This window comes from Myxine glutinosa, chromosome 11 (genome assembly GCF_964187855.1).
Source record: "Myxine glutinosa chromosome 11, kmMyxGlut1.1, whole genome shotgun sequence".
Taxonomy (NCBI): domain Eukaryota; kingdom Metazoa; phylum Chordata; class Myxini; order Myxiniformes; family Myxinidae; genus Myxine; species Myxine glutinosa.
Window position 1 is genome coordinate 53634946 of NC_136271.1, and position 72089 is coordinate 53707034.

At 46.2% G+C, this 72089-nt stretch overlaps 1 protein-coding gene across 1 annotated transcript; it reads left to right on the forward strand.

Annotated features, from left to right (window-relative positions):
* The first annotated feature begins 634 nt into the window (after nucleotides 1–634).
* On the forward strand, nucleotides 635–60592 carry LOC137436228 (protein THEMIS). The gene is made up of 7 exons (XM_078786679.1): nucleotides 635–775; nucleotides 965–1093; nucleotides 43151–43615; nucleotides 45278–45927; nucleotides 50316–50660; nucleotides 50922–51033; nucleotides 59903–60592. Exons 1-7 carry the CDS (start codon nucleotides 667–669, stop codon nucleotides 60013–60015), a joined length of 1923 nt encoding a protein of 640 aa, XP_078642805.1. The 5' UTR covers nucleotides 635–666; the 3' UTR covers nucleotides 60016–60592.
* The last annotated feature ends 11497 nt before the right edge of the window (nucleotides 60593–72089 follow it).

The window sequence follows — 72089 nt, forward strand, 5'->3', positions numbered from 1 at the left end:
AATATTGTTGAAATGAAGATCAAATAGCTGTATGTTGAAATATGTTGAAAAAGTCAAAATTTTACATGGGGTGTACTTACTTTTTCACGTGACTGTATGTGTGTGTGTGTGTGTGTGTGTGTGTGTGTGTGTGTGTGTGTGTGTGTGTGTGTGTGTGTGTGTGTGTGTGTGAATAAGAGAGACAGAATTGTGAGGAACAGAAATGAAAAAACCAGATGTGTGTGAAACACCAATCACACCCAAACTTCTGGGCCAATTTCCAGCAAACTTGACACAAAGACCAAATTTGACCTCCAGTTGAGCATGAGCTACTTGTTTTTTTAAATCTTGCAGATGTGCAGATGTAATGTCGACATTCACTTTCTGAACCATATCACGAAGTATTTATTATATGTCGTACTCGTTCATTTCCCCACGATATAGATATTACTTGTGTAATCGAATTTTGACGTCATATATGTAGGTCTATTTCATATACCGGTATGCAAATAATATTACATGAATGCGTTTTTAAAAATTGGTGCCCATTTTTTTTCAGCACTTTTCCATCCTGGTACAGTAGACCATCTGTCGTGAAAAGAGGAAGTCGAAAATAAAAAGTGAACCATGTTTTATTCAAATCAAAAGGAAACGGAGACAGTGAAAGCGTCATTGTGTTTCTGCACAATGGCGCAGGAGGACGACGAGAGTGTCCCTCTGGAGCAGTTCATTAGATTTTTGGTGAAGGACACATTACCTCGTACTATCGAGATAGTACAGGGTTTGTATGGAGATGGTGAGTTTAACTTTTTTGCTGTTATGATAAACATTTAGAGAAATATGGGGAACCAACAAACAAACTGCATATTCACCATATGTCAATATGTCATAAGCATGGAACTGGAGACTAACAGGATACTTTGGTAATATTACTGGATCACAGCATGTCGGAATTGGGTTGATAAATTTTACTGATTTCCTGCAGAAATGTCGAGCCTGTCAACTGGGCAAAGAATAACAATCACCAACGTGAAACTACATCACGTGATCGGAAAACTCAAACATCCTCAGGGAGGAATGGAGCTCACGGTGCAGATTCCGACCAATTATGCAGGTACGACCGAGTATGGCAGAACACCCTGCTCATGTGTGGACACTTGTGGACCCGTAGAGGCACCCGAATGTGGCCTGCATACACACGCATGCACACACAATCACACAGTCTCATTCACAAACAAGTCCACATCATGGTTTGAAAGAGAGTTTTGTGTTATTGTTGTTGTATAGCCCCAGACAGTTCTCTCAAACAAGCCCGCAGCACGGAGACAGCCAATCAATATCAATCTTCCAGGAGCGACCCAGAAATCCTCCACATCCAGGATTGTGTACCCCCACCTTCACGAAGTCAAGGCCATGACAGGGTTAGAGAAAGAGAGCGAGAGCGAGAGCGAGAGCGAGAGCGAGAGAGACTGACTTTTTATGTCCTTTTATTACAAAAGTATTTTAAAAACAATAAAAGATGATTCAAAGAAAACAATCACAACAGTTGCACAAACCTTTACATGATAAATAAACAAAAATATAAGCAAACAAACAAGCAAGTATTAAGGAAATCAATGACATAGTAAATACTAACTGACCCTCAGCTATTTTGCAAAATGTATCTCTCACGCACCACTGCTTCTCAAAGAGTTGTAACTCAGAACAACAACAAAATTCCAGCTTCACTCTTGAAACACAGAGAGCTTTAAACATTTCCAAAGCATATGTACTATAAATAAAAGAATCATTATGTATCTTTGATTTCCTGGTCTTATATATCGCCAACTTGGCTTGCGCAAGAAAGAAATGAATTAAAATTGTTTTTGGGAAATTGAAACACCCACTGGGGCCAAAAATAAAGGCAGGAAAATCAAAAACAAAGGAAAACCGTGCAAGTAATATTTTTAAGAAAACAAATAAAGGAGTTAACCGGTCACAGCATACATACGTATATGGCAAGGTTTCAGTTTGTCCACAAAATGGACCTTGCTCACTTATCGCTTGCGAGAAGCGGTTAATTAGGGAATTTGTGGGTAGGATCCAATGAGAAATTCTCCATTGAAGATCCCCAACACGTTTCGGCACAGGCTGTTTATAATACTACCCCCAAATAAGGTAAAGGGGAGGGGTATTCGGCAGGATTGCAGGCCATCTACAGGGTACAGGGGAGGACAACGAAGGAAAAAGGATTTTTAAGCATTGCACATACAGGGTCTTTCGATTACTCCCAGAAAAGGATAGAGAGCGGCCAAAACTAATCGGTTCCAAACTAAGAGAACCAGATAGACAAAGATTGGGGAAGGGTGGAAAAGATTCAGAGGTAGGTACGGGAGGGTTGCTTTGCTTACCATTTGAGGCACAGTAGATGCGAAGCACCATTTTCAAAATGCTGTCAACTCTGCGACACGATCTAATGCCAACCGTCGAAGCCAGAGCGGTAGCAATTATCCACCTGTCATTGGTGGCGTTTCTCAAATGACACACTTTTGTTACTGAGGCATTTATAAACTGTTGAATGAAGGTGCTTTCATTCACACACTCACCAAATAAAAAGTTGTGAAATAATGTTTCGTTGAAGAACATGGATCGAACATGAGTCAAGGGGTCACAGAGATAGGTAAAGGCTTGCCACACATTCAGTAGGCTTTGGTGAAAGGCAGGTAGCATCGATAGGTCTATCTTGGTCGACTCCATCAGGAACAGCTCCTGTGCAAGGACCAACTTCCCCACTTCACGTAATATGCAGCTGGTAAGCTGTCTCCAGGCCAAACATGGTTCAAACAAGAAGTGCCATGTTGTTCGTAGGCGGAAAGCCATGATGCGGCACTTGACATTGACAAGCCCTTGGCCACCCTCTTCAGGTGGTAAGTTTAGAATCTCTGGTCTAAGCCAATGCTTTCCGGACCAGAAGAAATGGGTGATGCATTTCTGTATGTCCTCCACCAGAGTTTTTGGCGGCTGCAGGGAAAGAACCTTGTACCATAACGTAGTGGTGACCAGAATGTTGATGACTAGTACCCTACCTTGGTAGGACAGTTGGCAGAGCAAGTTCTTCCATTTCAGTAAAAGTACTTCAATGTGTGCCAACAAGCCTTCCCAGTTATGCGTCACAAAATTTACAGGGCCAAGGAACACCCCGAGGAACTTAATCCCATCTCTTCTCCACGAAAGATTGGCTGGGAGAGGAGGAAGGAGAGGAAATAGGGGGGCAGGTAGGGGATAGGTAGAGGGTTTAAGCCACAGCACTTCTGCTTTTGTCCAATTTATCTTGGCTGATGATGTCCTGCTGAAGAGATCAATGCACTCATCATCAAACCAACGTCTTCTGAATGTCTGATGCAGACACAGATGTCATCTGCATAAGCAATGCTTTTTAAGGGGTGGGTTCCAAAAGTAACACCAGACAAAGACTTCTGAAAGGTATTTAAGAGGGACTCAAGGGATAAAGCATACAAAATTCCTGAAAGAGGGCAGCCCTGCCTTACCCCTCTCCCAACACAAAAGGGAGGTACAAGTTCATTGTTTATCTTCAAGATAGCCGATATGTTTGAATAATATAATTGTATATGGGATAGAAAGAGAGGTCCAAAACCAAAACATTTTAGCACTTCAAAAAGATATGTATGAGAAACACAGTCAAAAGCTTTCTCCTGGTCGAGGAAGATCAAGCCACAACTTTCATAATTAATCTCACAGATTTCAATGACATCTCGGACAACAGAGATATTATCCTGAATATTGTGACCAGGAACACAATAAGTCTGGTCCATGTGTATAATGTCTCCTAGTAGGGGTGAGAGACGCAAGGCCAAAGCCTTTGAGAAAATTTTCTAGTCCATACACAATAAGAACTGGCCTCCACTGTGATATGAGCAATAAATTTCCCTTTTTAGGAAGCAAAGTAAGCACGGCTCTCCTGCAGCTCAGTGGAAGTTCACCCTTCTTCAAGGTCTCCAGGAAAACCAGAAGCAATTCGGGTCCAATCAAGTCCCAAAATTCCTCAAAGAACTCCACTGGCAGACCATCCAGGCCAGGTGATTTCCCTCTGCCCAGTAGTCAGGTTCACTATGTTTTTTTCGTTCAAAATCATGGTAGATTAGCAAACCTATACATTTTTGGAAACGTTATTGCATGGAAAATCTGAAAATCAATGTTTACATTTGCCAATTCCGACCAATTCGATTCGACCAATTCGACCATTCGACCATTCGACCAATCGCTTCGATCGACCATTCGACCATTCGACCAATTCGATCGATTCAATTCGATTCATCGAATTCGATTCGATCGACCATTCGACCAATTCGATTTGCCAATCAATTTGACCGACCTTTGCTTGTGTGGAACGGACTGTGAAAACGATGCAGACTATATTGTCGGATACGACACACAGGACAGTGATGACGAACTCTAAATGGCATATTCTGTAATCGTGTATGTTTGATGCAATTGACTGCCTGTGTATATTTTGTCATTGACTGCCTGTGTAGATGTGAAGTTATACTGACTGCATGTGTATATATGATTTTGCTGACTGCCTGTGTATGTTTGGTGATGTGAATTATTGTGACACATTTTGATGTTATTAACTGCCTGTACAAAATGATAACATGTATTTGATTATGCAACTTATCGCGAATATAAAGACAGTATTTTGCAATTCAAAACCTTTGATTCGTGTCTTACCATTCCCCATAGCACTAATTTGATACTTTCATTGGATTCCTTGTCCCTGAAAATATAGGTTTAGTATATTTTAAAAAGTTTTTAGGGTAATTAGAGGCAGAAATAGAACAAAATATGTATTTTACAGTGGCCATTTTGAAAATCCAAAATGGCCGCCATACAGGCATCTCTCCAAATGTAAACATTGATTTTTAGTTTCCTTATGCTATAACCTTTCCAAAAATGTATAGGTTTGCTAATCTACCATGATTTTGAACGAAATATAATTTATTGACATAGTGAACGGGACAGTACGGGAATCTGTAAAAGCTACAGGCTTTTAAGGGAAACAGAAAGTTCCTCAAGCATGAGCGGTAACTCCAGATCCGTTCTTTGATTTGGAGTTAGTGTACCGACACATCAAACAAAATAGGAACAAGTTCTGCATCGACATCTGTTGCCTGGTAAAGTGTAGAGAAGAAGAGTCTTGCATCCTTCTTAATTTCTACAGGGTTGGTCGTGATTGAATTATCAGGATGTTTCAAAGCAGTAATTAGGGAATGAGGATATTTTGTTTCAAAATCAAAAACCGGGTCGGAGAACCAGGAGGTAAAGGTGCTGAAAGCGTAGTCTCGTTAGCGCTCCTTGGGTTTGATTAGCAATTATATTGTTATGTCGGTGGGGTAGAGCAATATCTAGAGTCAGGTAGATCTGAATAGGTAACATGCTTCGTCTGTCGCAATAAGGAATCTGCCCTGTAATAAGTTCTGTATGTTTAGTCCAGTTTGTCGGTTAATGAGTATACCTGTGAACATACGAGGATGTTCGTGTGCTAGGTAGTTGTAGGGATTAAAGACAACAGCCCTTGTTTGTCACACCTAGTAATCAAACCTTTGTCCCTTATGGCAATGCATACCCATATAAACACATAGATAGGCCCTTTAGCGCACACAGTAATTAAATCCCCTTCCGAGGTCAGCTAATTGAGTACCAGTTCACTGGTAATTCCCTGTTTGTCGTTAAAGGCGGCAAAAAGGGTTGGCGTCAGGAAGGGCATCCGGCCGTAAAACATTGCTTCAAAAAGGGGACCAAAAAACAACAACAACCACGGTTCCCGAAAAAGGCCAACCCCCGCTTTGCGGGGAAAAATGGCCTCTAAAGGTGGTTATTATATATATATATATCCCTTACAACGACTTTGGAAGAAGCCAGATCGGGGCACTGCTGGGTGGCCGCCGTCAGCTACACCACCAGCTAGGCTGAGCAACATCGCGTGACCACACCACAGGGAACGTGTGATTGGAGGGAAGGAGCTGGAAGGTTCGGTGGAAGGCACTGGTTGGTGGCGCGCCAAGGCTGACGTCACCGCCCAGGTTAGAAAAGTGCGCTGCATGACATTTCAGCAGCTTTAGCCCTTGCACTCTCTGCCTCTTGCGCTGCATGTCTCTGGCTGTCTTGCGCTGCACGACATCGCTCTGTGCTTGAAGCTCTTGCGCTTCTTCTTGGTCTTCAGAGGTCCTGGTGGTCGTTGGTTCACCATCTGTGTGGTGTAGGAGCGAGGCTCAGTGCTGTGAACGGGCGGGACCTCGTGTGCTAACGGCGAGGGCGTTGGCTCGGGCCTAGCGAAGCGTGCGAGGCAAACGGAGGGTTCCTCCATGCCGGAGTTTGGAGCCGTGTTACACTGCAACCGACGGACAGATAAGACCGCACACCACATCACCATTACACTACATTTCTTTTGTTCATTCATTCCTGTGTCCTGTTGTTGAGTCTGGTGTGTGGGATCCCAATATAGGATTTCGTTTATTTGATTACCGTCGCGTTCCTTGTTATCGGGTCCGTAATAAATCTTTATTTTTGTACATTCTGATCCGGTGTTTGAGTTCATTAATTCCCTGCAGGATCGAAGCTGCCGTCGGTTCGCTGAAGGTAAGCGCTTTTGCCGCAGCTTCCACTTCCCTTCTTCCTCCCGCGTTTTATAGCCGAATCCGAGTTGGTTGTCGCCTCAATTAAATCCGTTTAGTCCATCCGCGGTCCCTGGTATTAACCGGAGGGTCCGTGCGACAATATTATTAAGAAGAGACTTCTTCTCACATAGTCTTAGTTTCTTTTGGGGGTAGGATGGGTTTTTTAATTTGTTTGAATCTGGAGAATCTCCTTCTCCAGCTCCACTTTTATCCTGCGTTCTACTTGTGTCTTTGGAAAACAAAATTGCTGACAGAAACTTCTAATTTGGACCTTTGTGTTGTCCCACCACAATCGCTGGTCCTTAAAACTGGATTTGGAGCCTCTCAGATTGGACCACACCCTCTCAAAGGCATTCCGAAAGGAGGGGTTATCTAATATGGAAATGTTTCATTTCCAAAAAGAGTGGCGATTTGGAGATAACCCTACACGGTAACTCATGGTAATGAGGTGATGGTTGGAGAAACCATACGGGGAAATTTCAGTGGTGGGGGAGGTTGGTAAATGGCAAATTTATATAAAATCTATAAAGCCTGGTGAGGGCCACTTGATTATTTATTGGTAACCTTACACCAGGTAAATTGATGGGTGCCTGGATTTTGTATCCGCCAGATATCTTGAAAACCAAAATCTCTTATTATTTTAGATAACAGTCTGGCTGGTTTGGGGTGAGGTTCTGCGCCATTCCGATCCACTCAGGTTGCAGGGTGCAATTAAAATCACCGCCCATTATAATGCACTTCTGCAAGTCTAACTGCATCATGTGGAGTCGTAACCTGTCATAGAAGGTTCGTCGGTCTGTGCCCTTAGAAGGGGCATAAACATTTATTAAAGTAAAATTAATGTCTCCATCAACAAAATCCAGTGAAGCTAAGTGACCCGGGATTATTTCCTGAAATGAGAGTTGGAGCGGGCAAAAATGGGGATTAATTAGAAAAGCAACTCCTGCTGTACGAGAGGTTGAATCGCTTAAGTAGCCGGCCTTTTTCATCATTCGATTCCAGATAGCGTGATACGATGGAGTACAGTGGGTTTCTTGTAAGAAAGCCACATCTAATTTCCGTTGCCTTCCACGGTTGACCACTTGGAGCATCCTAGACTGGCTCACACCACCATTTATATTGAGGCTACCAAAAAATAGTCATAGAGATGTAAAAGAGGTAAGGAAAGGGAAATATGTGTATCATCCTTTTAGGTCGTTTTTTGCCTTAACAATGTGTCTCTTAAGCCGACTGCATTGGGGTTCCGTGAAATTGTGGTCACTGGGTCGAATAATACACCTTGCCGTTTCAATAAACCCATGTAGATCAGAAAAATGATATTTTATTTCAATATATCTTTTTCTAAAAGTCTGGTTCAGAAACTTGAGTATTTGCGATGGTAAGACGTTGGAATCAGTGTATGTGGGGAATTCCTCAATGTCATAGGATTCCTCCTCTGACATGTCAGAAGCATTATCCGGAACACTTACTACCCCTGCCTCTTGAGACACCAGAATACTCTGTGGTGTGCAGGTGACATCCTGCCGTGTTTCTGTAGGACCAGGTTGAGGGAGAGGTTCCACCAGAACCCCGGGTAATGTGGGGGGGGGGGGGGGGGGGGGGGAGGGGCGATTCTGAAACCTGTTGCACAATTTGAGGTTCTTCCTCGGGACAATCATTGTGCTCAGGTACGTTTTCTAAATTGGCCGGTACAACGACTATTTGGTTGGAAAGATCACCAGGTGCGTTGAAATACTGTGGGGTCGAATTTTGCTCTTTTTGCCCCCCAGTCGAGTCTCGACCCGACTTGTCATAATCCGCACAAGGATTTAACGTAGTGTGCACGCCAACCTCATCTGGAGGTAGTGCATGCAACTCCTCCACATTAGGCTGAGGGTCCATATCGACAACAGGCAGAGGATCTGCATTCACATTTAGCAATACTTCATATCGATTACTCATCGATGTTTTAGCAGGTGGTATTGAGTCCAATCCATCTGAGTCTAACACCACCTTATTTTCCTTACTAAGGAAAAGTCTAACATCGGAGTCTAACACCACCACCACCTTGGCGGGACATCCCGAGCTGTTTTCCTCTTTCTCAAAGAGGAGACGAGTGTAAAACCATCCCAAACGTTTTCATTTTCGGAGGTTTACGATGTCGGTGGTACGTTTTCTGTCACAATATCAGGGGGTGTTGTCTGCTCAGCCACTGCGGGGCAATTTGTGGACAAAACCGTTTTATATGCCCAAAGTTCCCACAGCCGAAACATTTTAACGTTTCCGTGGACGCATATACCTGGTACTCGTGATTATCCACACGAAACATAAATACCGCGTTGAGCACCTTGTCCACATTGGATGCAGGAAACACAATGTACGCCTGCCGCCGGAAGGACATGATGTGTTTGGCCTGCTCGTTGCGACACCCCAGAGATAACATCGTGATCTCCGACACCACTGTACCATACCGAGAAAGCTCTTTTAAAATTAAATCATTTTTCAGGAATGGGGAACAATTTGATATCAAGACTTTCACGGCTGGGGTGTCCAGTGGGGAGACCAGGAAAAAATGTCCATTCTCGATAGACAAACCGGTCGCCACAATTTCATGTACCAGCTGCTCTTCAGCCACGAATATAACCACACGTTTATTCATCCGTGAAGCTGCATGGATTTTCTCGAGCCCGATTATGTTACCTACCGCAATGACGATGTCTTCCACGGTGACCTCGTTAGGGGGGACGCAAACCACGCCATGTTTCCACATCAAGTACTGAAGTCAAAGGTCGCATAGCGGGAACATGCCGACATTACGACGATCGGAAACCCTCGGCCTAAGGCGAGATGGATTTGGAGAGGATGGAGGGGGAGGAGGTACAGCTTTCTGTACAAGTGGGGGAAAAAGGGAAAAGCGCTACTCGGCATACACCAGCACGAGGGAAACTATCATGAGGAAACACACCTCTCAATGAGGAAAAGGGCGAGAAATCACGACAGCCCGTCAGAGTGCCGATGGACTCACCCCTCGATCTCACCAAAAGGCGTGGGCTGGGCTCTCTATCTCTCTCTGTATCTCAGAGACAGATAAACGAAAGTGGAGAAAAAAAGAAATAGAGACAGCAACACAAGCGAGGAATGCAATGGAGGTAGGGGGGGTTTGTGGGGAACGAGAGGGGGGACGGGGGGAACGGTCGGAGGAAGGGGAGAATGGGCAGGGAACTGGGAGGTGGGGGGAGGAAAAATGGGAAGGGAGGACGAGGGTTGAGGTACCGGGCTTGATGAAAATGGAGTGGTGGGGGGGAGACAGAGAATACACAAAGTGAAGATAAACAAAAATGGAAAAGAAAAGGTGAAAACAACGACCAAAAGGGGGTAGAAAGATTTAAGGTCGGAGCAGCTCGCACCTCACCACACATGCACAGCCGCCATCTTGCCATGCCTAACACACAAACGGCCAGCAGGGAGAGAGGGAGGGAGAGAGTGGGGGAGAGAGAGAGAGTGGGGGGGGGAGAGAGAGAGAGTGGGGGAGAGAGAGAGAGAGAGTGGGGGAGAGAGAGAGAGAGTGGGGGGGAGAGAGAGAGAGAGAGTGGGGGAGAGAGAGAGAGAGAGAGAGTGGGGGGGAGAGAGAGAGAGAGAGAGTTGGGGAGAGAGAGAGAGAGAGAGTGGGGGAGAGAGAGAGAGAGAGAGAGAGAGAGAGAGAGAGAGAGTGGGGCAGAGAGAGAGAGAGAGAGAGAGTGGGGAGAGAGAGAGAGAGAGAGAGTGGGGGGAGAGAGAGAGAGAGAGAGAGAGAGAGAGAGAGTGAGAGTGAGAGAGAGAGACTTTTTTTGACTTTTATTATAAAAGTATAAAACAAAGTATTCCAACTCCACTTTACATACAAATCACAACCTCATTTCCAATGCATTTGCAGAAAACACCCCCCATGCCCCATAACTCTTCAAACACAAGAAGGTTCCCCATGTTTACATGATAAACATGTTCGAGCTTTATACGTGCTGACACCATCCCTATGAAACAAAAAAGTGCATTTTCATTTTTTCCACTACCTAATCTGGCTTTTCTGGTTTTATAAATTGCAAGCTTAGCAATTCCAAGCAAAAAATTCAAAAGCAAAATCACAGAGTTTTTCCTAGTATTACATGCAAGTCCGTAAACAAAGATTGTAACAGAAAAAACAATTTTGAATTTACAAAAGATTCTGCTCAGATACAGAAACAGAGATGACAATCTCTTGCACTCAATAAACGCATGATACAAATGTTCAACATCACCACAAAAAGGACATAAATTAGACACAGCAGGGTTAAACTTCTGAACAACACCTGTGTGGCCAGGGCGTGATGGACCAGTCTCCAATTTAGGTCTCCTGTACGTCCAACAGTAGGACACCTGTACATTTCATCCCAATTTGGAGTGACAAATGCTCCTGCAGGTAAAAACTCTTTCCACTTGTTCCTTAAGGGTGCTGCACAGCCCGGTAAGCACACCTCTAGACAAATTCTATACATTGCCCTTTTTCCCATGATGTGGAACACACCGGATTCTTTGCTGTCAGAGGAAAACACACCATGTTGTTCCTGGGCAGTGACTGAGAGTTCAGGAAAGTTAAACGAAAATCTACTTCTTCATTTACCCCATTCCACCCAATATTTAAATCTAAAAAAGTCTGGGATACAATCTTTATGACCCTGCTCACTATTCTAATTGAACGCAAGCCAATTTTTCCAGAAACAGCGCTGGCAGAAAACCATCGCTTCAAGGATAGCTCCATAAGATCTCGCACTTTATTAATCCCAAGTTGTTCGTAAAATGTTCCATAAAAGCTCGGCTGGTAGATATTTCAGTGAATAGTGAGTTTTGGAACAATGGCTCATGCACAAACCTCCTGGGATCATAAGAGATCTCCAACCGCTGCACTCCTAGAGCTTGCCAGGCATTCAGGAGAGACCGATGAAATGCAGGGTGCCGAGCTCAATCGACCTGCTTCAAGTCCATAAGGAAAAGTTCCCCGTCAGTCCATTCCACCTACTTGCCTGAGCAAGGTATTTGTGAGGATGCCAGGGCACAACCTCGCTGTACAGCAGACGATTTATTGTCATTAGCCGAAAAGCCATTATTCGACTAGGGAGGTGCACCAGGTTTTGACCACCTGAATTACGTGGTCTGCACAACACATCTGGCTTAAGCCAGTGGTGGCCTCCCCAGAAGAAGTCAACTAGACCCCTCTGGATGTTGGTGATCAGAGCTTGAGGAGGCTGGAGTGCTATGATCTTATGCCATACAATTGGAAGCACCAGGTTGTTTATTATCATTACCTGTGCCTTACGTGACAAGATATGGAGCATCCCTTTCCACTTTGATAGTTTCTGCTTAATGTTATCTAGGAAACCATCCGTTTTTCTTCATATAGCTTGTAGTTCCCAAATGGATGCCTAAGTATTTAAACCCATCCGTTTTCCATAATATTCCTCCTGGAAGAGTTGGGGGAACCATATGTGAAGCCTGTGACCCAGATAGGGTATCTGGGTACAGAGAAAGAGCTACACTCTTGTTCCAATTTACTCTTGCTGATGAAGCAAGTTCAAATTTGGCAAAACACCAGGATAGCTCAAAAACATCTTCCTGGTTTTTAACCACAACACACAGGTCCGTCTGCATATGCTGACGTAACAATTTTGGAATTGTTTGACAAGGACAAACCAGATAAGGTGGTACGAAGGAGAGCCAGTAAGGGTTCGATGGACAGTGTGTACAACATGCCTGACAGTGGACAGTCCTGACAGATGCCACGCTGAAAGGGGAAAGGATGACACAGACTGTTATTTACTTTTAGCAGGTATGATAAATTGTTGTATAAAAGTTTTATGCAATAAATGAATTTTTCTCCAAATCCTGCTTTAGTAAGAACTGCAAACAAAAATGAGTGATCCACACTGTCAAAAGCTTTCTCCTGATCAAGGAGTAATAACCCAAAAGCATGCGACGCAGTTTGACCGATAGTAATCAAGTCTCGAACCAAGAAAATACTGTCATACATGGATCGTTCAAGTATGCAATACGTTTTTTGCACAGCACACCCATGTATATTGATGGGTGTTTGGATTTTGTAATCGCCATACATCTCTAAGTTTGTATTTTTTCACAAGTTGTGCCAAGGACTTTGCACTGGGTGGATGTGGCTCAGGAGTGTTCCTGTCCAGTCAAGGGTTGAGTGTGCAATTATAGTCTCCCCCCATACAAATTAAACAAGTCAAATCAACAGTGCTTAAACAATCCGCTAATTTTGGAAGAAATAGAGCCCTTTCAGCGCTGTCACTGGGGCAATACACATTAATAATGCTAACCTTTTGATCGCTACTAATAAAATCCACCACCATCAAGAAACCCTTACAAATCTCTCTATAGTGAATCTCAGATGGTTGAAGGCAAGGATGCAAGATTATTTCCACCCCCGCTTTAGCTTCTTCAACCGCACTGGAGAAAACATGGCACCATTTAAACATTCTGCGCCACTCGTCTTCACAAGATTGGTTGATGTGTGTCTCTTGTAACATGAAAATATCAATCTTTTCTTTCTCAAATAGTTGTAACACCTCCAGACGCTGCATACAGCTGCGGCCTCTGTTTATGTTGAGAGACGTTACCTTCATTTATTCTTTATTAATTTTCCTCCTCTTGGAGTTCTTTTCCTGCCTTAGTGGCACACTTCCTCAACCGCTGAAATTGAGGTTCTGAGATCCCAACTTGCTGGGGTTCACGAATCATGTTTCTAGTAGTTTTTAGAAAAGCATGTAGGTTTAGCAAATAATCCTGAATTCTGACATTCCTTTTCCTGAAGGATTCATCGAGGAATTTTTTAACTTCATCTTCTGTAACTAGTGTCCCCATCCTCACCCTCTTGGGCACAAAACCCACTACCTGACGGGGTAGAGTAGGGTTCATCAAGATCTAACGCATCATCTTTGTCATTCTCTTCCTGATGCAAACTTATTTCTGAGGCACAAATCTCCCCAGGATCAGAAACATGGATATCGTTTTCATTCATGTCTAGCTGCTCATCGTCACATGCAGCTTCCTTCTTATCATCCCTTTTATTTTGTTCGAAACGTGTAGGCTTACAGGCTTCTTCTGAGGGGCTGTCTGACTTATCTGTTTTATCATTACACCTGGTCATCCCTGCGCCCACCTCTGTGACCATTACATTAATGTCATGTAAGACATCAGATTCAGGGTTATCAATATCACCACTTGTGTCCTCCTGAGAGGCGCGAGGATTCTCGATGTCTATATCGCACTCGGAACCCTAAAACAGTTCGGCAAGTGGTGCAAACGAATTGCTTAGACTTAAACCCGGTTCCGGTTCCAATCCCAAACAGGGATTCTCAACACAAGCTCCATCTTGCAAGCTCTGCGACACATTTGACACAACAAGTACCTTACTTTGTACTGTGCTTGCATCCTTCATGACGGGACATGAACGTTTATGTCCTTTTTTACGAGCCACTGTTACGAACCATTCCATATTGTCATCTGCACAGTCCTGTACAGTAGGAGAGGGATCAACCACTTTTGTCACACCAGCAGGTAGGGAGGAGTGGTCTACTGTTTCCTGTTCACCCATTGGTTGTGTGGAGGGGTCTACCATTCCACGTATCTCAGTAGGTTAAGGGGGGGGGAGTCAACTGTTTCCCGATCACCATTAGGTCGTGGGGAGGAGTCTACACTATCATCCGCCCCATTAGGTGGGGAGGGAGGAGGATCTGTAATCACCTGGTCTCGATTTTCTAATGATCTCACCAAACCGGGACAGGAACTCTTTACGTGTCCGTAAGCTCCACACCCATAGCACGTCATGACGTCCGTGGAGGCATACATTCTATAAGTATGGCAATTAATCTTTGCATGCAAAACTACATTTCGCTTTTGCACATTTTCGGGCAATATCATGTAAACGACCCTTTTAAAAGTCATCACGTGTCGAAATTCACCCCTTGCCGAGTGTATCGGCACCATTGTCACTTTTGATACGATTGTACCGAACTTGCTCAATTGAGCACACAAGTCCTCACCTTTAACAAAGGGAGGGACATTAGACACATTGACCCTCACCGCAGGTGTATCTAATGGGGAAACCACTAGAAACAGGTCGGGTTCTATGAGAAGGCCTTGCTCCACAACAGAGTTCACCATGTGCACCTCCGATACAAACACAACAACCTTCTTGTTCATTCGAGAGGCTGCACGGATATTATGCGAGCCGACGCATTTTCCGATTGCTAGAAGCACTTGCTCCATATTTACCTCACTCGGAGGGTCGCACACCAGCCCATGCTTGCGAGTGAGCGACTCGCACATGCTATTCCTCAAACAATCGTTTGCCATAGCGAACGTAAATTAAATATATAAAAGGTGAGAAATCAACAAAACGATACCAACCACAAGCAACACCGGCGAGTGGAGGTAAAACCAAAACTAATGGACAAGGTCCAAATAATGGACTAGGTCCAAGAACCGTTTAGAGCAGCGAAACACCGCTGCCTGGACTAGGAAAACACGGCAAAATGGAGGCCAGGCCTCAAACCCGGAGGTTCGGAAAAAAGTCAATCGAACACCACCTACCGTGTGCGCTCTGTCCCTCTCTCTTGTCTCAACAATGAAAGGACCCACAGGGGAAACTTTACAGGCATAAACAAGGACACAAGTGAGGGAAATGGGGGATAGGAAAACCAACCAACATGACAGAGAACTCACAGCTCAACATGCACAGCCACCATGATGCCACACCCACGCACGACTCACCAACGACCAGCAGGGGCGCATGAGAGAGAGAGACTTTTACTTTTGCATACCTTTATTTAAGCAAGGATAGAAAACAACAGCTAGACTTTGCCAACAAACAGCAATCATAAAAGGAAGGTAAAATAATAAAGCATAAAATAATACAAGTGCACATTTAAAAAGAAAAGGTGAGATCATTGTTGACTACTTTACACAGTGCGTTCTTACAACACCATTTTTGCTTAAAAAGATCTAAATTATTTACGTTTTGGTGAAAATAAAACTCTGCACGTAGCCTGGCCTCCTTCACGAGGCCTCCTGGCCTCCTTAAAAACTGTTAAAACATTGTAGCCAGCATCAGGGTTGGCAAGAAGTTTAGCTTTCCTTGTTTTATAAATTGCTAGCTTCCCTTCAGCTATTAAAAAATTGGTGAGCACAGATACGGCAGCATTCTTAGGGTTCAATGGCAAACCAAAAATAAACATACGTAAAGAAAAAGAAACATTCATATGGCAGCACAATTGTGACAACAAAATCAAAAGTGGGGTCAGCCTTGCACAGTCAACATAGGCATGATGTAAATCTTCAGAGGCCGTACAAAAGGGGCATGAAACAGAATTTAAAACACTAAAACGGTGTAATAAAACATTGGCAGGTAAAATCATATGTACAATTCTCCAAGAGATACCACCAGTCCGTTTTACAATTGGTGGAGCATACATGGTGGCCCATTGTGGGCAAGGGGGGGGGGGCAGGCGGTAACATCCCTGTCCATCGGGATCCAAACCTATCCTTGCATACGTAAGGATGCCGAATGGCAACACAGAGGTGGTACAGGCACTTTTTTTCAGCACTAGGAGGTGGAGAGGAAGACAGGCACACAGATTCTGTTAATGCAGCCGATGATATTTGCACCAGATGAAGGGAGAGAACATGCATTGCAGGGTCATTGTTGTTGGCATCAAAATGAAGACCCAGTCCTCTGAAGGTATGCTTCTTGAATGAGCTGGGAGACAGCTCTTACAGAGCGCATTCCAACAGCGGTTGCAATATGTCCTGCTGAGTGCCAAGTTTCATTCCGGTTATCCCGCAGGTCTCGTATGACATGCACACCAGAACTTGTGAAACATTGCACAAAGGCACGTGATCGAAGTATGTTGGTAAAGAGTGCATTGTAAAAGATAGGCTCGTCGAGGAAGTTGGTGGTGTTGTAATGAGCCATATCTCGGTGCACCACGAGAGGCTGCCAGGCTTGCAGCAGGTCTTGGTAGAAAGGAGGCAATGGGGAGATGTCAACATATTGCAGGTCCATGAGAAAAAGTTGCTTGTTGAAATCAAGCATGTCAGCCATTTTCAACAGGTAGTTGGCAGTGAGCCGCCATGGCATCAAAGTGAAAAAAAGAAAACGGTGAACAGTGGCGACTCGAAAAGCCATTAGTCGGCTGACAATGACAATGAGGCCATGGCCACCTTCTGCCAATGGAAGGTAAAGGACTTCAGGCTTGACCCAATGCTTGCCACCCCAGAAGAAATCCAGTAGGTGTTTCTGGAGTGTCAGCAGCAGTGCTTCAGGAGGGTGCAAAGCAATCATTTTATGCCACAAGGAAGCCACTACATTGTTAATCACTAGGGCACGTCCTCTGTATGACAATGTAGATAATATTCCTCTCCACTTCTCTAGCCTATTATCAATTTTATTAACTGTGTTAACCCAGTTCTTTGCCATGAACGCTGGAGTGCCAATGTACACACCCAGATTAAGGATGCCTTCCTTCTCCCACTGCAGGCCTCTGGGAAGACAAGGCAGACCAACAGCGGGGGGAATGCCAATCCATATAGCTTTGCATTTGTTCCAATTGATTGCAGTTGTACATGCCGAGGAAAGTTTTTCCAGATTATTTAGTAGCATGGTGACATCATCACTGCTACGCACCACAACACACACATCATCAGCATATGCTGAGGTGACAATTGGCCTTTCAGTTGGCAACACAGGAAAACCTGGTAAGCTAGCACGAAGGCGGATTAGTAGAGGTTCAATGCAGAGTGAGTAGAGAATGCCCGATAAAGGACACCCTTGGCGGACTCCTCTTTCAACCGTTAGTGGTGCACAGAAACTGTTGTTGACTTTAATGATGCTAAAAACATGATTTTACAGCAATGAAACGTGAGAAACAAAGGCTGCCCCAAAACCAAACTGTTTTAGGGTATGAAAAACATATTCATGGCTAATAGGGTCAAATGCTTTCTCCTGGTCAAGTAAAACTAGGCCAGCATTCTGTTTTTGTGCAACACAGACATCCCACAAGTCCCGAATTAAAAAAAATATTGTCATGAATCGACCGATTTAAAATACAAAAGGATTGATCAAAATGTATTAAAAAACTAAGAAGGGGCTTTATTGCGGTTTACAAGGACTTTGGAAAGAATTTTGTAATCCACACAAAGCAGAGAGATAGGCCACCAATTTTGTAAAGACTGTAAGTCTCCTTTCTTTGGGATAAGGCACACAATTGCACGGCGACAACTTAGAGGTAACACACCCTCTTGTGAACTATACTTAAAAACATCTAAAAGTGTCAGACCGAGCAAGTCCCAGAATGCTTTATAAAATTCCACGGGTAAGCCATCAAAGCCAGGGGCTTTATTATTATTAAGGCTATTAAGAGCTGTTAAAAGTTCACCCACTGTAAAATCTTGTTCTAGAGAGCGCTGCTGTGATTCTTGTAATCGTGGTAGATTTTGGGTAAAATCAAACATTTCTTGATCATTACTTTCCTTTGCAGTAAAAACGTTCTTAAAGAAGTCTCTGATAAGACACAACTGAGCATTCTCCTCAATAATTTGTCCGTCACTTGAACATAAGCTTAGCAACAATCTATTAGATTTTGCGGCTTTTTCAAAGCTAAAGAAATCTTTACAACACGTTTCTGAGGTAGATAAACCTTTTACTCGGAGTCGTGTTAGCGCCCCGAGAGCATCATCTTTAGTTAAAACATTCAGTAGGGCTTGTTTCTCATGAAGCCGATGGCATCGTACCTCCTCGTCAATGTTAGTCGCGTTTTCCTGCAGGTCAAGAATTTCCTTCTTTAAAATGCATATCCTGGCTTGCTTTGCATTAGTAAAATTATTACTGTATTGCTGGCAGAAGACTCGGATTTGTGCCTTTACATAATCCCACCATAGGCAAAGATTGGTGAAATCATTCCATGATTCTAGAATCCGAAGCCAGAAATTTTTAAAGGATAGTTTAAAAAAGGGATCATTTAAAAGAGAAATATTAAAAGACCAATGAGAAGTATGCCTCTGAGGGCTAGGGAAAGAAAGACGCATTTTAATTAAAAAATGGTCAGAAAACCCAGGAGGAGTAATATCAGTAAAACTAACAAGGTTTAAAAAGGAGAGGCTAATATAAAATTTATCAAGCCTTGCAAGCGACAAGTTGTTTAGCAGGCAACGACACCAAGTAAATTGTTGAGTGTTCCCGTGCTGCAGTCGCCAAACATCACCAAGGTCGTTCCGAGACAGAAGCGTAGACAGAGGCCTAGCACTAGCTGGATGGGGTTCAGGGCTGTTCCGATCTCTGGCTGGGTCTAATGTGCAATTAAAATCACCACCTAAGCACAAAAGGGTATCAGGGGCAAGATGATTAAGGAAGGTAAATGATTCGGTGAAGAAAGCCGTCCTGGCTGTGCTGTCACTTGGGGCATAAACATTGACAATTACCATCTGCTGGTGGTGATATAAAAATTCAATGGAAGCTAGATATCCAGGTACAATTTCTTTAAAAACAAGAGAGGAGACGGGAAGATGTGCAGATATATAGAAAGCAACACCAGCACTAACCGAAGACGTGTTACTAAAAAACCAGGTGCCTTTCAGCTTCAGCCTCCAATCTGCCATGCAACTCGCAGTCGAGTGAGTTTCTTGTAAAAGAAGAATGTCTACCTTCTCATTCTCTATCAGCTGCATCGTTTGAACTTTGCGCAGGGGGATTACGCCCGCCATTTATGTTCAAACTTGCTGTTATCATGGTAAGAGTGGCCCACAAAGGATGATTATTCATTCAAAAGTTTCCTTGCTTCAACGATGTCTTTTCAATTGTTTACAAGAAGCGCTGGAAATGGCAACAGTTTCTGGATTCTTAATAATGATTTGCGCTTTTTGAACAAAAGCACGCACATTGGGGAAAAAATCATTCAGGTTTACTCGTTTCTTACGAGTGTTTTTTTTCAAGAAATCTAAAATATCAGAGGTTGAAATTGTACCGTCGAGACTACTGTCTGGGACGAGCTCCTCACCAAATGCACTTGATGCCAGAGAGGAGCAACCGTCTGAATCATAGCCCTCATTATCCTCAGGGCCTTCACCCATTTGCTCGATGTCCATGGTTGTTTCAGAGGGGGAAACCGAGGGTGCAGTAGGGGCAACAAACTCGGCGGTTACATGTTTGGGTGGGTCAATAGTTGTAACAATGGCGATGTTATCTTTAGCAGAGGTACTGCAAGGTTGAAGTAACTCAGAGAGTGTAGGTGTGGTACACTCAGAAAGGGCACACTGGTAGTGGTAGTTAGAGGTTGCAGGGCAGGGAGGGGAGGGGAAAGTGGAGGAGGTGGTGCAGCAGGAGAAGAAGAAGAAGCAGAGGGAAGGGAAAGGGGAGGAGGAGGGGGGGAGAAGAGCAAGGAGAGGAGGGTAAGGGATGTCAGGAATAGGAGGGAGAGGAGGAGAAAGAGGGGGGGGGGGCAAGAGAAGGGGTAGGAGGAGGCAAGGAGGGGGGTGGGAGGGGAGGAGGGGGGACAGAAAGAGGGGAAAGAGAAGGTGCAACATCAGCGTCACTGCATGATACTTTTGAGGTGACATGACTCAGAGGAGGGACAGTCTAGCGACACAGAAGTACATGGGACCTGTGTTGTGGGGCGAGCACCTGCGACCACCTGAGCAAAGGAACGAAGGGCGGCTGAAGCAGCCAGAATTTTCGATCAAGGTTCAGTGGTGCTTTGAGACGGTGAAAGAGGTCTTTTGGTACTTTTGGTTGTCGGAGCAGGTGCTTCATTTGAAGCTGCTGGCTCCACGTTGGTAGTGTTACCTGAGGGAGTTGGGAGTTGTTGGGTTGAGGGACCTTTGTTGGCAGCTTGATTCGGCATGTCTCTGGGGCATGATCCTTTTACATGGCCGAATTCACCACAACCAAAACACACCAGGGTTTCCGTATTAGCATACCCCATGTAAGTATGCCCGTCGATTTTGAAGGGGAGTATCACCTGAAACGCCGAAACACCCGCAGGTAGAATCATGTGGAGAATTCGGCGAAACGACATACTGTGCTTCAGTTTGTCATTTTGACTTCAAAACGGAATCATCGTTATCGGAGACACAACCGTTCCGTATTTTTTTTAATTGGGATGTGATTTGTTCACCTTTAACAAAGGGGGGTAAATTCGAAATCACAACTTTTTTTGCAGGAGTATCTAGGGGGAAAAGGGGATGTAAATATCGGGGTCGAAAAAAACCCCATGCTCCACGACTTGCGCGACCCTCCAAACTTCGGAGACGAAAAAAACAATACGCTTGTTCATGCGCGAAACCGCTTTAACATTCTCGATGCCGACGATCTCGCCGACAGCAAATATTAACTTCTCCATGTCGATTTCCGACGGAGGAACACACACAATCCCGTGTTTTTGGGTTAGTGCTTCAAAGGAAACGTAACGTGAACTTTGACCCACCATGGTTATTCAATGGCCGGATATATAAAAATAAAGCAGCTACTAAAGCGCGGCGTTACGCGCGCTGCTTGTGAGCAAGGAGGAAGCGGACAAGCGGTAACATATAAACGTCTTTATTGTAAGACTACACTGTAACACTGAACTCCTCCGGGCTGGTCGCCCGGTGTATATCATGAGGCCACGCCTACCCCTCGGGCGTGGCCACCGCCCACTTGGTGCGTGGAATGATGTCACCACGCCAGTGGGCTTTTGTGTCCGCCACACGCGCCCCCCCAGAATTCCCGCGCACCTGGAGGGCCAGTTTGCGGAGCAGACGAATGACCCGGCCGAAGCGCCCCCTGGCGATCGGCGGCGTCCGGGGTGCAGGGATACCAGGTGGGATGCCCCTGGCTGCCCCTGGGATGGGTGCAGGACCGGGGGGCGCCGTGGCGGCGGGGCTGGGCGGTGCCGGGGGTCCGCCCGCAGGAGGGCGGCCCCGACGTGGGGGTCGGGCCACTGGCGGTGGATGGTCCACATCGAGGTGGGCCGGCTTGAGGCGGTCTACCGAAACGCGGTCAGGAGTACCGCCGATGTCCAGGGTGAAGTGCTTCGCCCCGGTCTCCAGCACGCGGAAAGGCCCGTCGTACGGGGGCCGCAGTGGTGTCCGATGGGCATCGTGGCGGACGAAGACGTACTCCGCCGTGCGAAGCTCCGGGGCGAAGTGCGTCGGTGGGTGCCCGTGGCATGCCGTTGGCACCGGGGCGAACCTCTGGGCGGTCTCTTGCAGAGCGGAGCGCTGCTGTGCCGCGGACCATGGTGCCGTGGAGTCGGGGAGGAACTCGCCCGGCACCCGCAGCGGTTGCCCGAAGACCAACTCCGCCGCGGATGCACGCAGGTCCTCCTTGGGCGCCGTCCGGAGGCCCAGCAGGACCCAGGGGAGCCTGTCGACCCAGCCGCCGTCGCGGAGGGTGGCCCGGAGCGCGGCCTTCAATGAGCGGTGAAATCGCTCACACAGGCCGTTAGCCTGGGGGTGGTAGGCCGTGGTTCGGTGCAGCCGGACCCCGAGCCCCTGCGCAACCGCCCCCCAGAGCTCCGAGGTGAACTGGGGGCCACCAGTAAAGCGCGGCGTTACGCGCGCTGCTTGTGAGCAAGGAGGAAGCGGACAAGCGGTAACATATAAACGTCTTTATTGTAAGACTACACTGTAACACTGAACTCCTCCGGGCTGGTCGCCCGGTGTATATCATGAGGCCACGCCTACCCCTCGGGCGTGGCCACCGCCCACTTGGTGCGTGGAATGATGTCACCACGCCAGTGGGCTTTTGTGTCCGCCACACTACCACCGTTCAAACCTCGACAGGTAGCGAGAAAATGAAAGCGATATAAACGAAAGGAAAAGGTATGAGTAAAAAGAAATAAAAATAAGAGATAAACGCGATAAACTAATTATACACAACGGTAGATCGATCGATAGAAGGCACCGCCCAGAACGGAAAACAACGTACCGAGAAACCGTCGAATGCTCTTCTCTCTCTCTCAAAAGATCAGACAAGGTGATAGAAAGGAGGACACCATAACTTAGACGATATGGAGAGAGAAAGAACGGGAAGAAAAGGGGAAGACAGCACACACAACGCGAACCGACAGAGACCCTGAGCACTGGGAAACTGTGATTACACGCGTGCGGGCAACAGCTGTGGAAAGTGGGAGGAGAGAGAGACTTGACTTTTATGTCCTTTTATTACAAAAGTATAAAATGAAGATTTTTTTACAGTCAAACCAAAATAAACAAAACAGTTACATGCAATTTTACCATCGGGGAAATCAAAACCACCAAACCGTTAAGCTAGCAAAAAAACACAAAAGGATATTTAGTAAAGACTAGAGAGAAATCACCAAATGACCCTCAGATATTTCACAAAAATCCTTTACACACCACATGTTTTCAAAAAGTTCAAGTTGGCTGGAAAGCGAGTAACAGAAAAAATCAAGTTTTATCCGGCTTTCGCAAAAAGCTCTGAACATTGCTGCAGTATCTGTACTGTACAAGTCATTCTTTATCTTTGATTTTCTGGTTTTGTAAATTGCCAATTTTGCTTGGGAAATGAAAAAGTTTGCAGGAATTGTTGCTTGGATGTTTAAGGGGCCACTTGGACCTAAAATGAAGATTGGAAAATTGAAATCAATGCAAAGACGTGCAAATAGCACTTTCAAGAAAACAAAAAGAGGAGTTAAACGACTGCATTGAATATACGCATGGGGCAAAGTTTCTCTATGTCCACAAAAGGGACACTGATCACTTGTCGCTTGTGAAAAGCGGTGAATGAGAGAGTTTGTGGGTATTATCCAATGTGCGTTCTCCATTGGAGATCACCAGCACGTTTTGGCACAGGATTTTTATAATACCATCCCCAGTTTGGGGAGAAAGGAGGAGTGTGTGGCAGGACTGCAGACCACCTGCAAGGTGCTGGGGGAGACAAGGAGGGGAAAAGAGCATTCAAACATTGGAGTTATAAGGTTTTATGGTTACCACTGGAAGAGGAAAAGGAGTGGCCAAAATTTATTGGCTCCAAGTTTTCAGAGGCCGACAAAAGAAGGTTGGGGAAAGGAGAGAGGCTCGGCTCAGAGGGAGGTACAGGACGAACCAACCAAGGTTGGGAGGTACCGTAGGCACGAAGCACCACCCTTAAACATCTGTCGAGTTGGCGAGATGATCTGACGCCAGTCGCCGAGGCAATAGCAGCAACACTTAGCCACTTATCATTTGCATTGTCTCTAAGGTGGCACACTTTGGTTATTGATGCAGCCACAAACTTTTGAATGAAGGCCCTGCTGCTTCCAAAACCTTCAAAAAGTGAGTTGCAAAACAGTGGCTCGTTGAAGAACATGGATCTCTCGTACGTAGTATGATCGCGATGGCTTTTGAGAGCTTTCCATGCATTTAACAAACTTCGGTAGAAAGAGGGGAGTGAAGAGAAATCAAACATTGTCAAGTCCATCAGGAAAAGCTCCTTAGCATGACCGAAATTCTCAAAACGACCCAAAATGCAGCATGCAAGTTGCCTCCAAAGCACAACGGGCTCGTGCAAAATGGACCATATCGTGCGTAGACGAAAAGCCATGATTCAGCATTTTACATTGACAATTCCTTGACCACCCTCAGATATCGGCAAACTCAATCTTTCCGGTCGTAGCCAATGCATTCCAGACCAAAAGAAATGAGTGACGCTCTTCTGTATTATTAACCCAGTAGGTGGTTGCAGAGCCAAGACCTTGTGCCACAGAATGGAAGTAACCAGGTTGTTTATGACCAATACTCTGCCACGGTAAGACAATTGGCGGAGTAGGACTTTCCATTTTATTAATAGCAGTTCAATGCGTTCAGGCAAACCTTCCCAGTTATGCCTGATGAAATCTCCAGGACCTAGAAAAACTCCCAAAAACTTGATCCCGTCTCTTCTCCAAGCAATATTTGCGGGGAGAAGCGGGGGTGAGGGGAGGGGTGGGGAGAATGGGGGTTGGGAAAGGGATTCGAGGCACAGTGCCTCAGTCTTTTTCCAATTGATTTTTGCTGATGAGGCTCTGTTAAAAAGTGCTAAAGCATGCATCATCTTAGCAATGTCATCAGAGTTTTTGATACAAACACATATATCATCAGCGTAGGCAATGGTCTTTATAGTGTGGTTTAAACCTCTAACAGTGAAACCAGTCAAAGACTTTCGAAGCGTGTTTAAGAGGGGTTCAAGGGAAAGGGTGTATAAAGCACCTGACAGTGGGCAGCCCTGCCTAACACCTCTTTTAATGCAAAAAGGGGGCACAAGCTCATTATTTATGTTTAGCAGGGCAGATACGTTTGAGTAACACATATGTATACATAATAAAATAAAGGGGCCAAAACCAAATCGATTTAAGACTTCGGACAAGTATTCATGCGAAACGTAATCAAAAGCCTTCTCCTGATCTAGGAAAACAAGGTCAACACTTTCATGATGGATATCACAAACATCAATCAAATCACGAATAACAGAAATACTGTCATGGATATTACGACCAGGAACACAATAAGTTTTAGTCTAGTAGGAAGACTAGGTCCCCCTGCACCCCCCGGAGATATACTTCTAATCAGTGTTTCTAGATTGGAAAAAATGTGTAGAAAATGACTAGCTATGGCCCCAAGCTGAAATAATGTCCCACATACCATTTTTATGCAAATTACTGCTGCAAATTTTATGCAAAATTATGCAAATTTTATGCAAATTTTTGATGAGGAGTAGAGTTGAGGGGTCTTTGAGGGCTTCATCGAGGTGCTCTCGGTTGCAAGACTGGGTCATTCTGAGAAGCACAGCAGGGTCAGAGATCATGATGTTCTCCTCCTCAGTGAATCTCTCCATCAACAGCCTCTCCATTGCCTCACACACTGTTTTGAGGCAAAAGAGGGACTTTGCGTAGGCCTTTCCACTGAGAACACCTTTGAGAGATCCACTTGTTACTAGTTGTGCCTCAAAGAGAATCTCTGCATATCCAGAACCACGCATCTTGTGTCCAGTGAGCATCCCGATGTAGTTCATGGATGTGTGGAAGGGTCCAATCGTTACTACATGACTAGCAAATTCATTTGGCCAGCGCCAGATGATGGGAAGGGCTTTCATGCAGACACCCAGATCAAATGTATTCAGGACCCATCTCTGACCCACCTCAGCAGTTGCTGCCTCGGAACGCTTCAGTAGCTCACGAACAACTGCGTTGTCTGTGATCGGTTGGTGGATAGGCGTGCAGTAGTCGACTGTTGATTTGCTGGGTGGGGGAGAACCAGTTGCAGAGGTGAAACCCCCTAGCCCAGGCACAGGCTGCAGGCCATTGCCATGCCATGCAGGCACCAGGCACAGACCGATCACAGACAACGCAGTTGTTCGTGAGCTACTGAAGCGTTCCGAGGCAGCAACTGCTGAGGTGGGTCAGAGATGGGTCCTGAATACATTTGATCTGGGTGTCTGCATGAAAGCCCTTCCCATCATCTGGCGCTGGCCAAATGAATTTGCTAGTCATGTAGTAACGATTGGACCCTTCCACACATCCATGAACTACATCGGGATGCTCACTGGACACAAGATGCGTGGTTCTGGATATGCAGAGATTCTCTTTGAGGCACAACTAGTAACAAGTGGATCTCTCAAAGGTGTTCTCAGTGGAAAGGCCTACGCAAAGTCCCTCTTTTGCCTCAAAACAGTGTGTGAGGCAATGGAGAGGCTGTTGATGGAGAGATTCACTGAGGAGGAGAACATCATGATCTCTGACCCTGCTGTGCTTCTCAGAATGACCCAGTCTTGCAACCGAGAGCACCTCGATGAAGCCCTCAAAGACCCCTCAACTCTACTCCTCATCAAAAATTTGCATAAAATTTGCATAATTTTGCATAAAATTTGCAGCAGTAATTTGCATAAAAATGGTATGTGGGACATTTTTTCAGCTTGGGGCCATAGCTAGTCATTTTCTACACATTTTTTCCAATCTAGAAACACTGATTAGAAGTATATCTCCGGGGGGTGCAGGGGGACCTAGTCTTCCTACTAGACTATTTGGTCCATGTCTACAATGTTCTTTAGGAAGAGTGAAAAACGTAAGGCAATAGCTTTGGAAAAGATCTTGTAATCAGTACATAGTAATGATATTGGCCTCCACTGGGAGATGAGTAAAGGGTCGCCTTTCTTTGGAAGCAAGGTAAGTACTGCTTTTCTGCAGCTCAGCGGGAGTTCCTTCTTTTCATGGCTTTCCTGGAAGACTGATAGCAGTTCAGGGCCAATTAGGTCCCAGAAAGATTCGAAAAATTCTGACGGTAGACCGTCGATGCCAGGTGATTTTCCTTTGCCAAGGCTCTTTAATGCGATGGAGAGTTCCTCAAGTGTGAGTGGTTTCTCCAGGCTCTGCCTTTGCTCTGGGGTTAAGGTGGAAACACCGTCAAATAAGTGAAAGACACCATTTAGATCAACTTCTTTTGTTTTGTAAAGGTTGGAGAAAAAGAGTCTAGCTTCCCTCTTGATTCCTTCAGGGTGAGTGATGACAGAATTGTCAGGGCATTTTAGAGCAGTAATTTGGGGGTGAGGAACCTTAGATTCTAAATCAAAGAAGTATCGGGTTGGCGTGTCCAAAAGATTGAGCTGCTGAAACCGTAATCTTTTTAATGCCCCTTGGGTTTGGTTCTCAATTATTGTATTAAGGAAAGCTTTCTTTTCTTTCAGTCTCAGTTCTTGTTGGGGAGAAGAGTGAGTTTTTTAATTTGTTTGAATTTGTAGAATTTCCTTTTCTAAAGTAGCCTTTATTCTACGTTCCTCTTGTGTTCTTAGGAAACAAAATTGTTGACAAAAACCTCTACATTGGGCCTTTATGTTGTCCCACCACAAACGCTGATCTGTAAACTGGTGTTTTTGATTTAATAAAACAGACCATACGTCTTCAAAAGCAGCCCAAAAGGAGGGGTTTTCTAAGATGGTGACATTAAGCTTCCAGAAAGAATGGCGATTCAAGGACAGATGTGAATGGTAATTCACAGTAATTAAATGGTGATCTGAAAAACCAGAAGGCAAAATTCCAGTGGTAGGGGAGAGATTAAAAAATGGTGAATTTATATAGATCCGGTCTAGCCTAGCTAGGGATACTTGGTTGTTTGTGATCTTGCTCCAGGTAAATTGATGCGTCGTGGGATTTTGTTGCCGCCAAAGATCCTGAAGCTTAAAATCCCTTATTATTTCTGCTAATAATTTAGCTGGTCCGGGATGGGGTTCCGCACCGTTCCTATCTAGGTTTGGTTGTAGAGTGCAGTTAAAGTCACCTGCCATTACAATACACCTGTGCAGGTCTATTTGCCTCATATAAGGCCCTAATCTAGCGTAGAAGCGTTGCCGCTCCGTGCTATTTGAAGGGGCATAAACGTTCAACAAAGTAAAATTTATGTTATTAATAACAAATTCTAGGGAGGCTAGGTGCCCTGGGATTATGTTTTTAAAGGAAAGTTTTGATGGATGGAAATGGGGATTCAAAAGAAAGGCCACTCCTGCAGTTCGGGAATTGGAATCACGAAAAAAATTGGTTGTTTTCATCATCCGGTTCCATTCTGCATGGGATGCTGGCGTAGTGTGGGTTTCCTGTAAGAAAAGTACGTCTAATGTTTTCTGTAGTGCAAGGTTCACCACTTGGAGTTTGCACAGCTGACTCGCGCCACCATTTATATTTAAGCTTCCAAAACTCATTTTTTTAGTTCATCTTTTGCTCTCACAATGTACTTTTTCAGCCTGCTACATTGGGCTTCTGTGAAATGGTGGTCACTAGGACGGCGGATGATGTTCCTTGCCGTGTCGATAAACCCGTGCAGGTCAGAAAAGTGATCTTTAATGTCTACGTGTCTCTTTCTAAAAGTGTGGTTGAGGAATTTCAATATTTGGGCTGGTAAGACATTGGATTCACTTGTTGTAGGGAACTCCTCAATTTCGTAAGATTCCTCATCGGACATGTCGGAACCACTGTCTGGGAAACTTTCAATTCCTGGTTCTTGGGGCTCTGAGGTAACTTGTGCTGTGCAGGTCATCCTGCTCCATATTAATAGGAGCAGGAGGGGGTAGTGGAATTGAAGGAGCTTCGGGTAGTGGGAGGGGGGTGGGGGAAACCGTCACCGGTTTGACAGTTTGAGGTTCTCCATCAGTTTTACAAATGTGCTCAGGCATGTTATGTAAGACCGCCAGCACAGGTACTGCTGGGGTTAGAATATTTTCATTGTGCTCAGAAATTGGGGGCGCTGGAAGTACGATCAGGTTTTCTGCTATCACGTTTCCTCCTATTTTTACGGTTGGGTCTTGATGCACTTCGGCATCATTCACAGCAGGAGGACACGGAACAGCTTTACTTTTCCCTTGAGGAGGGATGTAATTTCCCTCCGTTGCATTGTGGAGGAAAGTCTCAGGTAAGGGCTGGGGATCTACATTCTCATGCATGAGCAGTTCGTACCGGTTGCTGGTAGTAGTTTGGTCGGACAGAGGCATTCCCGCAATGTTTGATTGAAAAACTACCACCTTTTCGTTACGAGGTGTAACTGAATCCTGGGGTGTTTTTCTCTTCCTTCATGAGGAAACAAGTGTAAACCCATCCCAGATGTTCATGTTCGTATTATCAGCGGTCGTTAAATTTGGTACGATGTCATCTGAGACAGTAGTTGGGGGAGTTTGCCTGTCAGTGTTGAGAGGTAGAGTGGGCACAGTATTGTCCAGAGAGCCTGTCTGCTCGATCACAGAGGGTGCAGACAGAAACTGTTCTGTTCTGTTCTGTTCTGTTTGGGGACAGAAACGTTTTAAATGTCCGAACTTTCCACAAGTGAAGCATTTTAATGTCTCGGTTGACGCATATACTTGGTAGTCGTGATCTTTTATACGGAATTTAATTACCACGTTTAATACTTTATCCACGTCGGATGTGGTAAGTACAATGTACGCCTGGCGTCGGAAAGACATGACGTGCTTCGCCTGTTCACTCCGACAGCCCAGCGGCAGCATCTTGATCTGGGACACGACTGTACCATAGCGCGATAGTTCCACTAACAGCGACTCATTTTTTAGAAACGGGGGGGGGGGGGGGGGGCGTTGGATCGGAGTATTTTAACAGCTGGGGTGTCGAGTGGGGAAACTAAGACGAAATGTCCATTGTCTGTGGACAGAACAGCCGCGACAACCTCATGCACGAGGCTTTCCTCGGCTAAAAAAACCACGATACTGTGGCGGACACAAAAGCCCACTGGCGTGGTGACATCATTCCGCGCACCAAGTGGGCGGTGGCCACGCCCGAGGGGTAGGCGTGGCCTCATGATATACACCGGGCGCCCAGCCCGGAGCGGTACAGTGTTACAGTGAGCTCTTACAATAAAGACGTTTATATGTTACCGCTTGTCCGCTTCCTCCTTGCTCACAAGCAGCGCGCGTAACGCCGCGCTTTACTGGTGACCCTCGACGTTGGATCTGCCGGAGCGATCCTTCCACACGCGACGCCATCGCCATGGCCGACTTCGTCAAACTTCCGGAATTTTGGGAGGCTCAGGCCGAAGTCTGGTTCGTCCAGGCCGAAGCCCAATTTAAGCTTCGGCGTCTCACCGGCGATGACACGCGCTATTGCCACGTCGTCGCCTCCCTCGGGCCCGGCACGGCCGCTCGAGTTGTGTCCGTCCTTCGCCACCCACCGGACGGCCACAAGTACGAGGCACTCAAGCGGCTACTCCTAGCCACGTTCGGCCTCACGGACGACGCACGGGCCGACCGCCTCCTGGATCTCCCCGAGCTCGGTGAGACGCGCCCGTCGGTCTGAATGGACCATATGCTGTCACTGTTGGGCGACGAAGCCCCCGGTTCGCTATTCCGGGCGCTTTTCCGGCGCCAACTTCCAGCACAGGTTCGCCTTGCGTTGGCCGGGACCGGGCTAACGGAACCCCGAGCATTGGCAGCCGAGGCGGACAGGTACTTCGCCGCTTCGGACACGCGGGCGAGAGTCGGCGTGGCCATCACGGCCCTCGACGCTGATGTTCAGCAGCATGTTCCACAGCATCAGCTTCTACAGCATACGCAGCATGCTGATACGCACCTCGTGAACGCCGCCACGCCCCGCCCACCGCCGCGGCGAAAACCGCCACCGCGGGGAAACGCGCCAACTCCACCGGCCTGGCGGAGCCAGCCGCGCTCCTCCAGCTCCACCACCTGGTGCTGGTTCCACGCCAAGTTCGGCCACGAAGCTCGGCAGTGTCATCCGCCATGCTCCTTCAACAGGTCGGGAAACGCCCGGGCCGGCGCTCAATAGTGGCGATGAGCACCGGCCGTTCGAGCAGCCTGCTGTTCATAACGGACACCTTCTCCGGGCGCCGTTACCTGTGCGACACGGGAGCGCAGGTGAGTGTCATTCCCGCCGGCACGTCAGACAAGCACGCCGCGGGTGGGGGCCCCGCGCTGCTTGCCGCGAACGGGACGCCCATCCGTACGTACGGAAAACGCTGCCTCTCTCTGCGGTTTGGAGGGCAGGTTTTCCGATGGACGTTCGTCACCGCCGACGTGCCCATGGCACTGCTTGGCGCGGACTTCCTGTGCGCTAATGGGCTCCTGGTCGACGTCAAGCGCAGACGTCTTGTCCAGGCCGAGACGTTCAGCTCGCTCGCTTGTGCGTTGCCCAGCTCAACGAGCGGCTTGCCAAGCGGCTTGCCGAACGGTTCGGTTCCGGCCACGTTGGTCTGTACGCTTCCGGCAGCGGACGCATTCACCCGCCTCCTCGCCGGCTTCCCGGCCCTCACGTGGCCCACCTTCTCGGCGGGGGCCGTCAATCACGGGGTGGCCCATCACATCCCCACCGTCGGGCCACCGGTCTACGCCCGGGCACGCCGCCTCGAGCCGACGAAGCTGGCGGTGGCAAAAGCGGCGTTCGCTACCCTGGAGCGACTCGGCATCGTTCGGCGCTCATAGAGCGCTTGGGCGTCGCCGCTGCACATCGTGCCGAAGCCCGGCGGGGGATGGCGACCGTGCGGGGACTATCGCCGTCTCAATGACGCCACGACTCCCGACCGCTACCCCGTCCCCCACATTCAGGACTTTTCCGCCCGTTTGGCGGGCAGGTCCTTCTTCTCGAAGGTGGACCTCATACGCGGCTACCATCAGGTCCCCGTCAGGCCGGAGGACGTCCCGAAGACGGCGGTCATCACGCCATTCGGACTCTTCGAGTTCCTGCGCATGCCCTTCGGTCTGAAGAATGCGGCTCAGGCGTTCCAGCGACTGATGGACAGCGTCCTGCGCGACTTGGATTTTGTCTATGTCTACCTGGACGATATCCTCGTCGCCAGCGTGTCCCGCGAAGAGCACCTACGCCACCTCCGCACGCTCTTCGAACGCCTGGGCCAGCATGGCCTGATTGTGAACCCCGCAAAGTGCCGGTTCGGCGCCGCCACAATCGATTTTCTGGGGCACCGTGTCACCAGGCACGGAGCCGTCCCCCTGCCGGCCAAGGTGGAGGCGGTGAAGGGGTTTCCACGCCCCCGCACGATCAGAGGGCTGCAGGAGTTCCTGGGCATGGTGAACTTTTACCATCGGTTCCTGCCCCGTATCGCCCAGCTCCTGCGCCCCCTGCACGAAGCTCTCCGAGGTAAGCTGGGCAAAGGCGACGTTACCTGGACTGAGCAGATGGACACGGCGTTCACGGGCGCGAAGCTCGCCTTGGCTAACGCCACCATGCTCGCGCACCCGGCGCCCGATGCACCGATCGCCCTCACCACCGATGCCTCGGACTACGCGGTGGGCGCGGTGCACGAGCAATGGGTGCGTGGAGCTTGGCAACCGCTGGCGTTCTTTAGCCGGCAGCTTCGCCCGCCCGAACGCTGTTACAGTACCTTCGACCGCGAGTTGCTCGGACTTCACTTGGCGGTCAGGCACTTCCGCCATCTGCTCGAGGGCCGTGCGTTCACTGCCTTCGTCGACCACAAGCCACTGATCTTCGCGATGGGCAAGGTCACCGAGCCGTGGTCGGCCCGGCAGCAGCGTCACCTCTCAGCCGTGTCCGAGTACACGACGGACATCCAGCACGACGCGGGGAAGGACAACCGGTGGCGGATTGCCTTTCCCGGGCCGTCGCCCACGCAGTCCACCTCGGCATCGACTATGCCCGGATGGCAGCGGACCAGGCCGCTGACCCCGACGTCCAGGCCTTGCGGACCACCGTCACGGGCCTCCGCGTCACCGAGGTGCCGTTCGACGGCGCGGGCGCGGCCCTCTTGTGCGACGTCTCCCTCCGGCGTCCTCGCCCCATCGTGCCCGCGGGCTGGCAGCGCCAGGTGTTTGACGCCATCCACGGCCTGTCCCACCCGGGCGCGAGGGCCTCCCAAAGGCTGATCGCCGACAAGTTCGTCTGGCATGGCCTCCGGAAGGCCGTCCGCGGCTGGGCCAGGACGTGCCTCGCGTGCCAGCGCGCCAAGGTGCACCGGCACACCCAGGCCCCGTTGGCCCCGTTCACGGTGCCGGAACGCCGGTTTGACCACGTCCACATGGACCTGGTGGGACCTCTGCCCCCCTCGCGGGGTTTCACCTACGTCCTCACCATGGTGGACCGCACCACCCGGTGGCCGGAGGCCGTGCCCTTGGCGTCGACAACGGCGGCCGATGTCGCGCAGGCTTTCATCGCCACCTGGGTCGCCCGGTTCGGCGCCCCCTCAGACATCTCATCCGACCGCGGCCCCCAGTTCACCTCGGAGCTCTGGGGGGCGGTTGCGCAGGGGCTCGGGGTCCGGCTGCACCGAACCACGGCCTACCACCCCCAGGCTAACGGCCTGTGTGAGCGATTTCACCGCTCATTGAAGGCCGCGCTCCGGGCCACCCTCCGCGACGGCGGCTCGGTCGACAGGCTCCCCTGGGTCCTGCTGGGCCTCCGGACGGCGCCCAAGGAGGACCTGCGCGCATCCGCGGCGGAGTTGGTCTTCGGGCAACCGCTGCGGGTGCCGGGCGAGTTCCTCCCCGACTCCACGGCACCATGGTCCGCGGCACAGCAGCGCTCCGCTCTGCAAGAGACCGCCCAGAGGTTCGCCCCGGTGCCAACGGCATGCCACGGGCACCCACCGATGCACGTCGCCCCGGAGCTTCGCACGGCGGAGTACGTCTTCGTCCACCACGATGCCCATCGGACACCACTGCGGCCCCCGTACGACGGGCCTTTCCGCGTGCTGGAGACCGGGGCGAAGCACTTCACCCTGGACATCGGCGGTACTCCTGACCGCGTTTCGGTAGACCGCCTCAAGCCGGCCCACCTCGATGTGGACCATCCACCGCCAGTGGCCCGACCCCCACGTCGGGGCCGCCCTCCTGCAGGCGGACCCCCGGCATCGCCCAGCCCCGCCGCCCCCCGGTCCTGCACCCATCCCAGGGGCAGCCAGGGGCATCACACCTGGCATCCCTGCACCCCGGACGCCGCCGATCACCAGGGGGCGCTTCGGCCGGGTCATTCGTCTGCCCCGCAAACTGGCCCTCCAGGTGCGCGGGAATTCTGGGGGGGCGCGTGTGGCGGACACAAAAGCCCACTGGCGTGGTGACATCATTCCGCGCACCAAGTGGGCGGTGGCCACGCCCGAGGGGTAGGCGTGGCCTCATGATATACACCGGGCGCCCAGCCCGGAGCGGTACAGTGTTACAGTGAGCTCTTACAATAAAGACGTTTATATGTTACCGCTTGTCCGCTTCCTCCTTGCTCACAAGCAGCGCGCGTAACGCCGCGCTTTAATACGTTTATTCATTCGTGACGCTGCACGGATCTTTTCCATCCCAATGATATTCCCAATAGCAATAACAATGTGTTCCACACTAACCTCATCGGGAGGAACACACACCACGCCATGCTTCCGTGTGAGAGCTTCGAAAGCCGCATACGGGGAACGTGCCGACATTTTACTCATTCAAATTACCCGGACTAGACTAAGCCGATTTGGGGTTGGGGTCGGGGTCGGGGGGAAAGGGAGGGGTCGGGGGAAAAAGGGGCGGGGTCGGGTACAGTTTTCTCATTTTATGTAAAAGCAATGGGAAAAAAACCGCAAAGAAAACGCCACTCGGCATGTACCAGCACGAGAAAACGAACGCGGTAAAACACACCTCTTAATGAGGAAGGGCGCGAAAACCAATCGCAACTCCTTAGAGTGTCGATAGGAATACCACTCACCCGTCGACCTCACCGAAAGGCGTGGGCCCTCCCTCTCTCTCTGTATCTCAAAGGAAAAATAGAAGAAGCTGGAAGGAAAAGAATCGAGGCAGCAACACAAGCGGGGAATGTGATGGGAGGGGGGGAAGGAAGGGGTATGGGAGGGGGGAAGGAAGGGGTGTGGGGGGGGGGAGCGGGCAGAGGGAGGGCAGAGCGGGCGGGGAGCTGGGGGGGGGGGTGAGGAGTTGTAGGAGTGGGTTTTTGAAATGGAGTGGCGTGGGCAGACAGAGAGTAGACAACGTGAGGATTAGAAAGAAAAGTGGAAAAACAGAGGTAAGAGCAACGAGCAAGGGGGGGTGGGTGTAGAAAGATCGGAGGTTGGAGCAGCTCACACCTCACCACACATGCACAGCTGCCATCTTGCCACGCCCGACAACAAACAGGCCAGCAGGGGGCAAGAGAGAGAGAGAGAGAGAGAGACAGAGAGAAGGGAAGAGAGAAAAGATGGAAAGGGCCGGTCCATGGGGACTAATCGGCACTCTGACCGTGACCGCACTACCCTGACTAATCCAGGCAGCAGGGAAGAATGGGGAAGATTTGGCCACCGACTTTTGTTGGGGGGTACAACCACTGCAAAGAGGCATCTCCGATAGTTGTAGGGGCTTGTGTTTGCACAAAGTGTGATATAAACTCACACGTGCGGTTCCTGGTTGCCCTGTAATCGCGTATGAGTTAAAGGTAGTTATTTGGACTACTTTAGCATGGAACAAAATGTGTGTTGCGCGATTTTGTGCCATCTACCTTACAGTCAGACAGTGACCTGCACTGAAGCCTTGCACAGTCCAAAAAAGAGGAAACCAAACCTTTGTGTGAAGCTCAGCTTTTGTTGCGGATGCTAAAGGAAACAGCCTTTTAGTGTAGGTCGTTGTGTTATTTAGTGAACGGTTCATATAGAATCTGGAAACTTGTGATTTTTTACTTTCTATGATCACACTGAACACAAAACAACCTGTTTCTAATTTTTAAATTTATGTCCAGTGGCAAAATTCAAGATGGCCGCCAGAATATACCGAAAAAGCAATAAATCGTTATATTTGAACCAACGTATTCAATATATGCACAATGATAAGCTTATTATGGACATGCTTTTGATTACAATATATTTGTATCTACATATGGTTGTATGAAATAGACTGTCTTCAATGTTTTCATTAATATCCATTGACAACATCCAAGATGGCGTCCACCAAATTTCGAAAAAATACGATATTTTTTATATCTGAACCATTTATTTACGTACATGTATAATGATAAGCTAAGGACATTTTTGTGATTACAATATATTCTTTTCTACCAAGTATGTTACTTCTTTAAGAAGTTTTCAATGTTTTCATTAATGTCGTAGAATAAGTCCAAGATGGTGGCCACCATATACAGAAAAATCAAACCATTTATCAACATACTTGTGTTATGGAAATTTACCTAGGCATGTTATGTATCTAACAATCATGGGGAAAACAAAATGGTGTTCATACACATATCAAATTGGATGCTCAATTATACATGTATCCGGATGCTAGTTATCTGCCACGTTATTAGTCATCACTGTCGCTGTCATCATCATCATCACTCTCTGTCTCCTCATTTGCAACATTAGTGCATGATCCTTCAGCACCTTCACACTTGCAAAGCTCTGTGCATGACAGATTATTGGTCTTGCAAGAACACCGTCCACTGCATTTGCTGGCAATACATGAACACTTCACGAGGCCGACGACAGCCTCTGGTACCGGTGGAACTTTCGACGTCACAGGAACACAACGTCCGTCATCTAGTTGTTTCCATCCCAACGATACTGGATCTAGAAGACTTGGAACAGCTACTGTGTCCTGCACCCAAATGTTAGCTTGGAAGTGTGCTCGCAGAATGTGTTCAGTTATGGATCCTTGAGTTGGAGGTAGTTTCTCTACACCCTGGTTGCCCTTGAGTTGCTTGAACATATGCCACCGGAGTGCTTTAGCTGATTCATAACCAGGTTTGAAGAGCTGACACACGAACTTTTCACAACCAGCCAACACCTCCGGAGATGGATACACACCAACACCAAGCCCAGCTAGTGCATGGATTACGTCATCACTAGCCTTCATGAAGGATTTGAAGCAAGTAGGCTTTCCCTTTCCCTGGATGTGGCCAGTGGTATCACATCCAGTGAGCGTGTGGAATCCTGGCAAAGCTGCTGCACGTTCTGCGCCAATGGCCATGTAGATAGGTTGAGTTTAATCTTCCGTCGTCGATCACCAGAGCCCATGATGATGAGACTCTCTGTGTTGAGGTCTGGGACCCTGCGCAGAGCGAGCACCAACACATCTGTGTCAGAGGAGTATATATGTGGTGTATTACCCAAATACTCACTGCTACTGCATACATGACCAGTAACGTGTCGGCTTCCTCCTGTGTACTTGTGATGTTCACCATGTTTGATTGGGAAGACATAACACCTTTGTGTGTGTGGGTAGTGATCGGCAGTTTGCACAGCTGGACAGATTTTTGTGCAAGGTATAGCACGAGGTTGGCTTTGGTTTCCTTGGTTCCTAGGAATACCTTAAAGTCTTTGATAGGTGTGGAATCTTCTATTTTGTATCCCTTGTCTTGTGGTCTTCCTGCTGTTCGGAGCTGTCGCGTTCTGTCCTTCATGGAGTTTGTAACAGTGTAGTTATCGAATAATAAGTATATGTCACTGTAGCCTCGCGACTTGTTGTCAACACTTCGAATGAAACAGCCTGACAGGTCTCGGCAACACTTTATACCATCCTTCCGAACAACCATCTCCTGCACGAGAGCCATGCCATCTATTACGATGCTGGTCAAGACATGTGCTGATTGACGTGGGATGATCGGCTCTTCTATGGATTCTTCAGAAGTATCTGTCCCCGAAATCACTCCTTCCAGTTCATGGATGAGGGTGGACTTGCTTGTAGTAGGTAGCAGAGAACCATCGGGCCTCATTAGGCTTGCATTGTAATGGGCAAATTCATGTGTTCCCACAATGTCCTGCAGGTCCAGTTCTCTTGAGGACTTTGCAACGAGCAGCAAGCGAACGAACAGGGAGTTAGTTGCTTTCAAGCTGACTACTTCGGAGGATGCCTTCAGACTGATACTTTTGCATCCATCTTTCCAAGTCAGATACTTGAGCTTCGACATTTTGTCCCACATGTTCTTGTCTCCATTGACCCTCTCATCAACATATGTTGCAAGTGCCGTGTGTCCGCGTACCTCTATGTCCAAAATGCCACGCTGCACTGCCGTTGGCATTATCCGCTTGGTGACGAAGTTAACCAACTTCATTTCAGATCCATCATCATGTTCTGGTGCATTGAAGGGGTTTGCACTGCCTATGACATCCTTGAGTTGTCTCACAGCCTTTTCCTGTCGTGCAGTTTTAGATGCTGAGTGTTGGTGGTGCTTCTTTGGGATAGAATCTGATATGTTTAGCATACGCTCGGTTTCTCCAGCCAGCCTTGCCAGTTCTGGGGAGCCGAGGCAGTATTTGAGCAGACCCTGGGGATCGGTGGTTAAGCCAGAAATGGCACCTTCACCTTTGTGGATCTTGTTCACATGTTCCTGTGCGTGATCAGGTCCAATGGATGTGAATGCAACAGGGTTCGTACTGACGACAAAGTCACCACTCTTGCCTTGAGCTCTTGCCATATCGAGGGATGGCTGCTTTCCAGGTGATACATGTGTGCGATGTAGTCGGGAATGTTCTGTGCATAGTCATGCCTGTTATATGCGAAAAAGTAGATGCACATCTTTTCCAATGAGGCAAGGTACAAGAGCCAGTTATGGTCGTGGGTACCTCGCATGAAGTGGAGTAGGTTGTTGACCTGTCTCATATACATACGAGCCCACTTGTACATCGGGTACTTCTCGTTCTCGTGGTCGAATGCTTCTAGCGTTTCCACCAGCTTCAGATCGGATGCCAAGTTCACCAATTCACGATGAGCTTGAGCTATATCCAGACCATTTTGACATGCTGTTCTCACATCTTCTATTGCAGACGTCAGTTTGTTGAGTAGCACTGGATGTTGCTCGCAGAATGCCTCGATCCACAAATCAAATAGAACTTGCAGAGTGATCTGGTGAGCATCCAAGGCTCTGTTGTGGTGCTTTCCATTCAGTATCTGTAATACAGTTATGCTACTGTACAGGCCGGCTTCAATCCATGCTTCATCTAGACCGCTGCTCTCAAGAGTCGCTCCAAGACACCGTAAGGCACAGAGAACTACATGGAAAGGACCGGGACTTGGGATTATGTTGGCTTGGAACTGTAGATCCAGGAAGCTCAGTTTTCTAACTCTTTTATGCAAGTCCATATCTAGCCACACAAGTATTGGCTCATTGTCCTGATTGTCTCGGGCCATCAGTTTGTTGAGATTAGAGAGCTGAGTCAGGGCTGTGGTAAGGGTCGTCCACTCATGGGCTGGTGCATTTATGAGGGGCAGTGCATGCACTTTGTCCAGTTTGATAGATTCAGTGTTGGATGCTGACGTACGCAGAAGTGAATTATATGCTGTCCAGACAGGGACAGGTTGGTGTCGCACATGAATCACTTCACCATCTCGAGAGCTGTCGTGTGGTTCAGCTAGCTCAATAACTGGATTGGCATGATTGCGATGGTAATGGCGTACCAACAGCCATGATAGGTCATCAAATGCAGGTCCTCTGAGCTGTTCCTCATTCATCCCCAGTTTGAAGTTCGGATAAGAAGGTCTCGTGGGAGGTTTAGGAGTACCTGTTATGTTGCTCGGAATCAGTGGGACGACAGTCATGGGGACATCCTTCAACGATCTTGCCGATTTGTTGTGTGTGGGGGTTGCATACTCTGTGACCACCTCCACGGTTTCATCCATGCTGGGTTCCCGTTGATACACAGCCATTGCTGTTGCATGGAAAGAATTCCTGCCATCAGAGGTATCAACCTTGGCATCAACGTTGTCAATTGAGAATCGCAATCTTCGTTTTTTGTGAAGCCCTGGTGGTAAATAGTTTCCATCGTTCTTCTCCATGTTAATCTGTACCCCTTCCGAAATTTGAGCGACACACTGCTTTACGCGTCGGTATGGAACTCCCAAACCGGCTTGTGAAACTAGATTTGACAGTTTCTGGCTTCGCCATTTGTGGTCACAATACAGTGAGATGCTGAGTGTGATAGGAGTTTCACTTGTCGATCGAAACGCAGCCACTGGTGATTTTGGGTCATACAGGAGTTGCCGATTAGATTTGTGGGCTTGTACTATTTGCTGAGAGACGATTGACGCAGATCTATTAAAGTCTTGTGCACGAGCTTCAGTTTTAACTGTAGTTGTACCTTTCATGATCCAAAGCACCATGCTGTGGAGCTCCTGTGGCACTACGCAATGCTCACTATTTTCAAGTGTTCCGGTGAAAACCCACGGGTCTTTCTTTGTTTCCTGGATCAATTTACGTAGGACTCTGCTTGCTTCAAATAACTTCTTTATGTCATCGTATGTGTTGTTCTTGACAGCTTCATCAACTGCAGCATTTTGTGCAGCTTTGGAATGTATCAGTGTAGGCTTCTTCGGTAATGGTGTGAACTGAACGAGATTAACATTTTCCTCGATATTTTGTCGTAGCCACCTCCGCTCGGACTTGGCGTTAGAAAACTTCGAGATATACTGGATGTTGTATTGTTCCATCTTCGATAAGTATAGCTTTTCTGCTTCGTCCATTGGAATAAATTCTCCCTCGTTGATGCGATCTTGTATTTCGGCAAAGAATTCAATTTCAGCCGTGATGTGGTGTACTGTCTGCCCACTGGCATCTGTGTTGCAGCGGTCAGCTGTCTTAGGGCATGATCCACTGTCTGCAGCATTTCCCTGCTTTAGAAACTGCCACTGTTCGGTGATGCACTTCTTGTGGTAGACAATATCACGTGACAGCGCATCATTGTCAGATAGGACAGTGGCATAGTTAACCTTCCATTCTTGGTTGTTGGAGTGGTGTACTATGTCCTTTATCTGCTTTCCAATATTTGCTGATTGACATTCGTGCAAGGGACCTTGTATTTTACCTTGACAGAAGAAACATTCTGTTTTGTCATATGCAGTTAACTGTGATCGGGTGTACTTTTTTGACACTGGCTCTTCGTCCGTAGCACTAAGTGTTGATGAAGCATTTGGTCTCCCCACGGTTCGGCTACTAAGGAGAGTAACATCGGATGTTGCACACGCTCGGTTGTAGCGCTTTTCATCACGTATTATATGTTCTTTATTTGTGCTCATAGCATAGCACGTTCTGTGCCACACAACATGTTTGTCACATAAATCTTGTGCTGTCAATTGTCCAATTTTTTCGTTGAGTGCAATAAAGTCAGTGTTTCCAAACTGCGCTCTCAAACGAACCGCTGTTAGAAATTTGTCATACGTTGATTGCTTTTGGGCTGTGGGGGTTCCTTTAATTGTTCTTCTTTTGAAGTTTGACATTTGATGCACAGCTTGAAATTTAGTTCGGTACGTGCCCTTTTCTCCAGAGGTGCCGCTTCGGATGCCATTATTTACCTGCAAGTAGAAAAGAAAATACATGTTTAGAAATGGACACTTCATAAGCTGGTCAACTCTGATTTCATGGCAGATTGCACCCATGCATCCATTCCTGTGGTTACATTATTATGGCTCATGCCATGCAGTCTTCCATAGAACGATCAGGACAGATTTATTTTGCTGAAAAACAAATATACATAATCATTATTATAACCCAAATATTTGTGTACCGTTCATTGGGTATTCATATGGGTGTGCCATGCCATATGGCGCCAATTATACCTCATATTGGATGATTATTCACTTTATGCTTTGTGTTATTGATTATATAAGTACTTCAATGAATTCAGTGACCAAAAAAACCTATAAAACGATATACTGGACAACTATATCCATTACAAATGTCCAAAATAGTTGGCGATTAAGCGATTATCGTATTAAATGGCCGCCATCTTGGATTTAGTGCGTATCCATGCTGGAAAAAATTGGAAACAGGTGGTTTTGAGTCCTATGTGATCTAAAGAAGTCAATAAGTACCAGTTTCAAGATTCTATATGAAAGTTTCACTCCCCTGTTAATTGCAACATAACCGCATACACTATTTTGCATTATCATGTGTACGCAGCCATGGTCAAGTCGGTCAGTTATTGGGTCAGTGTGTGAGAAAATTGATTGGCATCGAGTTTCTTTCCATTGAAACAAACTCAAAAGGATGCAAAAACTTCAAAACGTCCCAACAATGTGCTCATTAAAAAACACTCTCGATGGAAGTGGCCCTTGGAAAGTCCTTGCCATTAGTACCAATAATATTTGTACCATTAGTACCACCTCCCATATCAAACAATAAGAGTTTTTTTTTACATGCCTATAGGTCATAGGAGGTGGCTCATGCTTTCTGTTTCTATAGAGCTCATGCTCTGTAGCTACCTTGCAAAATCTACACTTGTCCGATTGTCTCAGTCCCGCCATTTTCTTAAAGCCATTGGTGTAGTGTCCCTGATCTTGGGTTTTTAAAACTGACAATCATAAACTGATAAGATAGATGGATGGACGTGAACCAATATTGCTTAACCCCACCTTTCGCTTCTTGTGCATGGGATAGCAATGGTAAAACTCGAATGGCACTCGGTAGAGCACTGCGCTCAAAAAGCGAAAAGCAGGGTTATGCATTCGGTTATGTAGGTACGTGTGTCGTGGGTGTCTGCATTTTTAAAATTCATTTCGCAAGGCTGAACAGTTTACGTTTTGTATCCCACTGATGGGCCAGATCTGCATCCGGACCTTAACCAAAATCTACCCGGGTTGTTCTTGTCACCTCCCCAACTCATCCATTAACTTTCTTCATAATGCATCGGCCAGCAGGGAGAGAAACCTTTTGAGACCTTTTGAGATAATATGCTATATATCGTTTTTGGCACTATATCTCAATGATGGAGAATCACTTTTAAAATTATAGGATCCGGATTCGGATCCTAATCTTTCCAAAATATAATCAATTCGTCCTGGTCACACAAGCAACCTGTCCACCAAATTCCGTCCGAATCCATCCCTAACCTTTTGAGATATCCTGCGCACAAACAGACAGACAGACATACAGGGGTGGAAACACAACCTCAGTCCACTTTTGGTGGCGGAGTTAATTAATGGCATGTTCTGCTAAATGTAAGTTAAATAAACATACAGATTAAATAAACATTATATTGTAGATACAGAAAAAGAGAACAAAGTGTCTTTGATGTGAATTTAAGTTGTGTGGGGTTCAAAAAATTAATTTGCATTTCCATTCCAGGTTCTTTCTACATTGTCCCAGAAACGGAGGTGTTTGAGACCGCAGGCGATCTGGCTGAAAACCTGATGCTCGGTTGCTTTACTGGCCCCCAGTCCACCTTTATTAACCACAAGGCTATCGTGCTTCCTGGGATGAAGACCGTTCCCAAACTCAGTCAGCTGGTGCCCAGTGCGGTGCTGGAAAAGGAAGGAGAGCCAGAAATGCTGGAAATTTTGCTTCTCCAAAACAGTCTCATCTCTGAACGAATGATGCTGCCATTTGATTGTTGCGGTGGCTTCGTTGAAGTCATGGATAAGAACGCGTTGCTACTGACAGATGTGCTGGACTCGCGTCTTTTGCAGAAACGTCAGCGTTGTGTCTGCCTGGCCCCCAGCAAAGACAACACCTCTATCCCAGGATTGCCGCAAAACTTCAATGGCCATCTGATCCTCCAAGCAATATACACTGTACAAGGATTCCATACAGGTTTGAGGCTAACACACTGAAACACAACGTTTTGTGCCAAGTACAGTACCACAGTGTAAACCGTTCCAAAAATAACAAAACGTTCCACAAGCATTGCTTATCTATCTATGCCCAGACTATCTCAATCGTGAGCTTACCACAGGACTCTCTCTTTCTCAGCACTAAGATCTTCACGATTAGGTGGTAAATAACTCCTGAAGTAGCAGAAGCAGGACTCTTCCAGAGTTTAAAGTTATCATAAGGGGATGTGACATCGAATAATGTCAATGTTGAGGAATGAAATGAAAGTGAAAGTACCAAAAACACAAATATGTAAAGATGAAGGAGCATAAAGTATATCCATTTCCGTTTGAAATCAATTAATTAAAAGTTAAAGCCTGAATCTCTGAGTTAGGTTTAAGACATAGAGTTAGCCATCACGTTTTTGCTCTTACCTTTGGATATATTTGGGGTTGTCTGCATAAAATAGGGGAATTTTTTAGCCCTCCCATACCACTTCTCCTCCCAATCCCCTCCTCTGCCTATTCTCTGGCCCACCTACCATATCCATTTTTCTTCTCTTCCACTTTTCACCTTTGTTATTATTCCTTCTGCCCTCTATTCCATCCCCCTCGCTTTTGTTTAATCAATCCACCATCCATCTTACCGATCCCAACCCCAGATTGCATATTATCTACCATATAAAACACAATGTCTGTTTGTCTGTTTGTACAGATGTCTGTCCCCTTCATAAGGACAATTCAAGTCGGGTTTTTCGAGTGTATGACAATAAATACTAGGTGCAGGGAGGTGAAATTCGCTGCACATGATGTACAATGCTCGCCGAGTAAAATGAGTGTTCATTTACATCTGTATGATGTCTAATGAATAAAGAAGATATAAGCATACCTCTGACACTAGGCCGAGGCTTCAGACTTTGGCATGCTAACGAGCCTGCACCATCAAATAAACAGTTCGAACCCATCATTTTTTGCCTGGCTTTTATACAAGTGCAGTATAATATTTGTAATGGCCTCTTATTTGGAGATCTTTTTGGGGGGGTTACCAGAGAGAGCGAGTGAATGCCGCACACGGAGGGAAAATCTAGCAGTGAAATGGTACTTCTCAAAGGTTTAAAATTTCAGAGGTTTCATTGTTCACTTTGAATTATAAAACACCATGAATATAAAACCTGCAAATGGGAAACAAAATGGCAAACATGTGGAAAAAATCTTTCGTCACTGAGTAACTGTCTACCTGAGGCGATTCATTCCCTCTTCCCTCTCCGAGTCTGCAGCTTCAATAAGGTGGTGCATGCCAATTTCATGGCATATTACATCTCTACCCACGATATTTTCTACCACTGTTAACCCTTTCTACCCCAACCCTCGTACGAATACAGGTTACAGTCTCCGCTTTTCCCATTCATTCATTGCCTTACTTATTGTGTCAAAGAGTTGCCGGATGCCCCATTAGTTCCTACCCTCCTTCGCCTTGCTCCTCCATGAACCTCCATCTGGTAAAGTAAATGTTAAGGAGATTACCGATATATGTTCTATATAATGTCTCCATAATAATGAGTAGATATCTTGCTTACATGAATATTCTCATCCCAACAGGTTTTGTCGAAAGATCTTTCCCACTCTGAACCCCGATGATAGTTGAACCTTTTTTCCACCGCAGATGGGAAAGAAATGTTGGAGTTTCTTTCTTCGACAGACGTTGAAGTGGCCGACGTCACACGAGTTGGAAAGACTCCGCTTAGCCGACCAGTGATGACTCTTGGTGAAATCCACAGCAGAGCGGATCTCCAATTACCCCTAGAAGTTGAAGTTTGTGAGAGCGACCACTTCAACCTTGCCTTGCATGGTGGCTTTGTTAGCTTCCAGAAGGGATCCCACCTGGTGCTGCATAAACGCACAATGGTGAAGAGGTTTGTGCTCACCAAGAACCATAGGATCGATTCACAGCCACCGCAACATTTCCTGATAGGAGAGCAATACATGGGAAGGTTCTTCCGAATAGCTCGCAAGCTCAGCACGATTCACGAATGTCGAGCGTTCAACGTCACGGACTTTGTCGCCACAAAAAGTTTTGACTCGTGTGGTCGAAACATCTCTTGCATAGATGTTGGAGACCTGTACAGAGTCGGTACATACAACATCACTTTCAGCGATGGTGTTGAAACGATCAAAGCCAATCGAAAAAACGATGGCACCAGCGTATGGCTCGACTGCAATGCCAGTGGGGAGTTTGTGGAAGTCCTCATGGACAAAGAGCCAATGTTCATCAGTGCTCTGGCAAAGACTTCCATCTTTCCACTTGAAGTCAAAGTAAGTGTACATATGTTCTGTTATGCTTGTCGTTCCAGCAATCGTAGACAAATTCCTCCTCGATATCTTCCATGAATGAATGCAGCGCACGTTTGGTTGGCGGTACCGACGTTAGATGTCACACTGAACGTACTTAACAGCTCGTGAACAGGTAGCAGACATTGCGAACCTGTAGGGTACTTCTAGTTTACAAGCATACATAGTTCATTTGTGCGATGTGAATGATAAGATGAATACATAAATTATTGTACACCGCTCCTTTCCTACTCCATCTCTAGGTGCTGCATGATGTCATCGCCGGGCACCGAAGGGGGCCCGGCAGTGACGCGCGCTAAAAGGGAGTACTCAGTTTTCATTTCCGTTTGCTTGTTTGTTTGTCCGGGCGATATCTCAGCCATCCTTCGAGCTAGGAAGCTAAAATTTAGGCACGATAGTGAGCACGTGCTTTGACAAAACAGTGCTTTATATTTTTTGATTAATTAATTAATTGATTAATTACTGAATTATTACCGATTTATTATTTATTATTATTTATTTTCTTTCTCATCTGGGCAATATCTCAGGCACCTTTTGAGCTAGGAAGCTGATATTGGACACGACAATGACCAAGTGATTTGGCTGTAAACGGTGGTTTTGATTTTATGATTAATCACTTAATCAATTATTTTTTTAATTATTCGATTAATTACATAATTATTTTTGAAAGTTACAGATTTGGATGAAACGGCATGGTTTTTTTTTTTTTTTTTTTTTTTTTTTGTATACAAGATCGAGGCTCGTGAAAGAGCGAACATTTATCACACAGAAAGACAAACCGACAAACCGACACATAACCGACAAACCGACACATAAAACAAATAACATCGGGAGCGGTAGACAAGATGGGGAGAGAGGGGGAAGGACACAAACACAACATTTGAGAGCAGGAACCGAGAGACATGGAGACATCGAGAGATCTGTGGGAGGGAGAGGGCTTTGGGGGGGGAGGCATGGGAAAGGGGGTGGGAGAGGCATAAAACATATGGACACTGCCAGGACTACCAGGAAAGAAGTTGGAATTACAAACAAGGTGGATCTGGGGTGAATTAGTGGGGGTAGAAAAGATCAAGGTTTTGGATGGGGGAAGATAAGAGATGGTGGTGAACAGCTGTTTTAAAGACCTGGAGGGAGGAGTGGGATTGAAGGGAGTGTGGGAGTTTGTTCCAGAGGCGGGAGAAAAGAGGAATGAAGGAGTGAAGGTGAGCAGAGAGCCGAGATTTCGGCAGTTTAACCATCAGAGGCTTGCTGGCAGATCTTGTGTGACCTGTAGGAATATTTGGGGGACAGAGCACAGAGAGAGCTGGGGGAGCAAGGCCGGAGAGGAGTCGGTAGAAGACAGAAAGACCACCTACCTGCCTGCGGTGAGTGAGTGAAAGGCCCTCAGAGATAGTTTCATCGCGGGTGATTCCAATGATTCTGAAAGCTTTGGTTTCAACAGCGTGAAGCCGAGCTAGGTGTGAGGCAGGAGCACCAGCCCATAGGGGAGAACAGTATTCCATTGAGCTGCGGATGAAAGCCTTGTATGTGGTGAGGAGCTCAGGTGTGCCTAGGAAGGACTTCGCACGATGGAGGCTGCCCAGTCGGCGACTGGCTTTGCAGGCCAGCTTGGAAATGTGGTTTTCCCAAGAAAGATCATGGCAGATAGTGAGACCCAAAAGCTTGAGCGACAGAACTTCTTGGAGAGGATTGTTGAGAAAGTAGATGGGAGGGTTGTCCAGTCGATCTTTTCGGAGAGACATAGTAAGAGTGTGAGATTTGTCAGGATTGAAAGACATGTTCCACTTGTTTGACCAGTCTGTGATTTTGTCCAGGTCTTCAGAGAGTGAGGAGGCTGCAGACTGCCGATCTGAGGGAAGAGGCATGGAGCGGCAGAGAGTGGAGTCATCAGCAAAGAGATAGAGAGGATTTTCCAGAGAGTCGGAGAGATCATTGATAAAGACCAGAAAAAGCACAGGGCCCAGCACACTGCCTTGGGGAACTCCAGCCTGAACAGGAAGGGGAGATGAGAGAAATCCATTCAGGGCCACACGTTGACTACGACCAGAGAGGAAGTCCGCAAGCCATGCATGGAGATTTCCATGGATACCATAGGAGTAGAGTTTGGTGAGCAGAGCTGGGTGCCAGACCGTATCGAAGGCACGTGATATGTCAAGGGAGACAGCTCTGATTTCCTGTTTGGCATTGAGGACCTCCATCCATTGTTGAGACAGGAGAAGCAGCATGTCCAGAGTAGAGTGACCTGGTCTGAATCCAAATTGATGATCAGAGATCAAGCCATTGGAGAAGAGGAAAGATTGGATGGTTTAAGTATTATGTTAGCCAATTGATTAATAATTTAATTATTTTACCATTATTATTTATTTATTTTAATTATTAATTACTTATTTACTTTCTTTCACATCCTGGCAATATCTCAGGCACCTTTTGAGCTAGGCAGCTGATATTTGGACATGACAATGACCAAGTGATTTGGCTGTAAAGGGTATTTTTGATTTAATGATTAATCAATTAATCAATTAATTATTTATTGGTTAATCAAGTAATCAATTATTCATTTATTTATTCGATTAATTAATTTACTTTCTTTTCAAAATGTTACAGCTTCGGATGAAACATTTTCGGTGGGGTATGCTATTAGCCAATTGATTAAGAAATTAATTATTTGAAGATTATTATTTATTTATTTTAATTATACAATTAATCAATCAATTATTGTGCATCTCTCCCTCCCAATACCATTTCTCTGAGCTACACGGCGGCATCGCCAGGCGCCTAAGGCACCCCGGCAATGCCATGCACTGGAGGTTATGTTTTCACCCCTGTCTGTCCGTTTGTTTGTGAATAAGATATCTCAAAAAGTTGTGGACGGATTCGGACGAACTTTGGCAGAGAGGTAGCGTATGTCACAAGGACGAAATGATTACATTTTGATGAAGATCCGGATTCGGATGCGGCTAGTAGAATTTTTAAAGTGATTCTTGGGAGATAGGGTCAAAACAAAAACGATACATAGCAAGATATCTCAAAAAGCTATGCACGGATTTGGACGAAACTTTGTGGACAGGTTGTGTGTATGACAAGGAAGAATCGATTCGATTTTGGTGAAGATCTGAATATGGATTCGGATATGAGGATTATTTAATTTTTCAAGTGATTCTTCACCATTGGTAAATAGGGCCAAAAACGATACATAGCGGGATATCTCAAAAAGTTATGGACAGATTTGGACGAAACTTTGTGGACAGGTTGTGTGTGTGACAACGAAGAACCGATTCAATTTTGGTGAAGATTCGGATCCGGATCCGGCTAGAGGAATTTTTTAAGTGATTCTTCACCATTGAGTGATATGGCCAATAGGGTGGTCCAAAAATGCAAAAAAATCACTTTTTTATCTGGATTTTGATGCTCTATTGGATTATTGTTAGAAATGGTCTAAATCATTCACCCAAAAAATATTTTGCATCTGAGTCATCTATAAACTCATACACACTCAACATAGAAATTTGTCATTTTGGTCAATTTTAATGACTTACAAAGACTTTAGAAATATTTTTTTCCTAAATAATGTCATTGATGGTACATACCCCTGTGAAGTCCTCATGGTCGAAACATGAGTCAGACATGTATGAACATGTTTCAATCATGTTTCAAGCATTGTCAAACATGTTTCGACCATGATGATTTCACACTCACAGGCGCAAGCGCATGTAAAAAGTCATGAACCACAAAATGGCTTAGTACAATAGTGCATGTACTTTTTCCACCTAGGTTGCTATTGGATTGTTCTCATTTAGCCAAATTTGGTGAAAAACGCCATATTTCAATTGAAGTGTGTATGAGTTTCTAGATGGAATTGAGCGAAAATATTTGGTGGGTGAATGTTTTAGACCATTTCTAACAATAATCCAGTAGAGCATCAAAATCGGAGAGATCGATGTTTTTTGGACCACCCTAATGGCCAACCAGGCGGATGTATGCTCTCTACTGAGTGCCGTTCTAGTGTTATTTATTTATTTGGCCTTCAGGATATTGGTTCAAAGTTTGGTGTACTTTGAATGTTTCTGTACTTGTTTTCATTCGGTTTGAGGAATTTAGGAGCAACATTACCTTTCACAGGTAGCATTACCGTGCCAATCCAGACTTGCCATAACAGCCAACCAAACTATGGATTAAAATTGCATGTTGACCAAACCATGCAATACAAGCAGATTATTCCCCCTTGCTGAAAGTAATTATTGAGCCAGTTAGAGTGAAGTAAAGTGAGTAAAATGACACCTGTTTTGCTACTAGAACTAAACCTTGTATTATAGAAGAAGCAGGCCTGTGCGAATGATGTCCTGTTAACGCAGTGTGAAGAATGGGGCCATGCAGCACCTTTGAAGTGGACGAAAGGGACACTGACCATCGAGTGCACCCTCATGGACCGCTGCTTGGTCGCTACACTTCCAACCTCCATCAAGGACAGAGGAAGTTTTGAGATTCCTGTGGATCGCTTCTACCTGACCGTTCGTATGCTGGAAACTGCCGTCTGCAAAGCACCCACAACTGTACCCTGCTCTCAAGAAACCATCGAGCCCCTTGACCAAGAATCCTACCTGCGTGTCAAGGCCTTTGACAGCACGAGAAAGCAGGTGGCACCGAAGCTCCCGCCAAAGGGCATTAAGCCTCAAAGAGCCGGGACTCTGGTGAACCAGGTAAGACTCAGTGCCATACAATCATTGAAGTTTGGGAAAATTTGAATGAAACACTGGTTACGATGATGAAGACTGATCAAAAGACCAACTGCCCCTTACTTATTCACGGATTTACTGAAATGACTTCAAAATATCCATGAACAAAGCTTGTCTATGGTGTCTCAAGGTATATCCACATTAGGTAAACGATGAATAGCATCTTCATTCGATACTGTATTGTTTGCCTTCCTTTCTGCTTCCTTCCCCTCTTTCTAACCACAGAAGGAAAATCCAAAGGGAAACAAACAAAACCCTTCTGCAAATGACATCGCGGGCAAAATACAGCAGGACAAGGAGAGACTGGCTTCTCCAACACCATTTCCCAGATCAAAAAGTAAGAGGGTTAGGATGTCATTGCTGTGTCCCCTTCACTATGTCTAAAGGTCAGATTTTGGAACTATTTAGGATTTTTTTTGGAATTTTGAATTTTGGAACGATTTGGGAATTTTGGAACTCACTTGTACAACATTCTACTTTCTCTCGTGGGGAACTGCAACAGTGCTGCTTTATTTGTTTCCACATTGCTTCATTGATTACATCCCATTTACGTACTTGAACCAGAGTCTAGGATAGGCCAGGGCCTCCTTTGCCACCCAATTCAAGGCTATTTCTTAATTTATGGGTTTTGTGACATTGTGGCTTTCACTCTAAAGGGATGACAATCCATTCCACCAACGAAGGTCATAAATAATCATCTTATTCACTCACAGACGAGATTATGTTTTCACCTCTGTCTGCCTGTCTGTCTGTGAGCAGGATATCTCAAAAAGTTATGGAAGAACTTTGGTGAAATGGTCGGGAGTTTGACAAGGACGAATTAATTAGATTTTGGTGAAGATCCAGTCATGGATTCAAGAATTTTTGAAGTGATTCTTCAACATTGAGAGATATGGCCAAACACGATAGCACCATACACCAAAAAGTTGGTGCCCAATTGGGTGGCCGCCAATCTCTCAATGGTGAAGAATCACTTAAAAATTAAATAATTCTCGTGTCCGAATCCATATTCAGATATTCACCAAAATCGAATCGATTAGTCCTTGTCATACGCACAACTTGTCCACCAAGTTTCGTCCAAAACCGTCCACAACTTTTTGAGATATCCTGCTATGTATCGTTTTTGTCCCGATCTCCCAACGGTGAAGATTCACTTTAAAAATTCTGCTAGCCGGATCCGGATCTGGATCCTCACCAAAATCTATTTATTTCGTCCCTGTCCCATACACTACCTCTTTGCCAAATTTTGTCCGAATCTGTCCACAACCTTTTGAGATATCTTGTTCACAGACAAACAGACAGACAGGGGTGAAAACATAACCTCCATTCACCTTTGGTGGCGGGGGTAACAACTACTACTACAACAACAACAACAACAGGCATTTTAATGCCATTTTCCCTGCGAGAGCGGGTGTTAGCCTTGCGGTCCCCATGACAATCTTCTCCATTTTGCCCTATTTTCTGCATCTCTCCTTGTTAACCCCATTGCTCGAATTTCTTCCTCCACCATCTTTAGCCAAGTCTTTCTCGGTCTTCCCCGTCCTCTACTTCTTTCTACAATCATTTCCATCACTCTTCTCAACCAGTCACTTTCATCCTTCCTCAACACATGACCAAACCATCTCAACCTGTTTCTCTTCACAGCATCCATCACAGGCTCCATTCCCATCATCTTTCGCAATCCATCATTTGTCTTCCTCTCTATCAACGATACTCCGCACATCCACTAAACCATTCGCATTTCCACCCTTTCCAGCCTTCGTTGCTGCTCTACGTTCATTACCCATGTCTCGCTCCTATAAATCATAACACTTCTCACACATGCAGCATACACCTTTCCCTTCAGCTTCAACACTCCCCTCCTCGTCAGCACGCCACTCAGTTCCCGAAACTTCTTCCATGCACATCTCACTCGAGCAACCGTTGCCGAGGCTGATCCACCTTCTCCATTCAGCATGTCTCCGAGGTAGCAAAATGTTTTCACACCTTCCATTAACTTCCAGTAACAACTAGTAGGCCACAATTAGAAAATGTATCAGATAAATTTGTTATGCATAACAATGAATAACAAATCACACTTGACAGTCAAATTTTAGAATTGACAAATTGCTGTTTCCATTGTAGCTATTGTTTCCATGGTAGCTATTGTTTGCATGGTAACAAAAGTATCGTGCCATGCACGAAATCTTTCTTGTTTGTTTGTCCACAGAAAATGGATGTCTATTAATTACATACTATTGAAATCATAATGATAATGATAATAATAATGTTACTGATGATAATAATGATACACAATTATAATAATGATCATGGTAATGGGACACAATAACGATAATAGTAGGTGGTGATGATAATGGTACGTGAGTACATCTATTTATGACATACTGTTGGAACGTGAGTATGTCCATTAATTACGTGCTATTGAAATGTGTGTATGTCCATTAATTACGTGCTATTGGAATGTGAGTTTCTCTATTAATTACGTACTATTGGAATGTGAGTATGTCCATTAATTACGTATTATTAGAAGGTAAGTATGGCTATTAAATACGCATAATTGGAATTGTGACTATATCTATTAATTATGTACTAATTACGTATTTGAACGTATTAATTACATGTAATTACAGCTATTATTAATTATGTAACATGACAGTACACAAACAACACACAGAATACAACACACAAAAGCCCTGCTGAGGGTCTGTAAATCTCTCTCTGACTGTTCTTTGAAGTTTACCTTTTTTGCATTGATCGAAGGTCATGGTGGAGCTTGTACATAAATTACATGTACGACAAAAACATGAGAAGACATCAGTGTACTTTTACCTGAAGTACAAGGACGTTAGTCAATAATGGCCAAACACGTGCAGTGTATGGGATTCGAACCTGTGGTTCCGATGTGAATGCTGAACAAGCAAACCTCAATATTGCTTTTGTTGAGTTTTTTCCACACATTTCTAATCGTGCCTTTCTTAATTGTCGCTCCAAGCACCAATTCTCTGATTTGTGTGTTTCTGCCCGGTCACATCACGTTTCATGTTCACTCAGCCAAAACTGGCCCCTAAAATTCTCAATAAAAGGGGAAGGGAAAATTTCATGGGAAATTTTGAATATGAGTATGCAGTTTCAGCAACAAAAACTACTTCCTATATATAATTCGTTGCCACAGCTCTAATATGATCCGAGCTAGGGATGTGGAAGAGGATGTCCATTTTACTAGATATACAGTACATAGGGAATGGAGTTATGGGATTAGAGGAGGAGAGGGACTGTTTTCAGACTAGTGTTTGCACACAGAGAGGGTGATGGGTGTTTTAGGGTTGGGTTTGAGGAGGATTTTTTTCTTCAAATTATTTAATTTTTTTTAGCAATTGATTGTTTTCAATAGCCTCGATTTTATTAACTTTGGAAACTTAACTGTATTTAAAAATTACAATCTACAAACATATATAACGGGTGTGTTAAATCAGGTGGGAACGTAAATGTTTCAAAGTGTTATACATAAGCGACAATGGTGCACAGAACTTTGGTCCTGATCGCTTTGGCTTTTAAAATGAATGAAAATATTTTTTAACTAGAACGGCACTCAGTCGAGAGTATACCTCCACCAGGTCAACAGTTTACATTTTGTATCCCAGAGTAGACCAGAAAATCACAACACCGAATCACATTTAATCAAAATCATCCGTCCATAACTTTTTGAGATATCCTGCTATATATCGTTTTGGGCCCAATTTCCCAATGGTGAAGAATTACTTAAAAATTCTACTAGCCGGATCCGGATCCGAATCTTCACCAAAATTGAATCGATTCTTCCTTGTCACACACTCAACCTGTCCACCAAGTTTCGTCCAAATCCATCCATAACCTTTTGAGATATACTGCTATATGTTGGTTTTAGCCCTGTCTCTCAATGGTGAAGAATCACTTAAAAATTAAATAATTCTCATATCCGAATCCATTTTCAGATCTTCACCAAAATCGAATTTATTAGTCCTTGTAAAACACACAACCTCTCCACGAAGTGTCGTCCAAATCTGTCCACAACCTTTTGAGAAAGCCTGCTATGTATCGTTTTTGGCGCTATCTTCCAATGGTGAAAAATAACTTTAAAAATTATACCAGCCGGATACGGATCTGGATTTCACCAAAATCTAATCATTTCGTCCTTATCACAAACACTACCTCTCTGCCAAATTTCGTCCGAATCCGTCCATAATTTTTTGAGATATCTTGTTCACAAACAAACAGATAGACAGACAGACAGAGGTGAAAACATAACCTCCAACCACCTTTGGGGGTGGAGGTAATGATGAAGTGAGGCTAGTCTGTCAAGATGGTGACGCATTAAATTTAAGTTACTCTAGCCTAGGTTCGATGACTGACCCAACTATTACCCTGTCGGATTGCTGGTTCGCGCGTAGGACGAGGCATCAATGTGTGTGCCATCCCTGAGATGGATGATAAGCTAGGTGTCCCATCTACACATTCTCAGAATTCAAAAAAAAAGCAAAAAAAAAAAAAAGAGCAGAGCAACCCATCATTGATGTGCCATGATCAATGTAACTCCACCCAGGAGAAAGAAAAGAACTGTGATGAAGTGGAAGGAGGATGAGCAAGTGATTCACGGAGGAGCTTGTGATGCAGAACATTCGTGTGGTTTTGCTCTGAAGAGGTTTTGGGATTGACCCAAGGGCGAGCAGGGCGAGCAGCAACCTCCCTTGGAGGAGGAAGAAGACAGGCTTGGACGGCGGGCAGGTCAGGAGGCCTTGTTTGAAAATGACAGAGGGGGCCACGAGGCGTGGTGGAGGGGCTGATCGTCACTGGCCTTTTCTAATGACAGTTTTACCTCGTCTTTGGACTGACCTCGTCAGTGGCTCTCGTCTCACACCTGATTTCCAAAGTGGGCTGCATTGAGTCCCGCGTCCACCCTGCGCATCGTCCACCCTGCTGCCTGTGCTCTATCCCCCAAATATTCCTTCAAGATGCACAAGATCTGCCAGGAACCTTCTTCTAGTGAAACTGCCAAAATCAAGACTCTCTCACCTTAAATTTTTCATTCCTCTTTTCTCCCGCCTATGGAATAAACTCCCACACTCTCTTCAATCCCACTCGTCCCTCCAGGTCTTCAAAACTGCTGTTCACCACCATCTTTTATCTTCCCCCATCCAAAACCGTGATCTTTTCTACCCCCCGTAAATACACCCCAAATCCACGTTTTCCAAATCCCATTTTCCTTTCCTGAAAGTCCTAGTAGTGTCCATTTGTTTTATACCGTGTACCCCACCTCCTCAGCCCTCTCCCTTCCACAGATCTCCCAATGTCCTTGTTCTCTACTGTTATTGTGTTTTCATCTCACTCCCCCTCCTGTCTCCCGTTCCCTTTATTATATGTTTCATGTGTGTTTCTGCTTATGTTTTTTTTGTGTATTATGTGTTAGCTCTTACATGAGCCTCGACTTTGCATACAACAAAAAACAAACGAAAAAAACCGAAACATACCAATGCCTGATAGAGCCGGACTGGTAAGGCCAACACAACCAGGCGTCGAGTTTGATATATCAGAACCAAAACTGGCAGAGGTGGTGAGGCTCATCATGAAAGCAAGAGCTGCATCTGATCCAGGGCAAAGCGGAGCCTCCTACAAAGAGTACAAGAAGTCGAGTGAACTCAGGAAGTTTCTCTGGGGGTTGTTTAAAGTAGTTTGGCAGAAAGACTTGGTTCCCTCTTCATGGAACAAAGCAGAAGGGGTGTATATTCCGAAGGAAAAAGGGCTGAGTGATCTTGGGTAATTCTGACCATTTTCATTGCTCAATGAGGAGGGCAGGATCATGTTTGGGATCTTAGCTGAGAGAATTTCACCCTTTATTCTCGAGAACGGAGTGATCAACACCTCTGTATAGAAGGCGGGGGTACCAGTTTTTCCAGGTTATTTGGAACATACTCGCATAATCTGGCATACTGTCCAGGAAGCAAAGAAGCAGAGAAGGAATCCGAGTTTGATGTGGCTTGATCTTGCCAATGCATATGGACCTGTGCCCCACACGTTGATTGAGAATGCTGTGGACTTCTTATGGATTGCTGAGAAGGTGAGAGATTTCATCATGGATTATAACGAGGGCTTTCAGATGCGGTTTTCGACACGAGAATTCACAACAAAGTGGGTGGACCTTGAAGTTGGGTATTCCAATGAGTTGCACTATATCCCCCATCATGTTTGTTCTGCAATGGAAGTTATCATCAGAGATGCCGAGAAGACGGTCGAGGAATAGCATCCCATGAAGGAAATGAGTTTTCACCTCTATATGCCTTTATGGACGACCTGACACCTCTCAACCCAAGTGAAGAAGCAGTGTTGGTAATATTGACCAAACATGAAGGGCTGACGGACAGTGGCAGAATGAAGTTTCAAACCAATAATTCCCATAGTCTGGTTCTCATCAAGAAGGGGAAGCTGGTCAACACGCATTTCCTGCTGTGTGATGAGAAAATTCCATCAATCCAGGAGCAGCCCGTGAAAAGTCTTGGACAGTGGTATAAAAAAAAAAAAACTGAGGTATACTGAGGTATACTGAGGTATACTGAGGATATATTCGAAATGATGTTTTAGTATTCCTATGGGTCTAGGAAACCCTGTGGTAGCATTAACAATTGGGGTCGCTAATGGCAGAAACAAATCCTGCAACAGCAATAAGCCTTCCCCTACACTAGGGGGAGGTTTAACTATCAGGGTTACTCCTCTATATATTGTTGTAGCTGTGGGTCGTCTCCATTGCCTGATTTTAATTCCAGCAGGCCGCTCCAACAGTGGCCATAACAGATATCTGATTTGGCCATCCTGGGCCGTTTTATGAGTCTTTCCACTCTGATACCATGCCAGTTTGACCACGGAATCAGTCGATGTGCTACACTAATTGGTACAACGCACCGCGGCTAAGAGCCAAGGAGACACACAGCATAGACTGGCATACAGCGTTAATTGTCGTTGATAATTAATACTCAACTGACTTTCCCCAATCACAAAAATTACCACGTTGGTTTGATTTCACTCCGAGAAAAGGTGTATTGAATTATGAACATGCACAGGGGAAGGAGATACAAATAAGCCATCACCATCAATTAATCAATATCAAAACCCCTTAACTCATACCAATACGCACCCATGAACCAAACAACTAACAAACAGAGATCCTTAAATATATAAGCCTTATCGGGCACAATCATGCACACCACGACAGAGAAACAGGGGGAATCAGAGGAAAGAAATCCCGGACGATGCCTGGCAGGACACTGTAGGAGGATGGAAGTCAGAGTGCGTCTGCCCTGGAGGGAACAGGCTGCCGTGTCCTGTGTGCTCCGGGCTCGGAAGAAGAGTAGAAGGGGTGGCTCCAGTTGGGTGGGGTGTGGCTCAGATGCAACAGCATGAGAAAATCCACTGCACCTGTCTCCAAGGTGAATCTGGGAAACTCCTTCGCCTCCACCTGCACACTCACCTTTATAAGCTCCACCCCAGCCCGTAACAATGACGTACTTAACCCCTCCCCCGTCGGCCACTATTAGTCCCAGGAATGAAACTCCTTTGCCTCAATCGGGATCGAAACTCGGCTTTTCCCACCTATGGCCTGGAAGACTCTCAAAACTAAACATAAATGAGAGATTACAAAGGGTAATAACATAAAACAATGGTTCACAGAGTTGGCAGTTTTTAGATATACACATAAGGAGGCTGGATGTCATCTATCAAAAGTACATAATATAACGGTGCATACCTAATATCACAATTAATCTGTGCTGTCTTTCCCTCATGGTCCCACTGTGCTGTCTTTCCCTCACGGTCCCCCTGTGCTGTCTTTCCCTCGCGGTCCCTCTGTGCTGTCTTTCCCTCACGGTCCCTCTGTGCTGTCTTTCCCTCGCGGTCCCTCTGTGCTGTCTTTCCCTCGTGGTCCCTCTGTGCTGTCTTTCCCTCATGGTCCCCCTGTACTGTCTTTCCCTCATGGTCCCTCTGTGCTGTCTTTCCCTCATGGTCCCCCTGTACTGTCTTTCCCTCATGGTCCCACTGTGCTGTCTTTCCCTCGCGGTCCCCCTGTGCTGTCTTTCCCTCGCGGTCCCTCTGTGCTGTCTTTCCCTCACGGTCCCTCTGTGCTGTCTTTCCCTCGCGGTCCCTCTGTGCTGTCTTTCCCTTGTGGTCCCTCTGTGCTGTCTTTCCCTCGCGGTCCCCCTGTGCTGTCTTTCCCTCGCGGTCCCCCTGTGCTGTCTTTCCCTCGCGGTCCCCCTGTAATGTCTTTCCCTCGCGGTTGTCAGCTCTTTCACGAGCCTCGATTCAGTATTTTAAAAAAAAAAAAAAATCACTTTGCACTCCGTCCAAGACATTCATTAAGGAGCTAACGTAGGAGTCATTAACGCAACGTTAACCCCTTTGAGTCATTTCCACAACAATATTTACTATCACCAGACTCGGTAGCATAATGGTTATAACATCCGCTCTGAGTCTGGGAGGTCGGCGTTTCAAACCCTGGAAGAGTCAGTCATACCAAAGATTAAAAAAACAGCACATTCTGCTTCCTTGCTTGGCACTCAGCATATAGGAAAGGATAGAGCACAGACAAACAACACTGGGAAGGCAATGGAAACCACCCAGTATAACCCTTACCAAGAACCTGCTTCAGCAGCACCAACACTCTGTAAAGGGTGGGGCATCTCAAAGGCCTTTATTATCATAACAACCTGTCAATAATCAGCAATGGCACAGCAAGCACTGCATATGACCATAACATGGATTGTAACTCCATCGTCTATTAACGCAAATATTAATTGTAATTAACACAAATATTATCTGTCTCAAAGTCTCAAAGAAACGAAAATGGCTTTCCTTGGTTAAAGAGGCCATCTATTTTTCAAGTATGCATGGGTGGAGTGATAATGCATGATGGAGAATATGGAAGTGACAGAGGAAGGGAAAGCTTGGGAAAGAGCTAGGAGTGAGGGTGAGGGAAGGGAAGGAAATGTAGGGAGGATATGGGAGTTGTGAAGGTTTGGATGTCGGTTGAGTAGTGGGGTGGGCTGTAAGGAGCACAGACATACCTAATATGGAACATAATTATATGAACATTATTAAGTGGAATAGTTCACAATGTATGTTATGTTTTCTATGATACAAATCGTTCACCAGGAACTAACCCTAAATCTGCTTTTGTGCCTCTGCAGGCCTCTTGCCACCACCTTGCACTTCATCCCAAGTGTCGCGAAAGCAGTCTGATGATGAAGACGACTACGAGATTGTAGAGGACATTTATAATTCGATTCCCAGGTCACATTGACGTTGCTCTGCCTTGTTCCCCACAGGGGGCGACACATCACATATATTAGTATCATCGACTCATCTGTGAACATCCTCTTGTTCTCGATTAGACACAAAGCATATAATCTTCTATGAATGCTGTTTTTCACTGCTTAATCCAAAACTATTGTATGTATGTATGTATGTATGTATGTATGTATGTATGTATGTATGTATGTATGTATGTATGTATGTATATCTGTGCAGTGTCTGTCTTGTGTTGTGTTGTGTTGTATTGTGTTGTCTTGCCTTGCCTTGTCTTGTCTTGTCACTGAACTACTCCCTCAAACTTTTGTGCAATCCTACCAAACTTCTGGTATGCACATATCTTTCCCGTCGGTATGTCCTAAGGGTATTTCTTTTAGAAAAAATTTCCTATTTTTTTATTTTTGGAATTTTTTCGGGGAAATTTTTTTTTTCAACTTCAATTGTTTATAAAATGTGATATCACGTATATTACAAATACATTTGTGCAAAATAATTGTTTGAATTATGATTGCTTTAAACCATGACAAAACGGCAACTCGGGTACAGTCATTTATCTACGTATATATCTACACATCTGGGCAGTGTCTGTGTTGTCACTTAACGACTCCCTCAAACTTTTGTTTCCGTGGTTGTGAAGTGTTTTTAATAACGTTGTGGTGGTTTTGACTTACGTGGTGGTGAGGTGTAATCGTCCCAAACTTCCAGTCTGCACCTACCCCTCCCCTATGTATGTGCTGAGGGGTTCTTTCTTGAAAAAAAAACATTCAACCTAAATCTTCAACCTAAATTGCCTATAAAAATGCAATATCACAAACACAACAAATACATTTGTGCAAAATAATTGTTTGTATGATGATTGGTGTAAATCATGACAACACAGCAACTCAGGTACAGTCATTATCCTCAGCTAAAATAAGCCCGTTCCTCAGTAACGACATATATATATATATATATATATATATATATATATATATATATATATATATATATATATATATATATATATATTGTAACGAATTTGAGAAGTGTAACGGTTTTGAGAAGTGTAACAATTTTGGAGAAAGTGTAACGAATGTGAAAAGTATGGTTTTGTTGTGTGTAACACCCTCGTAATGTAAATAATGGTCGCAGCCGTCCTCCTAGTTAATTCCATGAAACTCACACACAGGCCACGATATATCTTTTTAAATAGTTTATTTCCTTATTCTATGTAGGCTAAATATGTGTTTCCCACTAGATTGACTCTGCATTGCATCAAACGAAATAAAGCATAGGCCCCTCCGATGATCCATGGCAGCTCAAGTGCCAGGGATTCCCCCACTTGAGGTTTGACAGCAACCGTTTATTGCAGTACTGAACTGCTGTGCAATGTGACGGCGCCTTACCTGCAGCTGCTGACCGGTTTTCGCCATTTGCGGCCATTACGAACAAGGGGAGTGGCTAGAGAAGACGGGTCGCCCCCCTCGTCATAGGGGGGAGGAGTAAGGCGGCCCCGCTCATCCAACCCAGAACAAGGGGTTTGGCTAAGAGAGGGCGGAGCGTGAACCCCCGAGAAAGTGCTCGAAGGTTCGGTGAGAAACCAATATAAGCCGCCGCGGGACGCACTCCAGCCTCTTGCTCTGACCCCGTCCTCATGCTTGCTGTCGCTCGTTGTTGCTGGGGAGAAGGAAGACGCCTGAACGAGCAGGTGTGTGCGAGCCATCGTGCGACCAGCTGCGCTGCAGCTAAGGGGGCAGCTAAGGGGCCGCAGGCCACGAAAAGGACGCGCCAGGCAGCAATCCACGCTGGACCCTCCATTGCCTCCCAAAACAACCATCCATCCTCAAGCCATACCTGCCTGCAATATCCCCCGTGTAAGTGTGAACGTCGTCTGTCTTGAATGTTGTCCTGGGGTTTTTAAGTAAATTGAATAGTATAAGCTAACGATTCACTGTGTATCTGCTCCTTCCATTCGCTGAATATAACCGATTGCTCTCGTTGCTCTGGCTTGTGAAAATACTTAATAAATCCTGTTATTCCTCCGTACTTCTTCTTCTTCTTCATTCTCGTTCGGTCGCTTTAGAGGTTTCCCGATTGAATAGCGGTGGCGCGATCCGGCCAAAGTTTGGGGTAAATCGGGTTTTAGTTAGGGGAATAACTGTTCGGTCGCGGTAATACCAACCGCTCGGTCAAAATAACATCTTCAACCGCGTCCGTAGCAATATATATATATATATATATATATATATATATATATATATATATATATATATATATATATATATATATATACAGACTTGGCATTTAATATGGAATATTTTTTTTGTGGGGGTGAACTTACTTTTCAAGACGACTTAGAACCAAAAGTTCATTGGAATTATGTTGAAATTATTCTAGATTTTGTTAATGTGACCTTTAAAAGAAACAAAAACCACATTTGACATTTCGAAGCAAATAAGTTGATCCTTGAAAGTGATGTAAACTGATATCGAACTCAATTCACGGACAGTACTGTGTTAAACTTCTGTACGTTTTCCAGAAGTATCTCTTTATTTTGCACATTAGCCAAAATAATTTCAATAAAAACAAAAGCTAAATTATGACTGGGATTACGGACAGTGAAATTACAGTTCAGTACTTCGTGTAACCCCCACGAGCATTCAGGAGAGCACGTACACGTCGAGGCATGCTGTTCACGAGATTTGCCAAGGTTTGGACAGGAATCGCTTGCCATGCAGTGACAATAGTCTGCTGCAATTCACGCCCAGAGGTAGGCTGCTGGTCCAAGTTGTCGATTTGACACGTTAATTCTGCCCACAAGTTCTCTATCGGATTCATATCCGGGGACAAGGCAGGCCACTCCATATGCTCTACACCACGGCCAGCAAGCAAGTGTTGGATCATGCGAGCATGATGAGGCCATTCATTGTCATCTTGGAAGACAAAGTTTCCTCGAAAGGCTGCACGAGCAAATGGAAGCAATGTTTCTTCCAGAATGACCCTGTACTTGAACTGGTTCAGGTTTCCATTCAGAACAACCAGGTCAGTTTTGCCCCGTGCATGAAAAGCACCCCAAACGGTCACCCCCACCACCTCCAGCTTGGACTCTTGGCACTATACAATCTTTGTTGTGGGCTTCATGCACTTGGCTGCGCACTCGGACGCGGCCACCTTGACGATAGACCAGAAATCTAGACTCGTCACTGAAGGTCACGTGATTCCAGTGTCCTGGCTGCCATTGACGGTGCTCTCTGGCCCACTGCAATCGGCGCTGGCTGTGTTGTCTGGTCAGGCGTGGCTTTCTCAGGGGACGCCTGGCACGATAGCCTGCTTGAACCAGTCGTTGGTTGACTAGCCTTCTGGATACAGGCACATTTGTCAGTTGCTGCCACTCAGCCCTAAGCCTATTAGCTGACTTGGTACGGCCATTGCGGACTAACCGGTGCAGCTGGCGATCATCCCTCCTTGTGGTTCTGCGGGGACGTCCTGGCCTCGGTATTGGAGTAGGGACACCCCTCTGAGCATTTCGTTTCAGGATCTATGACACCTGACCTTGAGTGATGCCATACTGCTGAGCAATAGCACGCTGTTTCATGCCAGAATTTCGTAAAGCCACCGCTCCATGACAAACAGCATTGTCAAGTTAACGGACCATCTCCAGAGGAAGCGGTAATAATTTTTGTAGATGTGCAGCAGTTGTTTTCCACTAATACAGAACGCAACAACCCTTATATACCCGATTGTGAAGCCAATCGTCAAATGTACCTGTCCTTACATTTTGTCATGCCACCTGTGATATTATCCTGTTATTGACTTCTTGCTGCGAAAGACAATCAGTGACATGGTTCTTTTGACAAAGAAATCACCGAAGCATAAAGGAATCTCACCAGATTGATATACTGAGTTCAGAAAGTAAACCCAAGTCAAGAAAAAAAAAATATTCCATATTAAATGCCAAGTCTGTAGTTACGGTTTTTAGAACCTTCACTTGTAAAATAATAATTCTTGTAAATATCCCCCCTTGTAAAGGTTGCACCCTAGTTAGGCCATGTACAACACGTAGGACACCTTAGAAACCTCTCTAGTTATTTCATTAGTCTATGTTTCAGTTAAGGATCTGTTTCCAATAGTTTGAATCTGCGTTGTATTAATTAAGTAAGAGTAGGCCCCAAAGTTCATTTCAACATCAGTGCGAGTGGTCTTCTATCCCGCAAGCCGCCATAAGCCACGCGGCCGAGTTGGAGAAGAAGGGGGAGGAGCGCCAGGAACGAAGGCGTGGCCCCTCAATGCACCATCAAGGCATGGACCGGTGAGCGCTCACGACCAATCAGGGCTGAGGCAAGCTCACCGGTGGGCGTTTCCAAAAGGCAGGTGGCATGATACGCGGGCGGCCAATATAAGCGCTCGCCTGGGACTACTTGAGGAGATGAGCCAGGGAGAGAGGAGGAGTCAAACATCAACAGACAAGGTCGGACCGAAGGAGAGTGACAGGGTCGAGCTACCAGAGGCAAGTCGAAGAGAGAGAGAGGGTTGGTCCGCTACCGCGACAATATTAACCGCGCTGCCTGCCGGGTTTCGCCGCGAACTGAAACGTGGACCGGAGTGGAGCGTGACCCTGGAGCCGGACCTCAACGCTGAACAACCTGCCCGAACCTCGATGCCTACCATAGGCCTGGACCCTTCTCTTCCTTCCTACCATCCCCGCCATCCCATCCTCTCGTGTAAGTGTGTTTGTTCTGTCCTGGGCGTGTGATAATATAAGACTGTATAAGGTTTGCCCTGTGTATCTGCTTATTCTTCTTCACTGTACATTCCCTTTCATTTCCTGTTTAGTATTGTACATAGTTAATAAACCTGTGTTCTTTCCTTACTTTTGGTTTCCTCTCCATCCGGTCGCTTTAGTCTTTTCCCAATTGAATACCTGTGGCACGATAGAGGAACCGCTCAGAATCGGGTTAGTCAACCGCTAACGGCTCGGACCTCGGATTGCTAAAACCGCTCGGCAATTTCCATCTTGTCCGGGTCCGAGCAGGGAATTATATCCCTGCTTTGCGGAGGGATTGGCAAAGGTATCTGGGAACCCATTGACCAATCACCCTGGCCAATCTCACCCTGCAAAGGAGCATGTAATTTCCAGGACTGGAGGAAATCGGCCAGTGTAAAAGAAAAGGGGATTAACCCCCCCTTGGTGAGGGGAGCGCCGACCCCCGGATCTGCAACAATATGTATATATATACATGTGCAGTCGTGGCCAAACATTTGGCACCCTTACACCTTTTTCAAATAACTCACAATTTTCTCAAAAAGAAGTTGAAATTGACAAAAGTATTTGATCTCCACAATTCTTTATTTCACTGTTAATATTACAGAACCTTTGTTTTTGATTCAGAACTTAATATATCCTTTAAAATCAGAAAATAAAAATAAATGGCATTGAGAAAAGTATTGACACCCTAGACTTAATATTTGGTAGCACAGCCTTTGGACAAAATGACTGCAGTCAAGCGCTTCCTATAGCCATGAATGAGCTTCCTCCACCTCTCTACTGGCAGTTTGTTCCACTCTTCTTGTGCAAACTGCCCCAGTTCTCCCAGATTTGAAGGGTACCTTCTCCCAACTGCTGTTTTCAGATCTCCCCACAGGTGTTCAATGGGATTTAGATCTGGGCTCATTTCTGGCCACGTCAGAACAGTCCAGCGTTTTGTCTTGAACCTTTCCTGGGAGCTTTTTGAAGTGTGTTTGGGGTCATTGTCCTGCTGCAAGACCTATGACCTTCGACAGAGACCCAGACTTCTGACACTGAGTTGAACATTGCGCTCCAAAATGCCCTGGTAATCTCCTGATTTCATGATGCCATGCACATAATCAAGGCACCCAGTGCCAGAGGCAGCACAGCATCCCCAAAACATCACTGAACCTCTTCCATGTTTGACTGTAGGGAAGGTGTTCTTTTCTTTGAAGGCTCCCTTTGTTTTCCGTAAATATAGAGATGATGTGCTTTACCAAAAAGCTCTAATTTGGTCTCGTCTGTCCACAGGACATTCTCCCAGGAGGATTTTGGCTTGTTCATGTGTGTTTTGGCAAACTCCAGTCAAACTTTCTTATGTCTCTCTCCCAGCAGTGGGTCCTCCATAGAACCCCCTTTCATTGAGTTGGCGACGGATGCTGCGAGTTGAAACTGTCATACCTTGTGTCTGAAGGTCAGCTTGAATCTGTTTGGCAGTTGATCAAGGTGTTTTCTCCATCATTTGAACAATCCTTCGCTGCAATCTTCGATCAAATTTTCTCTTGCAGCCACGTTTAGGGAGGTTGGCTACAGTGACATGGGCCTTAAACTTCCTGATAACATTGTGTACGGTGGACACCAGAACATCAAGGTCTCTGGAGATGGACTTGTAGCCTTGAGATTGTCCCTGCTTGGCTACAATCTTGTGTCTGACCTCCTCAGACAATTCTCTGGTTTTCTTTCTTTTCTCCATGCGCATTGTGGTACACACAGTGACACAAAACAGCAGAATGATTCCTTTTCTCCATTCAAACTGGTTGAATGAGTGATTTTAATATTGCAGACGCATGCAACTCACCACAGGTGAGTTCAATTCCAAAGCAAAGGAGAATCACCTGCTTGAAATCTCATTATTTCTAACAACTTCTAAAAGATACCAATAATATTGTCTGGGCCATTTTAGAATTTCAGTGTGGAATAAGTGAAGATTGTCATTTTTTCAGCTTTTTGGGGCCTGTCCCACTGCAAACCAAAGAAATACATATGTCGATACCAAAAGATTTTTTAATTTCAACAATTTTCTGGAAGAAATGAATTATTTAAAAAACGTGCAAGTGTGCCAATATTTTTGGCCACGACTGTACGTGTAGTCATGTAATGTTGGTGGTGTCTGGGCATCGTCGGCGATTATGTTATTTAATGTAGGTGCTGATCGCATGGCTGGTGTTGCAAGTGTCATAAGGAACAAAGGGAAAAAATACAGAGGTGACTACACACAGGGAGTCTACCCTTATACCCTCACTAATTAGCATAGCTCCACCCTTCACATGGAGACAAATATACACTTACATGACATCCGGGCCTACTTAAGTACAGGAAGGTTTGCTACACGGCATACAGAGCACGCTAATCTACCCAATCCTACCTGGAATAAGGTATTTCATTACCTCCCCCCACAAATGTAACAATATATTGTTGCGGATCTCCCGAAGCCCGTTGCCCTTACAAAGAGGGGATTAAACCCCTTTTTTCTCCCTGGGTCTTCGGGCCACAAGACCGAATCGCCACTTCTGGGCAAACGTGAAAAAGGGTATCGGGACAAATTCGCACATACCTTTGGTACCCACGCTGCCACGAAAGCGGGGATCGAGCCTCGCACAAGCCACGCTTAATCAAGTACGCCCGAGCGGTATGCGTATCACGTGACTGGTGCTGTTACTTTTATTGGAAGCCGATTCGAGCGGTTTTATTCGTACCATGCGAAGCCAATGGATGGAAGGGACAGGACGGTAAAATCAGAGGAAGAACACAATTTATTTACACTATTATGTACAATGATAATGATGAAGGAAAGGGGGACACAGAGCAGAAGCTTAACAGGCTTAACTTCCCAGACACGGGCCCAATCACTCACACGGGGAAATGGAAGAAGAGCAGGTTCGTGCGCCAAACGCGCCTTGCTGCCGGTCGCTCCTGGACAGCTCGCTCGTGGTGTAGCCCTCTGGCGGTCACGGTACATATGCAGGAGAAATGCAGGCAGGAGGAAATCACGCGTCTGTAGCCCGGCACGGGTCGTCCCCTCGAGCGCGCGATTAATACAGCAGCAGAGCGCAGGGTACAGGACACGGGGCAAGTTCGTGTACAACGAGGCTATTACAACAGTCAATTCAAGCACTTCGGCTTGTTCAGGGCTGGGCGAATTTCACTCCTCATCTCTTGTTCTTGCTCTCACCCGTTCTGCTGCGTTCTCTCTCGAACTCTAACTCCACGAACTCTGCCTGACAAACTCTCACAGCTATCTCCTCTCGTGCGTTCCTGTGCGTTCTCATGCATTCTGCTGCTGTTCTGCCTGCGTTATGGTTAATGGGCTCGGGGCAGGACCTTATATGGCACCTCCCCGATCTTAGCCGAATGTCCCAAGCCCCGCCTCCTGCCGCAGTGGTAAGCCACTCCCCTCGAACCCTGATTGGCGGCTCGTTGCTTACCGGCCACTCCCCTTGCAGCTCGCCCCTTCGGCCTCGGCAGACTTGCCCAGGCCTGCCGCGTGGCATCCCAGCGCCAAACCAAAAGCACCAAAGAACACCTAAGCTCACTGGCCTACTCAATGCAAAACTAAACACAGGAAAGGACTACGCTTACATTTACTAAGAAATAACCCAACTATCGCGAGGCTACATGTTGTGGTGCAACTAACTAAGAGGGGGAATTAACCTTTATTCCAAAACCGCAACAATATATATATACACAACAACAATAACAACAACAGGCATGTTAAGGCCATTTTCCCTGCTAGAGCGGGGGTTAGCCTTGCGGTCCCCATGACAATCTTCTCCATTTTGCCCTATTTTCTGCATCTCCCGTTGTTAACCCCCTTGCACGCATTTCTTCTTCCACCATCTTTAGCCAAGTCTTTCTCGGTCTTCCCCGTCCTCTACTTCCTTCTGCATTCATTTCCATCACTCTTCTCAACCAGTCACTTTCATCCTTCCTCAACACATGACCAAACCATCTCAACCTGTTCCTCATCACAGGCTCTATTCCCATCATCTTTCGCAATTCATCATTTGTCTGCCTCTCTCTCAACGATACTCCACACATCCACCGAACCATTTGCATTTCCACCCTTTCCAGCCTTCGTTGCTGCTCTACGTTCATTACCCATGTCTCACTCCTATAAATCATGACACTTCTCACACATGCAGCATACACCTTTCCTTTCAGCTTCAACGACACTCCCCTCCTCGTAAGCACGCCACTCAGTTCCCGAAACTTCTTCCAGGCACATTTCACTCTGGCAACCGTTGCCGAGACTGATCCACCTTCTCCATTCAGCATGTCTCCTAGGTAACAAAATGTTTTCACTCCTTCCAGCTTCATGCCGTCTCCAAGATCCAACTCAACATTTCCTCCATCTGCAGCTCCCTCTGTAGTGGGGCAACTTAGCATAACAATTGTGCATTTTGTGTGGAAAGCACCAAATTTGTCACACTAGTAGACTATCCTATTATGAACAGAGATGGATATTGGGCCATCTCAAATTCAGCCCCTGATGGCTGTGGCAGCCATTTTCCAAAATGACACCTTCAGCTTGTTCCGATGAATTGCATCATCAATTGGCTTGGTCCTTTCCAACAGGCATTCTCTGGTGAAAGCCTGGAACTGCTCTTGGCCAATCTTCTTCACATTCCTGACAGTCTCAACTGCAGCAGGACCTGCAATTTCCTTTGTGTCAAGGACAACCAGATCCATGCTCTCTTCCTCAAAGGGGTTGCCAAGCTCTTCTATGATGCTGACAAGGGCGCGGACATCCTTGGCGAAAGAGGTCTGCACACTTGGTGTCTGGTCGTGATGACGCGTGTCCTCTCGCCTCCCCCAGTGTTGATGGCCAGCTTGGAACTCTTCTATGGCCCTGGCAACTTCTGGCCCGGCAAGCATCCAACGCCGCAGGGCACTTGGGTTGTCAGTGAGGCCGACTGCTCCACCATCTCCCTTGATGCAGGTGTTATTCTGTTCATGCGCCTGGTCAATTGGGATCGAAGAGAACACCTTCTTCGTATTCTGTACAGTGAAGTTGCCAGCCCTCAATTCTCTGGCTACATCTGGGTGCTTCATTGGGAGTGCAACCATGTCCATCAGGTGAACAGGGACCCACCTGGCATAGTGTGTGTGGTCTAAGGCATGGAACCATGGGACCAGTTCCATCAGGGCATCAAGGTACATCGTGAATGAAGCCTGCCGCAGAGAATGCACGTAGACCAGTACCAACATCTCTAGTTCCAGAACAGTTGCCCAGTACTGAAAGTTGGGAATGTCTTCTCCTCTCTGGTGACACTAGTCTTCAAACTCAGGCAGGTCTTCTGCATCATCAGCATATGTAACAAGTGGCGTTCATACGCACGGTGTTGCAGGATGTGCAGTGCCGCTGCAGTGATTTGATGAGCTCTTCTTGTGCGGGTGACGTGGGCAGCTCACAGGAAGGAGTCGGCCGTCCCTGGCGTTGCAATCTCAGCTTGCAAATCTGCAAATTTCTGCAAATCTTGCAAAAATCAAATCTCTGAATCTAAGATGGCCCAATATCCAGATCTTTTCATAATATGATAGTCTACTAGTGTGCCAAATTTGGTGCTTTCCTCACAAAATGCACAATTGTTATGCTATATTTAGCTTAGCTGCCGGACTACTGTGCACACCTTACACTTGAATGTACAGCCACATGAAAAAGTAAGTACACCCCATGTAAAGTTTTGACTTTTTCAACATATGTCAACATACAGCTATTTGATCTTCATTTCAACAATATTGATAGATAAAGGTGATATAATATAGCAAATATGAAACATTTACATTTTGTAGTCCATTGTATAATTTAAATAAACATAAATGCAAATTTCGCACGTGGAAAAAGTAAGTACACCCTTGGCTCTAATAGGTGGTATTGCCCCCTTTGGCCCTAACAACAACTCGATGGGATTTAGATCCGGGCTTTGACTTGGCCATTGCAGAACCCTCCATTTCTTTCTTTTCAGCCATTCCTTGGTGGATTTACTGGTATGTTTAGGGTCATTGTCATGTTGCAAGGTCCACCTTCGGTTGAGCTTCAACTTTCTGTCAGATGGCCTCACCTTTTCCCATACACTCCAACACAACTTCATCTGTCTCAATACACAATGCCTAGTTATTCTCAACCAATTCCTCATTTGCTCAATACACAATCCCTGGTTATTCTCAACCAATTCCTCATTTGCTCAATACACAGATCCTCACACACACAGCATCATCTAGCTGACTACTTCCCCTAAAACTTGTGCTTCCCCGTCTTCCCTTTAAACTAAGCACACCCTCGTCATCATCATCCACCTAATCTAACTACGTCCCCTCTACCTGTACAAATGTCACTACTTAAATCTTGTCCCTATTGTCTGCTAGTTTCCCTAACAATTATCCTAGCCCGCCCTCGGCTAGCTTCGGTGCCCCATGGAGGTAACCATCGCTGGCACCTCCATGTGCATGTCACTGCCATCCCCCTAATCTAATGCTCATGAGCCCAGTGTGAGGAATGGTAAAACTGCCATTCCCCCATGCAGGGTACCATTCCCCAACACTATTGCTATCCGTCCACTACACTCGAGCCTCTTTGTGTTGAAATACATCGTCGTCACACCTCGGCTTCGAAAAGCCGAGCGATGCATGCGGGTGGTTGGTCGCCTGTAGGTTGGGTCCATCCCTGCATTTTCGATCCAGGGGAGGAGGCATGGATGGGCCACGGTGCAGAGGCCCATTCCTGCGCGAGGCCTTGCGGTCCCACGCATGATGGCCCAACCGCCCACGGTCGGAGCACCGTAGCCGCCAGGGGGGGGGGTGGCTCCGAACTCTCCTACCCCCCCTTCAACCGTGCCGATTGCCTTTCCCGCCAAGGCGCGGCACCGACCATACAGGGCTGGTCCCGGCGCGAACCGTGCACGCCGGTCCTTGTGAGACTGCCGCGGCACCGATCCCCGCCGCACACAAAGCACACAACTCACCGAGGGCTCACGTCGGCTATCCGTCGCGCTAAACGCTACCCCGGTCTGCGTCGATGCTCGAGCTGCGTTCTCACCACATGCGACCCCACTCCTCACTCGCACACCGAGGCGCCCCCATACACTCCATACATTCTGTTACTGCACTCTCCTGTGCACACTCTTCTGTTACACACTCAGGTGCACACCACCCAGGCACACTCACGCCGTTCGCACACTCGGTTACACACTTTTCCTCCACACACTCCTTTGCCGCACACTTTCCCGTTACATACTCCGTAACGTCCATGGGTGTGCACTCTCCCAGTACACACCCAATAACGCGCTCTGGTGTGCACTCCT

Bases quoted from the DNA above. Each gene is read 5' to 3' on its own strand.
- LOC137436228 (XM_078786679.1), top strand. From the start codon at position 667: ATGGCGCAGGAGGACGACGAGAGTGTCCCTCTGGAGCAGTTCATTAGA. The intron at 1,094-43,150 runs GTACGACCGAGT...TTTCCATTCCAG, and splicing joins GATTCCGACCAATTATGCAG to GTTCTTTCTACATTGTCCCA. The intron at 43,616-45,277 runs GTTTGAGGCTAA...TTTCCACCGCAG, and splicing joins TGTACAAGGATTCCATACAG to ATGGGAAAGAAATGTTGGAG.